The sequence below is a fragment of the Hordeum vulgare genome, chromosome 1H (genome assembly GCF_904849725.1).
Source record: "Hordeum vulgare subsp. vulgare chromosome 1H, MorexV3_pseudomolecules_assembly, whole genome shotgun sequence".
Taxonomy (NCBI): domain Eukaryota; kingdom Viridiplantae; phylum Streptophyta; class Magnoliopsida; order Poales; family Poaceae; genus Hordeum; species Hordeum vulgare.
In genome coordinates, this window is record NC_058518.1 from 381512451 (window position 1) to 381584539 (window position 72089).

Sequence of the window (72089 nt, forward strand, 5' to 3'; positions counted from 1 at the left end):
TTATATATTTTTTGGGACTAACTTATTAACTTAGTGCCAAGTGCTAGTTCCTGTTTTTTCCATGTTTTTGACACCTTTCAAAGGAGATTTTGAAACGGAGTCCAAACGGAAGAAAATCCCCGAAAAGATTTTTTCTGGAACGGAAGAAGATCGGGAAGCTTGAGAGCCAAGGCACGGGAACCTCAGGGGCCCCACAAGCCCCCACCCCGCGGCTAGGGGGGAGGCCGCGGCCCACAGGCTTGTGGGCCCCCTGGGTGCCCTCTGCCCTAGGGGTTGCGCCTATAAATTCCCTAAAAATCCCAAAAAAATCAGGAGATCATCGAAATTACTTTTCCGCCGCCGCAAGCTTCTGTCTCCGCAAGATCCCATCTGGGGCACGTTCTGGTGCCCTGCCGGAGGGGAGATTCGGATACGGAGGGCTTCTTCATCAACACCATGACATCTCCAATGATGCGTGAGTAGTTCACCATAGACCTACGGGTCCATAGCTAGTAACTAGATGGCTTCTTCTCTCTCTTGGATCTTCAATACAAAGTTCTCCATGATCTTCATGGAGATCTATCCGATGTAATCTTCTTTTGCGGTGTGTTTTTTGAGATCCGATGAATTGTGGATTTATGATCAGATTATCTATGAATCTTATTTGAGTTTCTTCTGATCTCTCTTATGCATGATTTCATATCCTTGTAATTCTCTTCGAGTTGTGGGTATTGTCTGGCCAACTAGATCTATGATTCTTGCAATGGGAGAAGTGCTTGGTTTTGGGTTCATACCGTGTGGTGACCTCACCCAGTGACAGAAGGGGTAGCGAGGCACGCATCATGTTGTTGCCATGAAGGGTAAAAAGATGGGGTTTTCATCATTGGTTTGAGATCATCCCTCTACATCATGTCATCTTGCTTAAGGCGTTACTCTCTTCGTCATGAACTCAATACACTAGATGCATGCTTGATAGCAGTCGATGTGTGGAGTAATAGTAGTAGATGCAGAAAGTATCGGTCTACTTGTCTCGAACGTGATGCCTATATGTATGATCATTGCCTTAGATATCGTCATGACTTTGCGCGGTTCTATCAATTGCTCGATAGTAATTTGTTCACCCACCGTGATATTTGCCATTTTGAGAGAAGCCTCTAGTGAACACTATGGCCCCCAGGGTCTACTCCACACCATATTTTCAGCCTTACACTTTTTACTTCGTTGCACTTTCCGCCTTCAGATCTCACTTTGCAAACAATCTTGAAGGGATTGACAACCCCTTTGAAGCGTTGGGTGCAAGCTTGTTTGTGTTTGCGCAGGTACTCTGGACTTGACGAGACCCTCCTTCTGGATCGATACCTTGGTTCTCAAACTGAGGGAAATACTTACTGCTCCTGTGTTGCATCACCCTTTCCTCTTCAAGGGAAAAACCAACGCAAGCCCAGTCTCTGTCAACGTGTCAATTTCTGGCGCTGTTGTTTGAGAAGTAGCAAATACTACCACACATTGGGATCCTTAATTGACTATCTCGCCTTTTAATTTGCCTTGATCTCTGTCCAGGAGCTGCAACTAGTTTCTGGTGTTTGTAGGAAAAGTGTTGGCGGACATGTTTAGCTCTACCCAACGGGGTAGGATTCAGTGCGGTAGATACAAAGTGGCACGGTGTACCAAGTGGCACCAGGATGGTGGGCTTGTGGAACCCTGCGCACATCGTTTGAGGCCGTTAAGGAAACTTTGGTCGGACTTCCTTATCGGTTTAGTCTCAAATAGGCGATAAACCTGGACTAGGGTCTTGCATGGTTAACGGTTCTGGCCAACGCCCACGCTAGTGCTTTCGGTTGAAGGTTGCCGAGATGCATGACATGCATATGGTGATAAGTGGTGAGAGTGTATGTGAACAAGTATACCCGTGCAGGGTGAATTAATCTGTTTGAATAGCCGCGTCCTCGGATATGGACTACTTGGTAACATTATGTGGTACATAGAGAACTTGGAATGGATACTCTAAAATACACAAGATAAGTGTGAGTGCTACGGATGGCCTTCTTGTAGGGAGACGAGAGTGGATCCATAGTGGTGTATTGATTTGGTGAATATGTGGACTCCTGTGCGCTACCCCACCTCAAACAAAGTGTTCGTGGTCATAGTACAGGTTAGCCAAGAGTCAAAGTTGGCTTGTTGCAATTAAACTCCACAACCCCCTTTGTTGATAGTGATGCATATGTAGCTAGTTCTGATGTAGGTCTTGCTGAGTACCTTTGTACTCATGGTTGCTTAATTTACGTTTTTGCAGAGGAGACATTTGTCGCATTAATGGATCTACGCGATGTGTACGATGTTGACCGGATTAGCTTGGGATCCCAGATAGAGGTTTGGCTCCTATGGTAGGGTCGTTGTAGCTTTTCAGGCTCTTCCAACCATTTTTAGTAGATGTCTGTACCCAAACATGTTGTGCTTCCGCTTGATGCTTGTATGACTTGAGTGTTGGGTCATGTGACCCCTGTTTGTACTATCACACTACGCTGACTCTTACGAGTCTTTAATAAATGCTTGAGTCATAGAGTTGTGTTATGATGCCATGTTGTATCTACACATATCGTGCATATTGTGTGTATGTTTTGAAATATATTGTATGTGTGGGATTCGACACGTAGTTGTATGCCTTTAGTAGTTGTCTTTACGGGGAAATGCCTCTTTGTGCTTCCACTGAGCCTTGGTAGCTTCCTACTGCTCCAGACACATTGATTGACCAACATGTATCCTTCTTTGGTGTTGTGTCTGTCCCTGCGGGGAAATGTCACGCGATGTAATGGAGTCCATGTAGCTTGCTACGACTTGTCTACACATGCTGATGACCTACACCTGCTTTGTTGGGTTACGTATGCCTGTCCCTGCAGGGTTGTGCCGCTTGGATCTATAACTAGTCATGTCGACCCGGGTTCTCTGACATATGATTGCTAGCGACACATTCATATACATGAGCCAAAATACGCAAACGATCCCGGCCAAGGTAAGGTGGAAGCTGTGGAGTTTACCGTGCACGAGGCTGCAAAGTGATGTGATGTATTACATGTTGTATGTGTATGGCTTAGGATAGGGGTCCCGACAAAAGCCAAAAACATATAGAAAACAACAACTGACACTTGGCACTGGTTTAATAGGTTAGTGCTTAGAAATAAAATAAAGCAACAAGTAAATGCCAAAAAGCATACTAGAATGATAATATAATAGCATGGAACAATAAAAAATTATTGATACGTTGGAGACGAATCACCGCTCTTTTGTATGATCCAGGCTTTGAGTGGGTAACACACTTGTCTCTCCATTTCTATTTTCATCTTAGGTTTGTACCTATATATGGACAAATATTCTATTGGAAATATGCCCTAGAGGCAAAAATATTTGTATTATCTGTTTCCAAGTTCATAGTTAATGTTTATACTCTATGTTATAACTGTTATGGTTCTTGAATATAGGACTTAGAGGAAAACTCATCAACACGTGTAGAGATATATATAGTAAAATCAATTCCTAATCTCGCCTCTAGGACTATCTCAGAGAGTTAATTTGTTGATTCCATTTTATTAATCATGGGAATATGCTAGTTACATTTGAAAGAACGATGTTGGTAGAACACTCCTGTTGAATTGACCCAAGTTCTTTGTTATACTTAGAGCTTATATCGTGTGAAGTTTATAGTGAAAAACACATGAGTTAATCTATGTATGATTCCTTAACCATGAGAGTATCGAGTCACTCTATATCAAAGTTGTACTTTGGGGCTATTCCTGTTGGAATTATGTCCTAGAGGCAATAATAAATATAGTTATTATTATAATTCCTGTATCAAGATAATCGTTTATTATCCATGCTATAATTGTATTGAATGAAGACTCATTTACATGTATGGATACATAGACAAAACACCGTCCCTAGAAAGCCTCTAGTTGGCTAGCCAGTTGATCAAAGATAGTCAGTGTCTTCTGATTATGAACAAGGTGTTGTTGCTTGATAACTGGATCACGTCATTAGGAGAATCACGTGATGGACTAGACCCAAACTAATAGACGTAGCATGTTGATCGTGTCATTTTGTTGCTACTGTTTTCTGCGTGTCAAGTATTTATTCCTATGACCATGAGATCATATAACTCACTGACACCGGAGGAATGCTTTATGTGTATCAAACGTCGCAACGTAACTGGGCGACTATAAAGATGCTCTACAGGTATCTCCGAAGGTGTTAGTTGAGTTAGTATGGATCAAGACTGGGATTTGTCACTCCGTGTGACGGAGAGGTATCTCGGGGCCCACTCGGTAATACAACATCACACACAAGCCTTGCAAGCAATGTAGCTTAGTGTAAGTTACGGGATCTTGTATTACGGAACGAGTAAAGAGACTTGCCGGTAAACGAGATTGAAATAGGTATGCGGATACTAACGATCGAATCTCGGGCAAGTAACATACCGAAGGACAAAGGGAATGACATACGGGATTATATGAATCCTTGGCACTGAGGTTCAAACAATAAGATCTTCGTAGAATATGTAGGATCCAATATGGGCATCCATGTCCCGCTATCGGAAATTGACGGAGGAGTCTCTCGGGTCATGTCTACATAGTTCTCGAACCCGCACGGTCTGCACACTTAAGGTTCGACGTTGTTTTATGCGTATTTGAGTTATATGGTTGGTTACCGAATGTTGTTCGGAGTCCCGGATGAGATCACGGACGTCACGAGGGTTTCCAGAATGGTCCGGAAACGAAGATTGATATACAGGATGACCTCATTTGATTACCGGAAGGTTTTCGGAGTTACCGGGAATGACGAATGGGTTCCGGGAGTTCACCAGGGGGCAACCCACCCCGGGGAAGCCCATAGGCCTTGAGGGTGGCGCACCAGCCCTTAGTGGGCTGGTGGGACAGCCCAAAAGGGCCCTATGCGCCTAGGAAAGAAAATCAAAGAGAAAAGAAAAAAAGAGAGGAGGTGGGAAGGGAAGGAAGGACTCCCACCCACCAAACCAAGTCCAACTCGGTTTGGGGGGGAGCCTTCCCCCCTTGGCTCGGCCGACCCCCTTGGGGCTCCTTGAGCCCCAAGGCAAGGTCCCCTCCCTCCCACCTATATATACGGAGGTTTTAGGGCTGATTTGAGACGACTTTTCCACAGCACCCCGACCACATACCTCCACGGTTTTTCCTCTAGATCGCGTTTCTGCGGAGCTCGGGCGGAGCCCTGCTGAGACAAGGTCATCACCAACCTCCGGAGCGCCGTCACGCTGCCGGAGAACTCTTCTACCTCTCCGTCTCTCTTGCTGGATCAAGAAGGCCGACATCATCGTCGAGCTCTACGTGTGCTGAACGCGGAGGTGCCGTCCGTTCGGTACTAGATCGTGGGACTGATCGCGGGATTGTTCGCGGGGCGGATCGAGGGACGTGAGGACGTTCCACTACATCAACCGCGTTCACTAACGCTTCTGCTGTACGATCTACAAGGGTACGTAGATCACTCATCCCCTCTCGTAGATGGACATCACCATGATAGGTCTTCGTGCGCGTAGGAATTTTTTTTGTTTCCCATGCGACGTTCCCCAACAATTCCAACATCATCCGTAACATGGTGATCATAACGACAACTTACATGTTCATAAAAACCATATGGCGAGGGACTAGCTTGCTCAAAACTGGAATTTGCTCCTTCGACAATGAAGAGATATTCTTGGGCCCCTTTCAATGTGATGGAATCTATCATCGTCTAGTCACACAAAGTGTGATTTATCATGCTGATACCGAAACACGAAAATGAGAAAAGAGAACAAAACCGATAATGATAAAGAATGGTATACAGAGTATGTATTGATTTCACATAGATACTGATATATCTTACATCGAGTTTTGTAACGTACCGCAAACCAAAAGGAAGAACATATAACTCAGGTTTCACTCGAATATTATTTGTGGATGTATAGAGATCAATATGGATGTCCATGGTTCCGTTGTTCATCATTGAACGAAACATGTTTTCGTTCATGTCTATATTTTACCAAACCTATAGGGTCACATGCTTAAGGGATTATGATCTTTTGAGTTATATAGGAGTAAGTAATTTGGTAAAATATTAATCAAAATAGTTACGTGAATAAAAGAAACTGTTTCGAGAGAATTTGGAAGTGCTTTGGGGTTACGAGAATGGTTTTGGGGAATACCGGGTAATGATATATTGGCGGAAAATGTTTATGCGACATGATATAAATAATACATGGCTAAGATAATTATCTATAAGTCACTAGGGTTTTTTGAGAAATTCCCTAGGATTTAGTTAGAGTCAATGGTCTAGAGAAAATATCAATTAAGCCTAATAGGGGTGAGTTAATGGGCCTACACGCCCAATAAGGCACGTTGCCACTAGCTTGTTGGATAAGCTTGTGGGCGAATTGGGGTTGCACGAGGACTCCTCTCTAGGATGGTGCAAGAGAGGGGAGCCTCCTCCCCTCTCCACCTATATATATATACTCAAAGAGCCCCCACCCCGTCTAGGCACACGAGTCATTTATATTGGGCACCACCCTCTAGTTCTCTCTTGTTCTAGTTCTATTTTTTATTTTGAAACGAGGCAAAAAAATTACCATTTTCACTGATTAAGAAGAAGAGAATTACCCGGTTAATTGGCAAAAAATCGGACTAAAATCGATACAACCCAACTAATATGGCATGCGCACCGTCGGCCAACCTAGCCACCGACATGGAACCCAAAGTTGTAAACAAGAAAGACATTCACACAGGAGTAGCAAGATGGACTTCGGTGATGATTTCCCCCTCTAGGAGGGTGCCACAAAAGATCTCCAGATGTGATCACTTCGAAACAGAGGCTTGCGTCTACGAGAAAGTTCTATGTTTCTTTCCAGGGGTTCTCCAATTTATAGGATTTTTTGGCGTGAGAATCACGTCGGTGGGATGATCGAGGGTCCCTCAAGCTCAGGTGGCTTGCCCTAGGCGGTGCCACCCAGGCTTGTGCCCCTTCAGGCTTGTGCTACCTCAAGGACTCTAAAGCTCTACGGGTCTCTTCTTGACCATAAAAATCACCGTAAATTTTCATGGCATTTGGACTTCATTTGGTATAGATTTTCTGTGAAACAAGAAATAGCCAAAAAGCAGAAACTAACACTAGGCACTAGGTTAATAGGTTAGTTCCCAAAAATCATATAGAAGTGCACCAAAACCATATAAAATTGTTGTAAATATGAGATGAATACTTCATAAATTATCGATATGTTGGAGACACATCAGCATCCCCAAGCTTAATTCATGACTGTCCTCGAGAAGGTAAATGATAAAATAAATAATTTATGAAGTTTTAATGCTAGCATAGTGCATGATCTTAATTAATGATAATTCTAATCACTTTTTCTAGCATAATTTTTATCATCACTAGTATCTTATTTCTTTTTTTTTTTGAAGGAAAACTGTAAGGGAACCCCCTACAACGAGTTTGTTTGGAAATAATAAGAACCCAAATTCGCGCCCGTGAGGACTTGAACCTGGGTGGCTCGGTTGTACATCGACTCCACTAGCCAAGTGAGCTAGGCTCACTTCTTAGTAGCTTATTTCTTGCAAAACTTCTCATGATGAAGTAGCAAGCTATTCACATGGTTAAAGGATAGACCATAAAATTTCTCGAAAATTAACGAACTATGTTCTCAGCCATCGAAGCAAGTACAATTCATCATATTTCTAGGAAGGGTCTATGTTAGAACTTTTGTTTTAGCAAATTCCACATACCCAACTATCATATATTCTTCCATGATTTCTCACACTCAACGCATATGTTTAGAACAAATAGCTTCGGCCACACATAGTGGAAGATATGGGTTTAATATTTCACCTCCCAACCTATTTATCTCAAAGATAATGTCAACAATAATTACTCATGATCACCTACATCCAAATGGATATAGATACCAGATCTTTCCCTACCACATGATGCTTGCCAAGTAGATACTAATTAAGGTCAGAATAAGAATACATATTATTCACTCTTGCATAAAAGTAAAAAATACAAATGAAGACTCAACATTACAAGATGGGCCCTTCGCAAAGGGAAGTAGAGGTTGTAATTTGCTTTTTGATTTCTTTGGGTGTGCAATCTCTTAATGTAAAGGAACATAACTTTATATTGCCCCTTACGATAGCTACCTTTGTTATGCAGTCCGTCACTTTTATTGTGTTACCATCACAAGTTCGTACAAAGCTTATTTTCCCTTACAATAAAAGATGATACATACTTAGGGAAAAATTATTGCTTTTCACCGATGACAACTTACTTGAAGGATCTTATTCAATCCATAGATAAGTATGGTGGACTCTCATGGCAAGAAACCAGGTTTAAGGGTTTTTTGGATGGACAAGTAGTATCTATACTTAGTACGAGGTTTTGGCTATCAAAGGTTATAAGCAAGCACAACATGTTAGATGATCCATGACAATATAACTTCTATGTGAATATAAGCAAACATAAACCATTACGTTGTCTTCCTTGTCCAACATCAACTACTTGATCAAGTATGGAAATAATTAATGGGGGCTCACAATCATAAAAGAGGTTCAAGATAGTATATTTATATGTGAAATCTCTCTTCCATTACTATACTTTCATGAAAATCATCAATGACCAATGCTATGCTTGTTACCTTCCAATAAATTTTACCAATTATAGCTCATATATGTGAAGTCATTAGTCCCCATTGGACAAGCATATGAAGCATATATAATTTAAGGTTTATGATATTATATTCATTCAACAATTTATTCTTAGGGATATAAGTGAAGCACAAGAGTACATGAAAAACTACTCCAAAAGATATACATGAAGAACAAGGAGTAGTTAAACAAATAGGTAGCTATGTATAAAATCTCTCCCAAACAAAAATTTCAGATCTAATTTTTGTATCAAACAACAAACAAGAAAAAAAAGGACACTCCAAGAATATCACGTGCCATGTGAACAATTAAAAACTTAGGCTCAGCATAGACTAACCGATAGTTGTTGATGAAGAGAGGTGGGATACTTAACGTGGCATCCCCAAGCTTAGGTGTTTGAGACTTCTTCTAATATTAAATTGGAGAGCCTTGAGCATCCCCAAGCTTGATCTTTTGTGTCTCATTACTTCCTCTCATATCACGGTTTCCCCTAAGTCTCAAAACTTCATCCACATAAAACGCAATAAGAACTCGTGAGATAGGTTAGCACATATAAGGATAGATCAACAAATCATGTACCGTAAAGACAAATTGCATAATCATTTTAAAACATTAACTATTGTATACTATCATTTTCACAATTTATATCTACCAATATAAGCCATGGAAACTCTAGGATAAGCACATAAAAAACTATGACAGCAATTTGTCTAAACAGAATGGGTTGTAGCAATTAATTTCAAAAGTGTACTTCTCTAACTCAATAAATTATGAAAATTTAGGACGTAATAAAAAAATTGTATGACAGTATTGTATAAATTTTAAGAAAACTTTCCAATAAATATGTAAATTTGGACACTACAGAAAAAGTTAATGTTTCCCCACAACACACAACAATCATGCAATTCAAACATTCTAAAGGAAATTCTTGGCACTTTTTAATAAAAACATGATTACCATCAACCAAAGCCAACAAATCAAATGATGCTTCAAGAACACACATACTATGTGATGAATATAAATTTAGCTCCAAGTAATATATACCGATAGTATCGAAGACGAAAGAGGGGATGCCATCTGGGGCATCCACAATATTAGACGATTGAGACTTTGTTGAATATTACCTTGGAGTGCACTGGGCATCCCCAAGCTTAGGGTCTTGCTTCTCCTTATTCTCCTTCTATCGTCATCTCACCAAAAACTAGAGAACTTTAATCATACAAAACTTAAGGGAATTCATGAGATGGGTTAGTATATATAATAAAATAGATTATTCACTTAGGTACTACCAACATAACATTCATAATTATTCTCACATAATGCCTACTATACTCTTTAATTCCCATAATTTATATCACTCAATATAAGTTATGGAAACACTAAAACAAGCAACTGATGCATGCAAAACAGAATAGTTTGTAAAGATCTGAACGAAAAACATACTTCTCTATCTCTGAAAAATATGAAAGTTAGGACAAGTAGGAATATTGCAGAGAAATACTGTGTAAAAATTTCATGATATTTTCATGCTCGAGTAAAATCTAAGAATTCATATACTGGACGCAAAAGTTTCTATTTTGGCACAAAATAAAATAAACAAGTATCCACACTATCCTAAAGGCTTTACTTGGCACATTATTGAAATAAAAACATAAAACATGATTACTACAATTGATTAATCATGTAAAAAAATAAAAATAAAATGATAAATATTGGGTTATCTCCCGACAAGCGCTTTTCTTTAAAGCCTTTTAGTTGGGCATTCATAATTTCAATGATGCTCACATCGAGGTGAAGAATTGAAACATAAAGGGAATATCATGAATCATATATCAAACGCATGTAATCCTAACTCACTTCCTATGCATAGGAAGTTTCTAATCAACCAATTTATTGTAGCAAAAATCAACTAGCATAGGAAGGCAAAACAAGTGCAACTTCAAAACCTTCAACATAAAGAGAGGAAACTTGATGTTGTTGAAGTTTATATAAGCAAATCTCCCACTACCAAAATAAATTTTTGGTATAATAATGAATAAATTCAACATATAACTATCATACAAAACATTCTTTTCATGATCCACGAGCATAGAAATTTATTACTCTCCACATAAGCAATTTTCTTCTCATTCATAGTAGTGGGAGCAGACTCAATAAAATAACTATCATGGGATACTTGATTGAGATAACCAAATTGAATGTTCAAATAATGATGACAAGTTTCATGGTTATCATTACTCTTGATAGCATACATGTCATCACCATAATCATAATATATAGCAATTTTGTTGTCATAATCACTTGAAACCTCTTCCGAAATAGTGGAATTATCATTAAATAAAGTCATGAGCTCTTCAAATTCACTTTCATAATTATTACAATAAGATTCAATACCCTCCAATATAGCGGGATCATTACTTGCTAGAGTTGACACTCTCCCAAACCCACTTTCACCATTGTAGTCATCATAAATAGGAGGCATGTTCCCATCATAATAAATTTTCTTGTGAGAAGTAGGGGGACTAAAAGATCATCTTCATCAAACATAACATCCCCAAGCTTACGGATTTTCACATCGTTAGCATCATGGATATTCAAATAAGACATGCTAACAACATGACAATCATGCTCATCATTCAAGGATTTTATGCCCAACATTTTATTGTATTCTTCTTCTAACACTCTACCACAATTTTCTGATCCATCATTTTCAAGAAAGACTTCATGAATATAAAGAATTTGATGCAACTTCACTTCCATATTTTTTGTAGTTTTCTTTTTAAACCAAACTAGTGAAAAACAAGAAACTAAAAGATTTAATTGTAAGATCTAAAGATATACCTTCAAGCACTCACCTCCCCGGCAACGTCGCCAAAAATAGCTTGATGTATGCTATGCAACTTCATTCTTCTAGACTCTCTTGGACGTCCAAGCATAGAGCTTTGTAGGACAACAACAAAATTTCCCTCAAGTGGATGACCTAAGGTTTATCAGTCCGCAAGAGGTGTGGGGTGAAGATGGTCTCTCTCAAACAACCTTGGAATCAAATACAAGAAATCCCTTGTGTCCCCAACACACCCAATACAATGGCAAAGTGTATAGGTGCACTAGTTCGGTGAAGAGATAGTGATCAAGTGTAATATGAATGGTAGAAATAAGTCTTTTGTAATCTAAATAAATAAAACCACAAGGTAACAAGTAGCAAACAACGAGAAAAATAGTATATCAATGCTTAGAAACAAGGCCTAGGGTTCATACTTTCACTAGTGCAATCTCCGAACAGTGCTAGCATAATTGAATCATATTACAATCCCTCAGCGTGCGACAAAGAATCACTCCAAAGTTCATATCGAATAAAGTAGGACAAAAACATACATCAACTTTGTGTCTAGATTACCCTAATGTTACCACGGAAATACGCAAGTTGATTACCAAAACATATATTAAGTGAATCAATAGAATACCCCATTTTCACCATGGGTATCCACATGCAAGACATACATGAAGTGATATCAAATTTAATATTCAATCCAGTAACAATGAATCCTCAAAAGGCAAGACTCAATTCAGCAGAACAAAGATAGAGGGAAGAACACCGTATGATTCCACTACATTAACAAAGCTCATCGTACATCAAGATAGTGCCCTTTAAACACATAGTTACTAGTACATACCCTCAACCCGAGGGTGAATTGCTCCCTCCTCGTCATGGAGACCGTCGGGATGATGAAGATTGCCTCCGATGATGATTTCCCCCTCTGGCAGGGTAATGGAGAAGAGCTCCGGATGAGATCACTTTGGTACAGAGGCTTGTGGCGGCGACACAGAATCCTCCAGTCTCTCCCACCAAGCTACAAAGGCTTTGTGCTTAACTACAACATGCAAGGGATGGAGAAAACCATTCCCGAGTTGTACTCGATGCTCAAGTCTGCAGAAGTAGAAATCAAGAAGGAGCATCAAGTGTTGATGGTCAACAAGACCACTAGTTTCAAGAAAGGCAGGGGTAAGAAGAACTTCAAGAAAGACGGCAAAGCTGTTACCGCGCCTGGTAAGCCAGATGCCGGGAAGAAGAAAAAGAACGGACCCAAGCCTCAGACTGAGTGCTTCTATTGCAAGGGAAAAGGTCACTGGAAGCGGAACTGCCCCAAATACTTAGCGGACAAGAAGGCCGGCAACGTTAAAGGTATATGTGATATACATGTTATTGATGTGTACCTTACCAGCGCTCGTAGTAGCTCCTGGGTATTTGATACCGGTGTTGTTGCTCACATTTGCAACTCAAAGCAGGAACTGCGGAATAAGCGGAGACTGGCCAAGGACGAGGTGACAATGCGCGTCGGGAATGGTTCAAAGGTCGATGTGATCGCCGTCAGCACGCTACCTCTACATCTACCGTCGGGATTAGTTTTAAACCTTAATAATTGTTATTTAGTACCATCTTTAAGCATGAACATTGTATCAGGGTCTTGCTTAATGCGAGACGGCTACTCATTTAAGTCAGAGAATAATGGTTGTTCTATTTATATGAGTGATATGTTTTATGGTCATGCTCCGCTGGTGAATGGTTTATTCTTGATGAATCTCGATCGTGATGTTACACATATTCATAATGTGAGTAACAAAAGATGCAAAGTTGATAATGATAGTCCCACATACTTGTGGCACTGCCGCCTTGGTCATATCGGCGTTAAGCGCATGAAGAAGCTCCATACTGATGGACTGCTAGAGTCTCTTGACTTTGAATCATTTGACACATGCGAACCGTGCCTCATGGGCAAGATGACTAAGACTCCATTCTCAGGAATAATGGAGAGAGCCACCGACTTATTGGAAATAATACATACTGATGTGTGTGGTCCAATGAACGTTGAAGCTCGCGGTGGTTATCGTTATGTTCTCACTCTCACCGATGATTTGAGTAGGTATGGGTATATCTACTTGATGAAGCACAAATCTGAGACGTTTGAAAAGTTCAAGGAATTTCAGAGTGAGGTTGAGAATCAACGTGACAGAAAAATTAAATGTCTACGATCTGATCGTGGAGGAGAATATTTGAGTCACGAGTTTGGCACACACCTAAGGAAGTGTGGAATCGTTTCACAACTAATGCCGCCTGGCACACCGCAGCGCAACGGAGTGTCTGAACGTCGTAATTGCACCTTATTAGATATGGTACGGTCTATGATGTCTCTCACTGACTTACCGCTATTATTTTGGGGATACGCATTAGAAACTGCAGCATTCACTTTAAATAGGGCACCGTCTAAATCCGTTGAGACGACACCGTATGAACTGTGGTTTGGCAAGAAACCTAAGTTGTCGTTTCTTAAAGTTTGGGGCTGCGATGCTTATGTGAAGAAACTTCAACCAGAAAAGCTCGAACCCAAAGCGGAGAAATGCGTATTCATAGGATACCCTAAGGAAACTATTGGGTATACCTTCTATCTTAGATCCGAAGGTAAAACCTTTGTTGCCAAGAACGGATCCTTTCTAGAGAAAGAGTTTCTCTCGAAGTAAGTAAGTGGGAGGAAGGTAGAACTTGATGAGGTAATTACACCCCCTCTCGAACAGGAAAGTAGCGCAGTGCAAGAAGTTGTTCCTGTGGTGCCTACACCGACTGAAGAGAAGTTAATGATGATGATCATGAAGCTTCGGATCAAGTTACTACTGAACCGCGAAGGTCCACAAGGGTACGCTCCGCGCCAGAGTGGTACGGCAGCCCTGTGATGGAAATCATGTTGTTAGACAACGGTGAACCTTCGAACTATGAAGAAGCGATGGCGGGCCCAGATTCCAATAAATGGCTTGAAGCCATGAAATCTGAGATAGGATCCATGTATGAGAACAAAGTATGGACTTTGGTGGACTTGCCCGATGACCGGCGAGCCATAGAAAATAAATGGATCTTCAAGAAGAAGACTGATGCAGACGGTAATGTAACCGTTTACAAAGCTCGACTTGTCGCAAAGGGTTTTCGACAAATTCAAGGAGTTGACTACGAAGAGACTTTCTCTCCCGTAGCGAAGCTGAAATCAGTCCGAATCATGTTAGCAATTGCCGCCTTTTATGATTATGAAATTTGGCAAATGGACGTCAAAACAGCGTTCCTTAACGGGAACCTTAAGGAAGAGTTGTATATGATGCAACCAGAAGGTTTTGTCGACCCTAAGGGTGCTGACAAAGTGTGCAAGCTCCAGCGCTCCATCTATGGGCTGCTGCAAGCATCTCGGAGTTGGAACATTCGTTTTAATGAGGTGATTAAAGCGTTTGGGTTCATACAGGTTTACGGAGAAGCCTGTCTGTACAAGAAAGTGAGTGGGAGCTCTGTAGCTTTCCTCGTACTATATGTGGATGACATATTATTGATGGGGAATGATATAGAGATGTTGGAGAGCATAAAGGCCTATTTGAACAAGAGTTTTTCAATGAAAGACCTTGGAGAAGCTGCATACATATTAGGCATCAAGATCTATAGAGATAGATCGAGACGCCTCATAGGTCTTTCGCAAAGTACATACCTTGACAAGATATTGAAGAAGTTCAATATGGAAAACTCAAAGAAAGGGTTCTTGCCAGTTTTGCAAGGTATGAGATTGAGTAAGACTCAGTCGCCGACCACGACAGCAGATAGAGAGAAGATGGGTTCTGTCCCCTACGCTTCAGCCGTGGGCTCTCTAATGTATGACATGTTGTGTACCAGACCTGATATAAACCTTGCGATAAGCTTGGTAGGGAGGTACCAAAGTAATCCCGGTGCGGAACACTGGACAGCGGTCAAGAATATCCTTAAGTACCTGAAAAGGACTAAGGAAATGTTTCTCGTTTATGGAGGTGACGAAGAGCTCGTCGTAAAGGGTTACGTCGATGCTAGCTTCGACACAGATCCGGATGACTCTAAGTCACAAACCGGATACGTATATGTGTTGAATGGTGGGGCAGTGAGCTGGTGCAGCAGCAAGCAAGAAGTCGTGGCAGCATCTACATGTGAAGCGGAGTACATAGCTGCTTCAGAAGCGGCTCATGAAGGAATTTGGATGAAGGAGCTCATCACCGACCTTGGAGTGGTTCCAAGCGCGTCGGGTCCTATGACACTCTTCTGTGATAACACTGGAGCCATTGCCATAGCCAAGGAGCCCAGGTTTCAGCGGAAGACGAAGCACATCAAGCGCCGCTACAACTCCATCCAGGACCATGTCCAGAGTGGATTGATAGATATTTGTAAAGTACACACGGATCTGAATATTGCAGACCCGTTGACTAAACCTCTTCCACGAGCAAAACATGATCAGCACCATAATGCTATGGGTGTTCGATACATCACAATGTAACTAGATTATTGACTCTAGTGCAAGTGGGAGACTGTTGGAAATATGCCCTAGAGGCAATAATAAAATGGTTATTATCATATTTCCTTGTTCATGATAATCGTCTATCGTTCATGCTATAATTGTATTAACAGGAAACAGTAATACATGTGTGAATGAATAGATCACAATGTGTCCCTAGCAAGCCTCTAGTTGGCTAGCTCGTTAGTCAATAGATGATCATGGTTTCCTGATCATGGACATTGGATGTCATTGATAACGGGATCACATCATTGGGGGAATGATGTAGTGGACAAGACCCAATCCTAAGCCTAGCACTAGATCGTATTGTTCGTATGCTAATGCTTTTCTAATGTCAAGTATCTTTTCCTTCGACCGTGAGATTGTGCAACTCCCGGATACCGTAGGAGTGCTTTGGGTGTATCAAACGTCACAACGTAACTGCGTGACTATAAAGGTGCACTACGGGTACCTCCGAAAGTGTCTGTTGGGTTGGCACGAATCGAGATCGGGATTTGTCACTCCATGTGACGGAGAGGTATCTCTGGGCCCACTCGGTAGAACATCATCATGAGCTCAATGTGACTAAGGAGTTAGTCACACGATGACGTGCTACGGAACGAGTAAAGAGACTTACCGGTAACGAGATTGAACAAGGTATAGGTATACCGACGATCGAATCTCGGGCAAGTTCTATACCGACAGACAAAGGGAATTGTATACGGGATTGATTGAATCCTTGACATCGTGGTTCATCCGATGAGATCATCGTGGATTTAGTGGGAGCCACCATGGGTATCCAGACCCCGCTGATGGTTATTGGCCAGAGAGGTGTCTCGGCCATGTCTGCCTGTCTCCCGAACCCGTAGGGTCTACACACTTAAGGTTCGATGATGCTAGGGTTATAGGGAATTGTTATACGAGATTACCGAAAGTTGTTCGGAGTCCCGGATGAGATCCCGGACGTCACGAGGAGCTCCGGAATGGTCCGGAGGTAAAGATTGATATATAGGACGGATGGTTTCGGACACCGGAAGTGTTTCGGGCATCACCGGTAACGTACCGGGACCACCGGGACCACCGGAGGTGGTCCCGGGGGACCACCGAAGGGGGGTGACGACCCCGGGAGGCTAGATGGGCTAAGTGGGGAAGGGAACCAGCCCCTAAGTGGGCTGGTGCGCCCCCCACCCATCCCATGTGCACCAGAAAAAGGGGAAGGGGGGAACCCTAACTAAGGTGGGCCTTAGGCCCACCAGATGGGGTGCGCCACCCCTCCTCCTTGCCCTGGCCGCCACTTCCCCCATCTGGGAGGGCTGCCGCACCCCCTAGGGTGGGAACCCTAGGGGTGGCACCCCCCCTCCCCTTCCCCTATATATAGTGGGCACTTTTGGCCTTTGGAGCACACGGTTTTCCCTCTCCCTCGGCGCAGCCCTGCACTTCTTCCTCCTCCTCTCTGCCGACGCTTGGCGAAGCCCTGCCGGGAGACCTCGTCTCTCCACCAACACCACGCCGTCGTGTTGCTGGTCTTCTTCCCCAACCTCTCCCTCCTCCTTGCTGGATCAAGGTGCGGGAGACGTCACCGGGCTGCACGTGTGTTGAACGCGGAGGTGCCGTTGTTCGGCACTACATCGGAATCGCTGCGAGTACGACTCCATCAACCGCGTTCTAGCAACGCTTCCGCTTAGCGATCTTCAAAGGTATGAAGATGCTCTTACCCCTCTCTCGTTGCTGGTCTCTCCATAGGAAGATCTGAACATGCGTAGGAAAATTTTGAATTTATGCTACGTAACCCAACAGTGGCATCCGAGCCAGGTTTTCTATGCGTAGATTCTATGCACGAGTAGAACACAAAAGTTGTGGGCGATGGTTTGTCAATTTGCTTGCCGTTACTAGTCTTATTCTTTTCCGGCGGTATTGTGGGATGAAGCGGCCCGGACCGACCTTACACGTACGCTTACGTGAGACTGGTTCCACCGACAGACATGCACATCGTGCATAAAGGTGGCTAGCGGGTGTCTGTCTCTCCTACTCTAGTCGGATTGGATTTGATGAAAAGGGTCCTTATGAAGGGTAAATAGCTTTGGCATATCATCGTTGTGGCTGTCACGTAGGTAAGAAGGCGTTCTTGCTAGAAACCCAAATCAGCCACGTAAAACTTGCAACAACAATTAGAGGACGTCTAACTTGTTTTTGCAGGGTTTGACATGTGATGTGATATGGCCAAAGTTGTGATGTTGCATGTATGATGTATGAGATGATCATGTTATTGTAATAGGTTTCACGACTTGCATGTCGATGAGTATGACAACCGGCAGGAGCCATAGGAGTTGTCTTAATTTATTGTATGAGATGCAACGCCATGTGCTTACTACTTTTACTTCATTGCTAACGGTTAGCCATAGTAGTAGTGATAGTAGTAGTTGGCGTGACGACTTCACGAAGACACGATGATGGAGATCATGGTGTCACGCCGGTGACGATGATGATCATGCGATGCCTGAAGATGGAGATCGAATGAGCAAAGATGATAATAGCCATATCATGTCACTATATGATTGCATTGTGATGTTTATCATGTTTTACATCTTATTGCTTAAAACGACGGTAGCATAATAAGATGAGCCGTCTTAAAATTTCGAGAACGTATTCCCCTAAGTGTGCACCATTGCGAAGGTTCGTTGTCTCGAAGCACCATGTGATGATCGGGTGTGATAGATTCTAACGTTCGCATACAACGGGTGTAAGCCAGATTTACACACGCGAAACACTTAGGTTGACTCGACGAGCTTAACATGTACAGACATGACCTCGAATACAAGAGACCGAAAGGTCGAACATGAGTCGTATGGTTGAATACGATCAGCATGAAGTTGCTCACCATGGTGACTAGTCCGTCTCACGTGATGATCGGACACGGGTTAGTCAACATGGATCATGTATCACTTAGATGACTAGAGGGATGTCGATTTAAGTGGGAGTTCATACTTAATTTGATTAAATGAACTTAATTGTCATGAACTTAGTCTAAAAGTTGTCTTTATAAATATTGTAGATGTCCAACGTCAACCTCAACTTCAACGCATTCCTAGAGAAAAACAAGCTGAAAGATGATGGTAGCAACTATGCGGACTGGGTTCGCAACCTGAAGCTCATCCTTGAAGCAGCTAAAAAGGCTTATGTCCTTAATGCGCCGCTAGGTGACCCTCCCGCTCCCGCAGCAGCCCAGGACGTTCTAAACGTCTGGCAAGCGCGGAGTGATGACTACTCTCTGGTCAGGTGTGGCATGTTATACAGTTTAGAAACGGGGCTCCAAAGACGTTTTGAGCAACACGGGGCATATGAGATGTTCCAAGAGCTGAAGCTAGTTTTTCAAGCTCATGCCCGTGTCGAGAGATATGAAGTCTCCGACAAGTTCTTCAGCTGTAAGATGGAGGAGAACAGTTCTGTCAGTGAGCACATACTCAAAATGTCTGGGTTACACGGTCGTCTGACTTCACTTGGAGTCGAACTTCCGGATGATGCCATCATTGACAGAATCCTCCAGTCTCTCCCACCAAGCTACAAAGGCTTTGTGCTTAACTACAACATGCAAGGGATGGAGAAGACCATTCCCGAGTTGTACTCGATGCTCAAGTCTGCAGAAGTAGAAATCAAGAAAGAGCATCAAGTGTTGATGGTCAACAAGACCACTAGTTTCACGAAAGGCAAGGGTAAGAAGAACTTCAAGAAAGACGGCAAAGTTGTTGCCGCGCCCGGTAAGACAGATGCCGGGAAGAAGAAAAAGAACGGACCCAAGCCTGAGACTGAGTGCTTCTATTGCAAGGGAAAAGGTCACTGGAAGCGGAACTGCCCCAAATACTTAGCGGACAAGAAGGCCCGTAACGTTAAAGGTATATGTGATATACATGTTATTGATGTGTACCTTACCAGCGCTCGTAGTAGCTCCTGGGTATTTGATACCGGTGTTGTTGCTCACATTTGCAACTCAAAGCAGGAACTGCGGAATAAGCGGAGACTGGCCAAGGACGAGGTGACGATGCGCGTCGGGAATGGTTCAAAGGTCGATGTGATCGCCGTCGGCACGCTACCTCTACATCTACCGTCGGGATTAGTTTTAAACCTTAATAATTGTTATTTAGTACCAGCTTTAAGCATGAACATTGTATCAGGGTCTTGCTTAATGCGAGACGGCTACTCATTTAAGTCAGAGAATAATGGTTGTTCTATTTATATGAGTGATATGTTTTATGGTCATGCTCCGCTGGTGAATGGTTTATTCTTGATGAATCTCGATCGTGATGTTACACATATTCATAATGTGAGTACCAAAAGATGCAAAGTTGATAATGATAGTCCCACATACTTGTGGCACTGCCGCCTTGGTCATATCGGCGTTAAGCGCATGAAGAAGCTCCATACTGATGGACTGCTAGAGTCTCTTGACTTTGAATCATTTGACACATGCGAACCGTGCCTCATTGGCAAGATGACTAAGACTCCATTCTCAGGAATAATGGAGAGAGCCACCGACTTATTGGAAATAATACATACTGATGTGTGTGGTCCAATGAACGTTGAAGCTCGCGATGGTTATCGTTATGTTCTCACTCTCACCGATGATTTGAGTAGGTATGGGTATATCTACTTGATGAAGCACAAATCTGAGACGTTTGAAAAGTTCAAAGAATTTTAGAGTGAGGTTGAGAATCAACGTGACAGAAAAATTAAATGTCTACGATATGATCGTGGAGGAGAATATTTGAGTCACGAGTTTGGCACACACCTAAGGAAGTGTGGAATCGTTTCAGAACTAACGCCGCCTGGCACACCGCAGCGCAACGGAGTGTTTGAACGTCGTAATCGCACCTTATTAGATATGGTATGGTCTATGATGTCTCTCACCGACTTACCGCTATCATTTTGGGGATACGCATTAGAAACTGCAGCATTCACTTTAAATAGGGCACCGTCTAAATCCGTTGAGACGACACCGTATGAACTGTGGTTTGGCAAGAAACCTAAGTTGTCGTTTCTTAAAGTTTGGGGCTGCGATGCTTATGTGAAGAAACTTCAACCAGAAAAGCTCGAACCCAAAGCGGAGAAATGCGTATTCATAGGATACCCTAAGGAAACTATTGGGTATACCTTCTATCTTAGATCCGAAGGTAAAACCTTTGTTGCCAAGAACGGATCCTTTCTAGAGAAAGAGTTTCTCTCGAAGGAAGTAAGTGGGAGGAAGGTAGAACTTGATGAGGTAATTACACCCCCTCTCGAACAGGAAAGTAGCGCAGTGCAAGAAGTTGTTCCTGTGGTGCCTACACCGACTGAAGAGAAGTTAATGATGATGATCATGAAGCTTCGGATCAAGTTACTACTGAACCGCGAAGGTCCACAAGGGTACGCTCCGCGCCAGAGTGGTACGGCAGCCCTGTGATGGAAATCATGTTGTTAGACAACGGTGAACCTTCGAACTATGAAGAAGCGATGGCGGGCCCAGATTCCAACAAATGGCTTGAAGCCATGAAATCCGAGATAGGATCCATGTATGAGAACAAAGTATGGACTTTGGTGGACTTGCCCGATGACCGGCGAGCCATAGAAAATAAATGGATCTTCAAGAAGAAGACTGATGCAGACGGTAATGTAACCATTTACAAAGCTCGACTTGTCGCAAAGGGTTTTCGACAAATTCAAGGAGTTGACTACGAAGAGACTTTCTCTCCCGTAGCGAAGCTGAAATCAGTCCGAATCATGTTAGCAATTGCCGCCTTTTATGATTATGAAATTTGGCAAATGGACGTCAAAACAGCGTTCCTTAACGGGAACCTTAAGGAAGAGTTGTATATGATGCAACCAGAAGGTTTTGTCGACCCTAAGGGTGCTGACAAAGTGTGCAAGCTCCAGCGCTCCATCTATGGGCTGCTGCAAGCATCTCGGAGTTGGAACATTCGTTTTAATGAGGTGATTAAAGCGTTTGGGTTCATACAGGTTTACGGAGAAGCCTGTCTGTACAAGAAAGTGAGTGGGAGCTCTGTAGCTTTCCTCGTACTATATGTGGATGACATATTATTGATGGGGAATGATATAGAGATGTTGGAGAGCATAAAGGCCTATTTGAACAAGAGTTTTTCAATTAAAGACCTTGGAGAAGCTGCATACATATTAGGCATCAAGATCTACAGAGATAGATCGAGACGCCTCATAGGTCTTTCGCAAAGTACATACCTTGACAAGATATTGAAGAAGTTCAATATGGAAAACTCAAAGAAAGGGTTCTTGCCAGTTTTGCAAGGTATGAGATTGAGTAAGACTCAGTCGCCGACCACGGCAGCAGATAGAGAGAAGATGGGTTCTGTCCCCTACGCTTCAGCCGTGGGCTCTCTAATGTATGCCATGCTGTGTACCAGACCTGATATAAACCTTGCGATAAGCTTGGTAGGGAGGTACCAAAGTAATCCCGGTGCGGAACAGTGGACAGCGGTCAAGAATATCCTTAAGTACCTGAAAAGGACTAAGGAAATGTTTCTCGTTTATGGAGGTGACGAAGAGCTCGTCGTAAAGGGTTACGTCGATGCTAGCTTCGACACAGATCCGGATGACTCTAAGTCACAAACCGGATACGTATATGTGTTGAATGGTGGGGCAGTGAGCTGGTGCAGCAGCAAGCAAGAAGTCGTGGCAGCATCTACATGTGAAGCGGAGTACATAGCTGCTTCAGAAGCGGCTCATGAAGGAATTTGGATGAAGGAGCTCATCACCGACCTTGGAGTGGTTCCAAGCGCGTCGGGTCCTATGACACTCTTCTGTGATAACACTGGAGCCATTGCCATAGACAAGGAGCCCAGGTTTCACCGGAAGACGAAGCACATCAAGCGCCGCTACAACTCCATCCAGGACCATGTCCAGAGTGGAGTGATAGATATTTGTAAAGTACACATGGATCTGAATATTGCAGACCCGTTGACTAAACCTCTTCCACGAGCAAAACATGATCAGCACCATAATGCTATGGGTGTTCGATACATCACAATGTAACTAGATTATTGACTCTAGTGCAAGTGGGAGACTGTTGGAAATATGCCCTAGAGGCAATAATAAAATGGTTATTATCATATTTCCTTGTTCATGATAATCGTCTATCGTTCATGGTATAATTGTATTAACAGGAAACAGTAATACATGTGTGAATGAATAGATCACAATGTGTCCCTAGCAAGCCTCTAGTTGGCTAGCTCGTTAGTCAATAGATGATCATGGTTTCCTGATCATGGACATTGGATGTCATTGATAACGGGATCACATCATTGGGAGAATGATGTGGTGGACAAGACCCAATCCTAAGCCTAGCACTAGATCGTATCGTTCGTATGCTAATGCTTTTCTAATGTCAAGTATCTTTTCCTTCGACCGTGAGATTGTGCAACTCCCGGATACCGTAGGAGTGCTTTGGGTGTATCAAACGTCACAACGTAACTGGGTGACTATAAAGGTGCACTACGGGTACCTCCGAAAGTGTCTGTTGGGTTGGCACGAATCGAGATCGGGATTTGTCACTCCATGTGACGGAGAGGTATCTCTGGGCCCACTCGGTAGAACATCATCATGAGCTCAATGTGACTAAGGAGTTAGTCACACGATGACGTGCTACGGAACGAGTAAAGAGACTTACCGGTAACGATATTGAACAAGGTATAGGTATACCGACGATCGAATCTCGGGCAAGTTCTATACCGACAGACAAAGGGAATTGTATACGGGATTGATTGAATCCTTGACATCGTGGTTCATCCGTTGAGATCATCGTGGATCTAGTGGGAGCCACCATGGGTATCCAGACCCCGCTGATGGTTATTGGCCAGAGAGGTGTCTCGGCCATGTCTGCCTGTCTCCCGAACCCGTAGGGTCTACACACTTAAGGTTCGATGATGCTAGGGTTATAGGGAATTGTTATACGAGATTACCGAAAGTTGTTCGGAGTCCCGGATGAGATCCCGGACGTCACGAGGAGCTCCGGAATGGTCCGGAGGTAAAGATTGATATATAGGACGGATGGTTTCGGACACCGGAAGTGTTTCGGGCATCACCGGTAACGTACCGGGACCACCGGGACCACCGGAGGTGGTCCCGGGGGACCACCGAAGGGGGGTGACGACCCCGGGAGGCTAGATGGGCTAAGTGGGGGAAGGGAACCAGCCCCTAAGTGGGCTGGTGCGCCCCCACCCATCCCATGTACACCAGAAAAAAGGGGAAGGGGGGAACCCTAACTAAGGTGGGCCTTAGGCCCACCAGATGGGGTGCGCCACCCCTCCTCCTTGCCCTGGCCGCCACTTCCACCATCTGGGAGGGCTGCCGCACCCCCTAGGGTGGGAACCCTAGGGGTGGCACCCCCTCTCCCCTTCCCCTATATATAGTGGGCACTTTTGGCCTTTGGAGCACACGGTTTTCCCTCTCCCTCGGCGCAGCCCTGCACTTCTTCCTCCTCCTCTCTGTCGACGCTTGGCGAAGCCCTGCCGGGAGACCTCGTCTCTCCACCAACACCACGCCGTCGTGTTGCTGGTCTTCTTCCCCAACCTCTCCCTCCTCCTTGCTGGATCAAGGTGCGGGAGACGTCACCGGGCTGCACGTGTGTTGAACGCGGAGGTGCCGTTGTTCGGCACTAGATCAGAATCGCTGCGAGTACGACTCCATCAGCCGCGTTCTAGCAACGCTTCCGCTTAGCGATCTTCAAAGGTATGAAGATGCTCTTACCCCTCTCTCGTTGCTGGTCTCTCCATAGGAAGATCTGAACATGCGTAGGAAAATTTTGAATTTATGCTACGTAACCCAACATGCACACCACAGGATTAGAGAGGTATGGCGCATTTGATCCACTCGATGTGACCGCTCCAGATGCGGTTGCGCATGTTGTATGCCCCCCACCATGTCGTGTAGCTTTGAGAAACAAGCCTCGAGATTTGGTTTCCATGCCGTGAGCGCCTCCACCTGTGCCGCCCCTTGGTAGTTGATCTGCTTGGTGAGGTCTTTGATATTGGCAGAGATCTCCTCGCTCGCCTTCGTCGGCTTCTCCTAGAGCTTGTCGAGGTACGCCTTGAGTGTTGGATCTATGGCATCAAAGAGTTGCTCACGACCACTTGCCCGCTTGTGCGTCTCTAGCGCGACAAAGAGTGATGGAGTGGTTCTGATACCACATGTTAGCCACCCTCTTGATATCTCTAGTTTAATAACAAATCGAGTTCAAATGGATCACAACGTGAGGAAGACGAAGTAGCTAGGACAAAATGAGATACATGCCGACACCGTTCTGGTCCTAGTCGTGATAGTTCTCTCCCGCTACACTCACCTTCATGTAACGACCAACAGCCTAACCACTCCTCGGACCCGCATATGTTTTTTTTTCAGGCAAGGATCCACATATGTAAGAGAACCATTGAGGCCGAGTGAACTTATGGTTGGGCCACCACTCTCTCATGTGTCATGATGGGGCGATAGCTTCCTTCGTGCGTGTTATTTCTGGGTTATCTGCGGGTCGCTAAACTTTAATTTTCGGTCTACATTAATGCCAAACTTAAATATAATAAAATTTCTTTACTCCAATAAAACTAGTCTAGATTTGATTTTGAATTTTTCAAAACCTACCGGCCTTTCACCTTGACCAACACGGCAAGCGTTGGGGATGATGACCTGGCGACGGTGCACGAAAAGGAAAAAAGGGAAATGGAGTAGCAATGTGTCTTCCCTTTCGCGCATCTCGAGAGGAGCCTATGCCCGCGGTCCCTTGCGTGCGCCGAGGCTACAGCGAGCGCTGAGCGATGCTTTTGAGGCCGTGCGTGCCTCCGAATCCAATACTCAACTCGCTGCCTGCCTTCCTGCCCGCATTTCCTGCTCGGGAGTCGGAACCTCATCGATGCTGCCGCCTGGCCGTGGCCTGGCCTGTGCTTTGGCTTTCTTTTCGTTCTCATCTCACGCCTGGCTGGCTGGCTGCCGCGGTGCAGTGCAGAGGAGGAGAAGCCTCCGTCAAACCGACGTTTCCTTCTCCCTCTCTCTCCCTGTTGTCATGTGGACGCAGACGCAGTGCAACGTCTCTTTCCTCTCGGCCCGTACGCCGAACGAAAGGCCACGGCTACAGATAGTGAGATGCTCCCCGCCTGATGAGGCTTGACCAAACGAACGGATGAACAGAACAAAACACGCGAGAGTCAAGAGAGGCTAGCCTAGCATCGGATGCCTGCTACTACTGGCCGTCGTGGTACTGCCGGGAGTAGATTTACTCGGGCAGAGGACCGAGGAACAGCGTCCAAATGCCCAATTAATACGACGCGAGAACGACCCTGTTGATTAATCAATTTACGTGCAGTGCAATGCGTTGTCCATGGCTGGCCTCCTGATCCGCGTGTAGATCCAACGACGCAGGAATGCGGTTAAAGCATTTGGTTTGAGCTGTTGGGTTTTGGACGGGGGATTGTTCAAGGCGTGCCGTGCATGCAGACGCAGCTGTGGGGGGTGGGTGGGTGGCGCACGTAGGGAAAGCCGAGCACGACGGCGAGGCTGACGTTGCCATCACGGGAGAGAGCGAGAGAAAAGAGGAGCAAAAGCTGAAAGCCCACGCCCACGCCACCCTGATAAGACGAGAGGGACGGTGGAACAGTTGAGTCGCGTTGCGTTGCCCACCCCCCGCCGCAACTCTCTCATCCATCGCATCCCACCCCATCCCATCCGACTCCTCCACACGCGCTTCGCGCCTCAAATAGCACGGGCAATGGCAGCGGCGCGGCCGTGTTGCAGCAGCAGCAGCATCCACCGGCAGCCACGCCTCCTCGTCCTCGCCGCCTGCGCGTCGCCCACGCCGCTGCAGCTGCTGCTGCTGCTTTAGCCGTCTCCGACTTCCGTTCCGAGGCGATCGCCGGCCGGATGGGTGATCTGGGCGTACGGGTTGTGGGCAGAGGCTGCGCCGCGCCCATGGAGCCGCGCAAGGAGATGGCGCCGCCGCCGCCGATGGAGCAGCACCATCCTCCCCTGTTCATGGATTTCTCTCGTCGAGATGGAGGTAACCGACGCATCGCGTGCTGCTGCTTGATTACCTTGCTTTCTCGTTCTCGGCGGCAGTTGTGATTGATTGAGGAGGTCATTAACTGACATACATCCATCTTGGGTCGATGCAGTCGCAGATGGCGGCAACGTGCGGAAGCGGCCGCGCGAGGCCGTGGCGCCGCCGGCACGGCTCTTCTCCCTGCAGGCGCCGCAGGGTTCCCCGGCGCACAAGGTGATACACCTGGCGCAGCTGCACCGGCGGCCGGCGGCGACGGGCCTGCGGCTCGACTTCGACGAGGGAGGCTCGGAGCACGTGGCGTGCACGTCGTCGTCGCCGTCCTCCGTTCTCCCCGGCGAGCTCGCCGCTCAGTGCGGGCAGTACAGTAACGAGATCGACCGACTGCTCCAGGAACACGTGAGGATCCGCGCGCTTGCTTGATTCGTTCTTGCCTTGCAATCGATCGATCTACTGTATCTACATGGTGGCTGTCGCGATGACGATGATGATGATGGTGGGTTCGTTCTGTCTTTGTAGGCGGAGAGACTCCGGCTTGCGCTGGCCGACACGAGGCGTCGGCAGAACCGCTCGCTGCTGGGCGCCGCGGAGGCGCTGGCCGCGCGGCGGGTCAGGGAGATGGAGGCGGAGACCTTCAAGGCGGCACGGCGCGGCGTCGAGCTGGAGGAGCAGCTGGCGCGGCTGAGGGCGGAGGCCGCGTCGTGGCAAGCCAAGGCAATGTCCGACCAGTCCACGGCGGCCGCGCTCCACGCGCAGTTGCAGCAGGCGGCGGCCACAGCGCAGGCGAGGAGCGGCAAGGCCGCCTTGGACGACGACGGCGCGGCGGGCGCGGCGGACGACGCCGAGTCTGGCTTCGTCGACCCGGACAGGGTGGTGGAGGTCATCGCGCCGCCGCCGGCGGCCAGGCCGTGCCGCGCGTGCCGGCTGCGGCCGGCGTCCACGGTGCTGCTCCCGTGCAGGCACCTCTGCGTGTGCGACGCGTGCGACCCCGGCGTGCCGGCCGCACTCGCCGGCACGGCCGCCGCCGCGGCCTGCCCCGCGTGCCGCTGCCCCGTCACCGGCACCGTGCAAGTCTTCTTCGCGTGAGACGGGTCAGCCGCCGCTGGATCATGAAACTGGGGCCATGGAGAAAGCTGTAGAACAGATCAAGACAGGGTGCATAATTCCTTCCTCTCTTTGCCCTCCCGTGCTAGTGGGCTGATCCTTCCATCCATGATCGCTTCACCTCTTTTGCTAGTGATGCTGTAAATCATTACTGCTGATTTGAATCTTGCGTGACAGTTTTTACTGCTAGTAACAGATTAATTAGGTTGATCTCATTTTGTTACCGCGCACCGCACGGCACGGCACGGCTAGGCTAGGCTAGGCCTACGGAGTGGTGAGCGGCGCAGTGTGCCAGTTGCCGCCTGGGGAGCCAAGCGGTTAATTGGTTGAAGCAGGGCGGGGGCGTGGGGACGAAGGGTGGGGTGTGGTGGGTGGGCGGGCAGGAGGAAGTGGCGGGAAACGCGGCAAACACGCGCGCGCCCGTGGCCGTACGCGCGATCCCGATCGGACGTACCGGAGCGGGTCACGGCAGGGCTGTCGGTTGCTCACACGCCGCGCTCCGTCTTTGATCATCAGCATTCTGCACTGGACAAAGACAGGCCAGGCCTTCGCGCGGCCGGCCGTCACCATGTCCATGGTTGATGCTTCAGAGGGGAGTGCCCCGGAGATGGAGGTGAACGCGTGCTACTGCTTACGGATACACTACCTGCAGTGAAATGTCACTTCATATGAACTCACCACACGGGAACGATACCGGTGCACCACCCATCCAAAATCACTAAATCACTGAATGGGTGTTTGAAAATTCTGAAAATAGTTTAGCGTGTACACATAACATATTATCTACCACTAGCAAAAAGGGCCCGTTGAACGGGAGAAAAAAAATCATGATCTCAAATCGCCATGACAATATTTTGCTAAATCATCGGTAATGTTTTGGCGAACATTCTCGCGGGCCGTCAGACCTCGCGCATCGGCGCTCTCCATCATTTTAACATATGTATTGTTGAAAAAAATTGTAACAGAGCTCCTGTTGTATAATTATTTTGCAACTGAGGTTTTGTTGTAGTATTTTTTATAACAGAGGCTTTATTACAGAATTGCTTTTTTGTCTTCATGCTTTTACAAACATTTTTACAACTGATATTTTATTGTAGATTTCTTTTTGCAACATAGGCTTTAATGCAGATTCTTTTTTTACAACATTGGTGATGTTGTAGAAGTTGTCCAAAAAATCATCAAGAGCCAACGGCATGTCACGTGGGAGACATGCAGTTAGGCAACAATGCAATATGATGTGGAAGGATGTAAGTCAGAACACCTCTTTCTAGAGGTTCAACTAATAAACTACATAGAGATGTATATAGACATATTTTAAAGTATAGATTCATTCATTTTATTCCGTATGTAGACACCTAATGAAATATTTTAAAAGACTTATATTTAGGTACGGATGGGGTATAACCTAATGACCACATGGCCTGCGTGCTTCAGTGTCAACACTTCAAGCATGGCCCGAGTGAAATCGGATGAAGCGATCCGACGATGCAGCGCCTGGCGGAGGCGCAAGTTATGATCAGTCGGCTGATTAATGTTGTTTCCTTTGTTTAATACACAATCTTTTAAAAAAAATCTTTTTCAAATGCTTGTTTTTAAAATTAAGAACATTTTTTGAATATGCATTTTTTAAATACTAACATATCCATGACCACCTTCATCTCCCCAACCTCCGCACTCTTTCTCCTCCGGCCCCGCGCTCCTCCCCGGACCAGCCTCCTCGGCCTCCCTCCTCTCCTCGATTTCTTTGGCCTTCGGAAATTTTGTTCCGCCATCTTCTTTCTTATAGTCATGAGGGCGTTCAATGATTCCCTCACGTCATTATCTTCTCCCTTCTTCAGTTTTCTCCTTATCGTTTTCTCTTTCATGGGGCCTCTTCCTAGGAGCAAACCAAGTTGGGAGTTGAGCGTCTTTTTCCATCCTCATCGTCATCATCATCATCATCTTGTGTTGCTTCTCCATCTGGATCTTTTTCCTGAAAGGAATGTCATTGTTCCCGCTGCTCTTCCACTTCTCCTCATTTTATATTTCCATGCAACAGTGGTGCAAAGCGAATGATTTGCCTTTTTTCCCTTGGTCCTTGAGCCATTCTTGAGCAATGTTGAGCTACATACCACACGTGAGAAAAGAAGTTAGCCACCAATCCATACGAGCCATGAAGAAAATAATTGATGAATTTGAACATATAATCACCTTATCTTTGCCATTTGTAGCCCTAGGGTTCATGTGTTGAAGTTGTGCCAAGCAAGACGCCAACTTTTGACACTCCCACGATTTAGTTATCCATCGATGTCGGAGCGAAGCTTGCAATCGATAGAGGCCCGCAGTGTTGCATGCATGGAAGTACTCATAGATACAGTTCCAATAAGTTAACATTGGTTGCACAACACTAATGACCAGAACAAGACTATTTTTTTCCCATGCTTCACATGACAACATGTCTTCTTTTCAAATGTAATTTGCACTTCTACGCATTGGAGTTCCCTCAGAGCATTGTTAGGAAACGGGCCGGTCCATGGCCCCCTTTAGATACTGGTAAATTTTTATTTTCAATTTACTAGGTTTTTTGGGTTCATTTTCTGATTCGTCAACTTTTAAAAAAATATCTGAGCATTTTCATTAATTTGTGATTCATTTTCAAAATAAATGAATATTTTTAAAATATGTAACATTGATTTAAAAATTGTGAATATTTTTTGTCAAAATTTTATGCCTTCTAAGTTATGAACATCTTTTAAATTTTCACAACTCACGTTTTCCTGGAAATTCACAAACTTTTTAAAATTCATTTTTTCAGAAAATCATAAAAATAAAGAAAAAAGATTCAATCTCATACTTAAAATAAAAGCCTATAAAAAATATAAGACATGCAAAAACATAAAAAATAGTTAAAAGCCAACCATGAAAAGGGGAAAAATCGCAAGTACACGAGTTGATTGCCTCAACATCAGGCAAGTTTGGTTAATTTAGTTTGTTTTTTTTGTCAGTTCGACTCTATTTGAGAGACCCCGCTTGCTTATTGCAATTCTGAATTACATGCTAAGTTCACGGGCTGGAGATAAGCGGACTCGAACCGCTGACATCCGCCACAGGGTAAACCACCGCCTCTCAGGCCTCCCCGACGGGTTCTACCATAGAGGCCAACGTTATCACTGGACTTTCGTGTCAATCCAACTGGAGGAGGGAAATCGAGAACAAACCTAATCCCTATATGACGCTTCCGCATCAAACTGTGGACTATTCTACCATCCGAGCGATCATTTGACCGAGAATAAAGCTAATTTTTTCATAACGTTTTTTTGAAAATGAAACTTTCATAAAAATTCTTAACATTTTAATACATGATTAACCTTTTTATTTTTTATTTTATTTGAAATACGTGTTAAACCATTTTCAAATACACGTTCAAACATTTATGTGAATGAGAAAAACATTTTTTAGCTATTCGCACAGTTTTTACATTGTAGTTTTGAAATGTCACTTTTTTAAATGCTGGAGAGTTCTTAAAAATGTAAAGCACATTTTATTGAATGATATGAACATTTTTTTTAATTTAAGCGTCTTTTATGTTAGATTGTGTAACATTTAAAAAATGTCAAGTACATTTATTTTAAATTATTGAATATTTTAAAATGCATAAACTTTTTCTAAATTCGCTAAGATATATTCTACACCCTTTTAACGTTCTCCAACTCACGCTGGACATTTAAAAAACCCAAAGATCATGAGTGCACATGGAGACAGCAAGATGGAGCGAGCAGAAACTAAATGTCTAATTTGCCCTCATGCACGGTTCCATATTGTTTTTTTAGTGATCATGGAATAAATCATATAAATAACTAGGTCAGTGTGAGGTGGATGATTAATCAACCTAGGTCAAGAAGGGTCCATAAACACACTATGAAACTGCCCGACCAAAGAATGTTTCAGAGTGGTGTATGAGGAAATCAAGTCATGATACTATTGTCAAGTTTTGGGTATTCCACATGGGCCTTTTAAAAATAATCTGATATTAGTATGCGATAGAAGAGGGGAGGGGGGAGGAGCATTGTATTTCAGCCACACATATTGGATTAATATTATGTGGTATTTAATTTCTTTCGTTGCAACGCTTAAACATGTTTATAATATAAAGAAAAATAAAAAATCAAATAAAAAATGAAAACAACGAACAAACCCTGATATACGTGTACCTACGTCATTATGGGCTGACCCATTTAGAGTGCCCATGAGGCGAGATGTCCTTGTGTGAGCGAGACACAACCGCTCCCGAGTTACAGTTCGAAACTTATATCTCACTTATAACGAGTATAACACTCGTTTCGCTTGAAGATTTCTTTTGGGAGACCGCTAGGCGCCGACGCGCCGGTCCAAATTTCGACCAGTCGACTACCTAACGTCCGAGCGTTAAGGGTCTTGATTAACGTATTGGTTGGGCCTTCGTCGTCGCATCAATTATTACAATCGAAGCATTTATTATAACAATCGAAGCATTTATTCTTGTAAATGTCGACAGTGATTGCAATAATAAATGCTTCGATTGTAGAAAAATCGACCTCACACGCTTCAGCAAAACAATCTTGCTGGTTATAGCGTGATCGTTTGGTTGTAGCATTTTGTGTCACCGATTGTAGCAAAAGTCTATAACGTGTTGCAGCAAAAACATCATTGCCTTTGGTTGTAGTTGGTTGTGCATGCTGGTTCTTCGGTTGAAGCTTTTCAAAAGCAATATTGCAGCAATGTTGCAACTGGTTGCAGCATTTTTAGGTACTGTTTGGAGCTCCTCCGCTTTTTTTGTTGTAGCAAATCGCCCTTGCGAGGTCGCAGCTATGCCTTGATGGATGTAGCAAAAAAATTCGTCGATACTAGCAAAATCAAGTTACGGTTATAGCAAAGTCGTCGTTACCGCCATCGCGAGGTAGCAGTTTTTCCTTGATGGATGTAGCAAAACACTTAGCCCGTACTAGAAAAAACAAGTACAATTGCAGTAAAAATCGCAATCAAGGGCCCAACTAATGGCCACATGGGCCCACGAGCAGTGGTGCGTGCCGAGGCGTTCGACGGAACGGTTTGACTCGCACGTCGTTTATAAACGTTTTCCTTTTTCTTTCGCTGTCATTTCTTGACCGTTCTGTTTTTTTTGTTGTCTTTCCGTTTGCTCGATCAATTGTGTGTTGTTCGTTGATTGGTCTGGTTTTCTTCAATATTTTTTCTTCTTTTTCTTTGTGTCTTTACGGCCTCCTTCTATTCTTCTGTTTTCTTTTTTTTCACCACTTTTATTTGTTTATTTCTCCATTTCTATTTTTCTTTTTTTATGATTTCTTCGGTTCCTTAGTTTCTTTCTATATTTTTATTTTATTTTATTTTTTCTATGATGTTTTTGGTCCCTTAATTTCTTTCTCAGTTTTCACTAGTTTTTTCTTTATTTTTTGGTTTTTGTTTTCTTGATTTCATTTTTTTTGGTATTATTTGTTTCTCTTTTTTGTTCATTGCTTTTCTTCCTTTTTTGTAGATTTTCATCGGTTATTTTTTATTCAAAACTTGTCTATTTTTTCAGTACATGATGTACATTATTAGTGTACATGTGCAACATTTTGTTGATACACGTAAAATCTTTTTTATGTACATTATTAGTGTACATGTATATTGTTTCTCTGAAATGATGTTTGGGATGCTTATTTGAATATATTGTCAACATTTTATCAAATACAAGGTGAACACATTTTTAACGAAAATATAAACATTTTTTTGACACATAGTGTACATTTGTTTGTACATCAGAAGCATTTTTTATACATGTTTCTCATAATTGTTTTTATGTCAACTTATATTTACTATAAATACGTTTCCCCTATATGGCAGGACATTTTTTGTAGATTTTTATCTTTTTAAAATACATAATTAACATTTATTTTAAATAATGTGTAGAGGTATTTTTTTACAGACTGTATTTTTTGTTTACAATAGGAACATTGTTCTTATACTTGCTAAATATTTTTCCAAATACATGATTGCCATTGTTTTAGTTATATGTTTTGATGTCCACTTGTTTTCATACAGATTGTATATTTTTTGTACATAAAGAATTATTTTTCTTATACATGTTTAATAATGTTGCAAATACAAGATTAACTTTTTTAGACCTATCTTTTGATTTCTTATTATCCGTACATATTGTGCTCTTTTTTATACATAATAAATACTTTTATTATACGATTTTAACATTTTGCAAGGACATGAATTTTTATTTGAATATAAAATCTTCAAATATAATTATTTAAATTTGATGTAAAACTTTAAAAGGAAAAAAAAGGTTCTTTTAGCATGTCATCATCATTGCGGGGAGATCCCATGTAGTGCTTGCACGGGCGAGGGCGAAATGATGTTGTTGAACTGGCCGGGCTACTACGGCTGCTCTTGAAGCGAGGCTGCCCTACGTCACACTATAAGCGAGACATAGGCTCGCCCGAGATACAACACAAACAAAAGAAATATGCGAAACAACAACATATGTGGCTTAACGGGCACGCCCGGTTATTTCGCATGTGCGAAGTGAGGGTAATTTGACGCATAGAGCCTCACACCTCGGGCCCCTCACCGTCAAATGGCTATCGACGTTATAAAAAACTAGAAAAATTGAAAAAGAGGGACATACAGTAAGGAGGAGAAGAGTAAGAAGATACAATCAAAAATGTTTTGCATGAGAAGATGGCTTGGATTTAATGTGTAACTTTAAAACAAATTTACTTAGTACGATCAGTTCTCTAAGCAAATTTGTAGATGATCTTACCTTTGATCATCTCATTGAAAAGAAGACAATACATATGATGGGCTGCTACTAAAAAAAGTAGCAATTAATAATGCAATACAAATTACATGTCTCCACCTTGAATGAACTCCCAACGCCAATCTTTCTCAGGTATGTGACTTCGCTGAACTTACATAGTGATATATTTATGTATAGCATCTAGATCGTAAAATAGACGTTGTATCAATTTAGGTAAAATACTACAAATGAAGCACGAGAATTAAGATTTAAGAGCCATACGTGAAGGCTTTTTCTTCTCGTCACAACAACTGGATATGTTGCAGTTGAATCAACAGGTGTTGGAGTAGGTGGAACATGCAGGCGGAGGCCAACCAGGTATCCTAGCGGCGGCGATGCAATGCAATGACCTGCTCTTATAGCGGATCGAAATCAGAGTGATGATGAGTGATGGAGAAATAATAAGATATGTGAGACGCGTGCATGCTTGACCCTGATGGGCTGCATGACACTGCGGAGAAGGCAAACCAAATGGCTTGATCGAGGTGGCTTCATGGTGTTGCCCGCCGCAACATCCTTAGCAGTAATGAGCCCCGTGACCGCGATGCTCCCATTCGTTTTGGCCGCATCATTGATGACATGTAGCGCTTCACCCTCTAGTTGTTGTCCCTATCTAGACTCCGACGTTGTCCATGATGGAAGGGTAGATATGGTTGACTAGAGAGGAGGTGAATAGACAACTACCAATTTTTAGCTCTTTTAAACAAATTAGAGTTAGCAACAAATAGGTTGGCTAGATATGCAACTAGGCGAACAACCTATATGATGCTAATAACAAGACAAGAAAGCAAGCAAAGCATATAACACAACAATATCTTGCCCAAAGTAAAGGTAAGAAGTAACCACAAACGGAGCTGGTGGAGACGAGGATGTGTTACCGAAGTTCGTTTCCTTTAAGGGGAAGTACATCTCTCTTGGAGCGGTGTGGAGGCACAATGCTCCACAGGAAGCCATGTAACAGCCCAGATGTATTACTTTCCATATTTGTACTCCTTTCCTATTTTGTGGAGACATGGTTGATCATGTGTGGATGTTATATAGAGTTTATCATTTCATGTGGCTTCATTTCATGTCATCATTTTGCATCATGACATTCACTTGCATTCTTGGCATTCCATTCTTGTGTTGCTAGTGGTTGATCCACCATGGGAGTGCTAGTGTGGATATAACTATGTGGTTTTTGCAAACAATGGTATTTTCAAAACAATGCTAAAAACCCTTCCCCCTTTGATTATTTTAGCTTGTGTGTTAGACTTTGCTTGGTCCTGTTTTAAAATGTTAATCATTTAGAGGATTTACTTGTGGTTGAGGGGGTAGCTCTCGTTGTTGTATTAGACTTTAGATTTATGTGGGTTTTAATAAAAAACAACATTTAAAATTCCTGTTTTGGGTGTATTTTATTTTGTCCAAAAATCTGGTTTATATTTTTCTTAAATAGGGCATAGTTCCCTCATGCCCTACCTATTTTTTTTTCCAAAATCCCTGTGTTGGCTCTGAGGTATTTTGGTTTGTTGTTTTATTTAATTAAAAAGGGAAAACCCTTTTCTTCCCTGTTTTAGCCGGGCGCAAGAGAAGCCGAGGTGGGCCGGCTCCCTCCTCTCCACCTGGGCCCATCTCCCTTTGTCGCCAGCAACGGCCCGCAGCGCGTTCCTTCTTCCTCCTTCTGACGCCGTCCCCCCTCGCGTTGCTTTCCGTCAGAGAGCAGAGAGAGAGACCGCGTCCAACGCCGTCAGCCGTCCCATCCTCTGCCTATTTAGGCCTCGGCGTGCGTGCACAGTAGGGTTTCCCCCTATTCCCCATCGCGCTGCCACCTTCTTCCTCCTCCTTCTCCATCTCTCTCCCTCCCAGGTAAGTCTATGTAGTTAGAACAGAGAGCAGACCCGAGAGCGAGTAGTTCGCCGCCGTCTCCCTCCGTGTTGTCGTCGTCTCCGGCATCGACAAGCATGTCTAGGGGCTCGAGGAGGTTCCCCGCGTTCCGTTCCCGGCGCTAGGAGTCCCAGAGGTCCACCGCAACGACGACCACTTCCTCGTCTACCTCGCCGTCGTGCTGCTCCGCCCGTGGTCGACCTGCTTCGACTCCGGCAGGCTCCCCCGACGCTTCTTCCCCGCGTCGGCTCCACTTGACCACAGGGTGAGCACGCCGTCTCCTCCCCTCTCTTCCTTCTGTCGTAGTCGCGCTGTTCGCATGCTCGCCGTCTTGCTGTCGCCGCCGTGGCAGGAGAAGTGCCGCACCGGCCATCCACCGTTGCGGGCTCCCTCCCGCCATACTAAGCCGGGGAATGGGTTCCCCTAGAACCCCGCGACTAGTGCCAAGTGTCGCCACGACGAGTAGGTCACCGGAGCTTCGCCGGAGTGGATCCTCTGTTCCGACCGCGTAGGATGCAGGTAGAGCAGAGGGGGCTGCTCAAAAGAGCAACGCCCCCTCTCTATCAAGATCCGTTCGTCTAACGCAGTGGCAACCGAGCTGTGTTCCTTCACAGCATCGCGGGTTCGATTCCCCCCGGGCGCCCTTTTTCTTTTCTTCGTTGGTTCCTGTGCAGCGCCAGAGAGGTGGCTTACCTTGTCTGTAGCCCCCTCTCTGTTAAGCTTCAATAGCCTAGCTGAGTGGTGTTAGTCTCGGAGTGGCACCAGTGGGTTGTGGGTTCGAATCCCACATCCCCCCCTTTTTTCCATTTTTTCCTTTTGCTCTCTTTTTGTTTTGTTTTATTTACTGCTAGGGTTTTGCTTGTTGTTATTCTTTTTCCTAAAATGCACTTGGGTTTGTAGTATGTGTGTGTTGTAGATTTAGGTGGGGAGTGTATGTGTGTATGTGTTGCACATACACTTGTGAAAGTGGCCATAATCTCATATGTGAGCATAACCACATATGGTGTGGAGTGTGATTCTACCATGTGTGTGTTATGTGAGTATGTTTCTTGTGTGGTAATGCATGTGTAGGTGTAAGTGTGTTGTGGGTGTGTGCGTGAGTCCACATATACATGTGCATGTGTGTGTGCTCATGTGTGTGTGTGTGTGTGTGTGGAGGAACCCTTCTTACCATGTTGGTATAACCTTATTGGTGACTCCATGCTATGCCTAGATAGGTTGAACTTGTCCTTGTGAGTGTGCATGTGTAGATGTTGCCAACATGATAGTTTCTACATGTGACTATAAGACACTTGTAACTTATAGGATTCTTTGTGATATTTTCGAGCTAGTTTTGTGCTTTGTTGTTACATGCAAGTACCTATGTATTAATATGAGTTTTGGGGTAGAATCATCCGAGGAATCCATTGGTGCTGTCAGATTTCATTTTAGAGCAACTTCATAAAATTGTTATTTTCTGATGTGATGCCATGTTTAGAGCTTTGCATTAGGTGGTGCTTTGGTCCTTTGTGGATGATTCCTTGATGGAATGGTAGTGGGTGAACCCCTCTACAGCATGGGACATTTATTTTGTGCTTAGGTTTTTGTATGAACCTATTGTGCCCTATCAAAGTGGACACTTGGCTGGATCTGCCAGATTTGTGAAACCCTGAGAATTTCACTAAGACTGAGAATCTGGAGTTATTTTCTTCCCCTGTTGTCTTGTGTGAATTAGCTCATGTGTTTGGAATTACCCCATGCAACAACCTAATGTTTGTTAGCTATTATGTTTTTCTAGCTCCCTGTTAAATTTCATGCTCATTCACCTCCTGTAGGTATCATTTTGGAGGCTGCCAAAATGCTTCAGAGCATAAGCAGATGGTGAAAATCTGTAATTTTCACTAAGTCCCAATCTGTGATATTTTGTCCAAGTTAGTGGCTATAGATCTGCTCATGGATGATTCCTTTACCTTAGATTATTGTCCAGGGTTGTAGTGCTTTCGGATGGCTTCAGTTTCATGCCTTGTTTGGTTTATTTAGAGGGTTGTAGCTACTGTAGATCCTATAGATAAACTGCTATGTTGCTGTTGAAAACAGATTGTATGCTTTTGTGGTTTTAGAGCTTGTGTGGGTATTGGTTGTTGGTGTGGTGTGATCCCAAGCACCATTCCACTTGTAATTTGTTGCTTGATCATGTGGCAACCTGGTTACACCAGTGAGTGCCCATTAGTTTGTGCTTGTGGCTGTTTGAACCCGTAGGTCTTTGAACTTGTTTTGTAGTTTCCGGTTGATCCGTGACTACGTTCTCTATGTTCTTTATATGTTTTTGCATCGTTTTCTCTTGATGCACATGTTCATGCCATGTTCATGCATGTCAATATAAATTAATATGAGGTTCTATCCAGAATTCAATTAACTCAACTAATGCATATGAAAGTGACTAGAATAGGGATGCATGCTTACTTCTTCACACATGCATCATATTGGTTGTTGCATTATGTTTTGCCAGTGTTCATTGGCTGTTATCTTATCTTGGGTAGCATCGGAAAGGGAGATCAAGTACGTGGATTCTGGAGAGTACGTGCAGGAAGAACAAGAGCAGTTCCAGGCTGAAGAAATCACAGGCAAGATGACCGTGACCTTGACACCGTTTCTAGCTTTGTTATGCTTAGAACCATGTTTCCTTCGTTATATGCTCGCTGCCTACCACAAGATATAAATGCCATATATCTTTGCCATGAACCCCAAATACTTCCCTGTCCTAGCAAATATTGTTTGGCTAAGTAGGCTTGCTCAACCTCTAATGGATAGCTTTGCTAGTTGCAGGTGATAGCTGGTCCATGAGATATCATGGGCATTTTGACATAATTATTTATCTGTGATTAAATTAATGCACCTATATACTTGGTAAATAACGGAAGGCCTAGCCTTTTGCCGGGTGATTTGTTCCGTTGTTGTCGCCTTAGTTTCGGCTACCGGTGTCTGATTCCATAACTGAGCGCTCCTAACACGTTCGGGGTTGTTATGGGGACCCCCTTGATAAATCGTGTAGTGATAAGGCTAGTCTGGCAGGACCCAACTTTGGTTTTAATCTGCTAATAACTTAATAAAAATGCATAGGGAATAGCTACCCCGAGGAATCTAATCAACCCCAGGCTAGTGCTCCTCATGAGTGTTGGTCCAAACTAGAGTCGTGTGCGGGGCCAACCCGGGGCAACTCGGGAGATGTCTATCAGGCCACTGTACGCTGTGCTCATCCGTCGTGTCCTGAGAACGAGATACACGGCTCCTATCGGGTTCGTCGACACATCGGGAGGTCTTGCCAGATTTGTCTTACCTTAGCGATAGATCTTGCACATTGGGAATCCGGTGAAACTTTGGGTCTCCTAAAAGTTGAGGTTTTCTTCTAAGGAATCCGACGAGATCACGAGTTTCGTGATAGAGGATTACTTTTGCGGCCTGTGGCAGTTTGTGATGGACTAGTTGGAGCACCCGTGCAGGGTTTAATCTTTCGGAAAGCCATGCCCGCGGTTATGTGGCAAACATGAATATTTTGTTAACATCCGGTTCTAGACAACTTGAAGTAACTCTAATAAAATCTGCCAACTATGTGCGTAACCATGACTGTCTCTTTGGTAGATCGTTCTCTGATCGAGAACGCGATGGGGTTATGTCTAACGTAAGTAGGTGTTCAGGATCACTTAGTGATCAACCTAGTCTTCGATCACTTTCGTAGACCACCATATGTTTACTCTGATCATCGTAAGGTAGCCACTATATATGCTTAGGTTGCTGCAAACTCATACACTTAACCTTCCTCACCCATTAACTAGGCTAGACTCGATACCAAGGTCATTCGATTCCTGAGTCCCCGTGGCTCACAAATTAATACAAACACCAACAGGTACAGGTACGCCTGATGCAGGAGATCCTGATGATAGCCAGCTGAAGTGGGAGTTCGATGAGGACTTTGGCAGACTGTATGTGAACTACCGGAGGACTGAGGCCGTGGTCGTGATCGTGGGGCCAGCATGCGGGATTTCATAGTTTTACTTGTTTTCATGTTGTCCATAGCCGGACTAAACTATGCTCTGAATAATGTGTGTCTGTAAGCTATATGCTATACTCTTATTCGATGGCAAGTGTATGCCCTACTTGTCACTCTTTCAGTTATGTAATGTTATGATTATCTCGCTTGCGGAACATTTAGATGCGCCCCTTGTTGGGTAACGTAGCAAAAATTCAAAATTTTCCTACGCCATATTCAGATCTTCCAATGGAGAGACCAACAACGAGAGAGGGGTGAGAGCATCTTCATACCTTTGAAGATCGCTAAGCGGAAGCGTTGCTAGAACGCGGTTGATGGAGTCGTACTCGCGGCGATTCAGATCGCGGTGTGATTCCGATCTAGTGCCAAACCATGTCACCTCCGCGTTCAACACACGTGCAACCTGGTGACATCTCCCGCACCTTGATCTAGCAAGGAGGAGGGAGAGGTAGGGAAGAGCTCTGACAGCACGACAACGTGGTGGCGATGGAGCGACGAGGTCTCCCCGCAGGGCTTCGCCAAGCACCGTGGGAGAGGAGGAAGAAGAGAGACACGACTGCGCCGAGAGAGTGAGAAATTCCCGTGTCTCCAATGGCCAAAATCCCCACTATATATAGGGGTAAGGGGAGGGTGGCGCCCCCTAGGGTTCTCACCCTAAGGGGCGCGGCAGCCCTAGATGGGGCTGGAGGTGGCGGCCAGGAGGGGAGAGGGGGGTGGCGCACCCGTGGTGGGCCTTAGGCCCACCTGACTGAGGGTTTCCCCCTTCCCTCTCTAGGTGCCTTGGGCTGGGTGTGGGGGCGCACCGGCCCACCCATGGGCTGGTTCCCTCCCATACTTGGCCCATGTAGCCTCCTGGGGCTTGTGGCCCCTCCCGGTGGGCCTCCGGAACCCTTCCGGTGGTCTCGACACTTTGCCGGTGGTGCCTGAAACATTTCCGGCGTCCAAACCCATCCATCCTATATATCAATCTTTACCTCCGGACCATTCCAGAGCTCCTCGTGATGTCCGGGATCTCATCTGGGACTCGGAACAACCTTCGGTAACCTCATATAACAATTCCCTATAACCCCAGCATCATCGAACCTTATGTGTGTAGACCCTACGGGTTCGGGAGACATGCACACATGACCGAGACACCTCTCCGGCCAATAACCATCAGCGGGATCTGGATACCCATGGTGGCTCCCACATGTTGCATGATGATCTCATCGGATGAACCACGATGTCAAGGATTCAATCAATCCCGTATACAATTCCCTTTGTCTGTCGGTATAGAACTTGCCCGAGATTCGATCATCGGTATCCTTATACCTTGTTCAATCTCGTTACCGGTAAGTCTCTTTAATCGTCCCGTAGCACGTCATCCCGTGACTAACTCCTTAGTCACATTGAGCTCATTACGATGATGTTCTATCGAGTGGGCCTAGAGATACCTCTCCGTGCCACGGAGTGACAAATCCCGATCTCGATTCGTGCCAACCCAACAAACACTTTCGGAGATACCCTAGTGCACCTTTATAGTCACCTAGTTACGTTGTGACGTTTGATACACCCAAAGCACTCCTACGGTATCTGGGAGTTGCACAATCTCACGGTCTAAGGAAAAGACACTTGACATTAAAAAAACTTTAGCATACGAACAACACGATCTAGTGTTATGCTTAGGATTGGGTCTTGTCCATCACATCATTCTCCTAATGATGTGATCCCGTTCTCAATGACATCCAATGTCCATGATCAGGAGACCATGATCATCTATTGTTCAACGAGCTAGCCAACTAGAGGATTGCTAGGGACACATTGTGATCTATTTATTCACACATGTATTGCTGTTTCCTGTTAATACAATTATAGCATGAACAATAGACGATTATCATGAACAAGGAAATATGATAATAACCATTTTATTATTTCCTCTAGGGCATATTTCCAACAGTCTCCCACTTGCACTAGAGTCAATAATCTAGTTACATTGTGATGTATCGAACACCCACAACATTGTGGTATTGATCATGTTTTTCTCGTGGAAGAGGTTTAGTCAATGGGTTTGCAATATTCAGATCCGTGTGTACTTTACAAATATCTACGACTCCTCTCTGGACCTGGTCCTGGATGGAGTTGTAGCGGCGTTGGATGTGCTTGGTCTTCCAGTGATATCCGGGCTCCTTGGCTATGGCAATGGCTCCAGTGTTATCACACAAGAGTGTCATCGGACGTGACACGCTTGGAACCACTCCAAGGTCGGTGATGAACTCCTTCATCTAGATCCCTTCATGAGCCGCTTCTGAAGCAGCTATGTACTCCGCTTCACATGTAGATGCTGCCACGACGTCTTGCTTGCTGCTGTACCAGCTCACTGCCCCACCATTCAAAACATACACATATCCGGTCTGTGACTTAGAGTCATCCGGATCTGTGTTGAAGCTAGCATCGGCGTAACCCTTTACGACGAGCTCTTCGTCACCTCCATAAACGAGAAACATCTCCTTAGTCCTTTTCAAGTACTTAAGGATATTCTTGACCACTGTCCAGTGTTCCATACCGGGATCACTTTGGTCCTCCCCACCAAACTTATGGCAAGGTTTACATCAGGTTTGGTACACATCATGACATACATTAGAGAGCGTACGGCTGAAGCGTAGGGGACAGTACTCAACTTCTCTCTATCTGCTGCCATGGTTGGTGACTGAGTCTTACTCAATCTCTTACCTTGCAAAACTGACAAGAACCCCTTCTTCGAGTTTTCCATATTGAACTTCTTCAATATCTTGTCAAGGTATGTGCTTTGTGAAATACCTATGAGGCGTCTCGATCTATCTCTATAGATCTTGATGCCTAATATGTATGCAACTTCTCCAAGGTCCTTCATTGAAAAACTCTTATTCAAGTAGGCCTTTATGCTCTCCAATAATTCTATATCACCCCCATCAATAATATGTCATCCACATATAGTATGAGAAAAGCTACAGAGCTCCCACTCACTTTCTTGTACACACAGGCTTCTCCATAAACCTGTATGAACCCAAACGCTTTAATCACCTCATTAAAGCGAATGTTCCAACTCCGAGATGCTTGCACCAGCCCATAGATGGAGCGCTGGAGCTTGCATACCTTGTTAGCACTCTTAGGATCGACAAAACCTTCTGGTTGCGTCATATACAACTCTTCCTTAAGATACCCCTTAAGGAACGCTGTTTTGACGTCCATTTGCCAAATTTCATAATCATGAAAAGCGGAAATTGCTAACATGATTCAGACTGACTTTAGCTTCGCTACGGGAGAGAAAGTCTCATCGTAGTCAACTCCTTGAATTTGTCGAAAACCCTTTGCGACAAGTCGAGCTTTTATAAACGGTCACATTACCGTTTGCGTTAGTCTTCTTCTTGAAGATCCATTTATTTTCTATGGCTCGCCGATCATCGGGCAAGTCCACCAAAGTCCATACTTTGTTCTCATACATGGATCCTATCTCGGATTTCATGGCCTCAAGCCATTTGTTGGAATCCCGGCCCGCCATTGCTTCTTCATAGTTCGAAGGTTCACCGTTGTCTAATGATGACCCACAAGTATAGGGGATCTATCGTAGTCCTTTCGATAAGTAAGAGTGTCAAACCCAACGAGGAGCAGAAGGATCTGACAAGTGGTTTTCAGCAAGGTAAAATATGCAAGCACTGAAATTATCTATGACAAGTAGTTGTGTGGTGAGATGATTCATAGAAAACAACAAGTAACAAAAGTAACAACGGTGCACCAAAGTGGCCCAATCCCTTTTGTAGCAAGGGACAAGCCTGGACAGAGTTTTATAGGAGGTAAAACGCTCCCGAGGACTGATACGTCTCCGTCGTATCTACTTTTCCGAACTCTTTTGCCCTTGTTTTGGACTTTAATTTGCATGATTTGAATGGAACTAACCCGGACTAACGCTGTTTTCAGCATAATTGCCATGGTGTTGTTTTTGTGCAGAAATAAAAGTTCTCGGAATGTCCTGAAAATTTACGGAGATTTTTTCTGTAATAAAAGAAAAATACCTGCGCAAAGTTCCACGTGAGGGGGCATGCCAGTGGGCCACAAGCCCCTGGGCCGCGGCCAACCCCTATTGCCGCGCCATGAGGGCTTGTGGGGCCCACGTGGCACCACCGCCCCCAATCTCAGTCCTATATCTTCCGTTTCGCCTGGAAAAAAAATCAGAGAGAAGCTTTCATCGCATTTTGCGATACGGAGGCGCCGCCACATCCTGTTCTTCATCTCGAGGGCAGATCTGGAGTCCGTTTCAGGCTCCAGAGAGGGGAAATCGTCGCCATCGTCATCACCAACCTTTCTCCATCGACAATTCCATGATGCTCTTCATCATTCGTGAGTAATCTCATCGTAGGCTTGCTGGACGGTGATGAGTTGGATGAGATCTATCATGTAATCGAGTTAGTTTTTGACGGGGATTGATCCCTAGTATCCAATATGTTCTAGATTGATGTTGCTACTACTTGGCTATGCTTAATGCTTGTCACTAGGGCCCGAGTGACATGATTTCAGATCTGAACCTATTATGTTGTCGCCAATATATTTGTGTTTTAGATCCTATCTTGCAAGTTGTAGTCACCTACTATGTGTTATGACCCGGCAACCCCGGAGTGACTATAGCCGGAACCACTCCCGGAGATGACCATAGTATGAGGAGTCCATGTATTCACCGCGTGTTAATGCGTTGGTCCGGTTCTTTATTAAAAGGAGAACCTTAATATCCCGTAGTTTCCATTAGGACCCCGCTGCCATGGGAGGGATGGACAATAGATGTCATGCAAGTTCTTTTCCCTAAGCACGTATGAGTACATGCGGAATACATGCCTACATTAGATTGATGAACGGGAGCTAGTCACATATATCTCCGTGTTATAGCGTTACATGATGAATCACATCCGTCACACTCATCCATCACCGATCCACTGCCTACAAGTATTTTACTACCGGTCCTCTCTACGTTACTTTGCCTAGGCTTGTCCCTTGCTACAAGAGGGATTGTGCCACTTTGCTGCTGCTGTCACTACTGCTGTTACTTGTTACTTTGCTGCTGCTACTACTACTGTTCCTTGCTACTCCGCTGTTACTTGTTGGAAGACTTTGTTGGTGCTAAAATATCTCGTCAACAAGGCTTTTTCTGGCGCTGTTACCGGGGATTGTCAAAGCTTTTTCTCGTGTCGTTGCTGTCATACTACCTTGCTACTGATACTTTGCTTGCAGACACTAATCTTTCAGGTGTGGTTGAATCTGACGCGTTCAGCTGCTAATACTTGAGAATATCCTTTAGCTTCCCCTTGTGAGCGAATCAATAAATTTGGGTTGAATACTCTACCCTCGAAAACTGTTGCGATCCCATACGCTTGTGGGACATCAAGGCTTTTTCTGGCGCCGTTGCCGGGGAAGCACATCTATATTCTCTGAGTCACTTGGGATTGACATCTGCTGATCACTATGAGGAATCCGAAAGATCCAAGAACTAAAATCCTACCTTCCACTACGAGGAGAGGTAAGGAACTGCCATCTAGCTCTGCACTTGATTCACCTTCAGTTTTGAGTAAGTTTGCGACACCACCTCCTGCTAGAAATCTTGATATGTCGCCTATGCTTGGTGATGCTACTTTTGTTGCCCATGATGCTATGCTAGATACTATGCCTGATGATGCTATGCTAGATACTATGCCTGATGATGCTATGCTTGATACTATGCCTGATGATGCTATGCCTGATACTGCTTTGCCACTTGGTGCCCTTGATGCACATATTGCTAGAGTTGCTGCTAGATGTGATGATACTTCTGAGACTACTGATACTATTGAAGTAGAACCTGCTACTATGCCTGAATTGCCTGTTATGCCTGATACGCGCTATGTTATGGAGGGAGAGATGGCTGAGGATTTTCTTGCGTGTAAGGATAGCTATGATGTTGAGAAACTTCTGCGCAAGTGGAAAGAAAAATCTCTGAACGGTAGGATGAAATACGACCCTAAGTTTGCCACTTCGCCTATCTTCTTGACCGATAAGGATTATGAATTCTCTGTCGACCTTGAGTTAATCACTCTGGTCGAGTCTGACCCCTTTCACGGTTACGAGTCTGAAACGGTTGTAGCCCATCTTACCAAATTGCACGATATAGCCACCCTATTCACTAGTGAGGAAAAGATCCGTCACTACTACATGCTCAAGCTGTTTCCTTTCTCGCTAAAGGATGATGCTAATACTTGGTTCACTTCTCGTGCTCCTGGTTGTGTGCATAACCCCCAGGATATGGTCTACTACTTCTCTGAAAAATATTTCCCTGCCCATAAGAAGCAAGCTGCCTTGCAGGAAATATACAACTTTGCTCAAGCTGAAGAAGAGAGTCTCCCACAAGCTTGGGGGAGGCTCATCGAGCTGTTGAATGCTTTGCCCGATCACCATCTTGAGAAGAATGAAATAGTTGATATCTTTTATAATGGACTTACCGATGCTTCCAAAGACCACTTAGATAGTTGTGCCAGTAGTGTTTTTAGGGAACGAACTATAGAACTAGCTGAGATTCTATTGAACAACATCTTGTGCAATGAGAATGCTTGGACTATTCCCGAACCACCTCCTAAGCCAGCTCCGAAGAAAAGAGGTATTCTATTCCTCAGTCCTGAAGATATGCAAGAAGCCAAGAAATCTATGCGAGAGAAAGGCATTAAATCTGAAGATGTCAAAAATCCACCACCTATCGAAGAGATCTATGGTCTCGATAACCCGATACAAGTAGTAGAAGTAAATTCTCTGCGTAGGTTTGATGTGAGTGATATTCCTTTTGATAAACCTGCTAGCTTATGCATGGACGAATTTGATAACTTTGTTGCCAAACAACAGAGTTTCAATGATTATGTTAGCAGACAATTGGAACATAATGCTCGTATGCTTAGTCATTTAAGTGCTTGTGTGGACAAAAATGTCAATGATCTTAAACTTCTGAGTAAACATGCTTCTATGGTTACTACTCAGGTAGAACAAGTACTTAAAGCTTAAAATGACTTGCTCAATGAGTTGAATGACAATTCCATCAGAGTCTTTACTAGAGGCGGTAGAATGACCCAGGAACCTCTGTATCCCGAGGGTCATCCGAAGAGAATTGAACAAGATTCTCAAGGAGTTAGCACTGATGCACCTAGTCATCCTAGAAAGAAGAAGAAAGATGATAGGAACCTGCACGCTAGCAACCCTGTTGCTGCTACACCTGAGAGTCCAAACGATGCCTCTATCTCTGATGCTGAAACACAATCTGGTGATGAACATGAGCCTAATGATAATATCAATAGTGATGCCCATGAAGATGCTCAACCTAGCAATGAAAAGGATGTGGAGATTGAACCTAGTGTTGATCTTGATAACCCACAAACTAAGACTAAGAGATACGATAAGAATGACTTCGCTGCTAGGAAGCATGGTAAAGAGAGGGAACCGTGGGTTCACAAACATGTGCCCTTTCCACCCAAACCATCCAAGAAAAAGGATTTTGAGCACTTCGTTGAGATGATCAGACCTGTCTTTCTGCAAATGCATTTGACGGATATGCTCAAAATGTCTCCGTATGCTAAGTACATGAAAGATATCGTGACTAATAAGAGGAGGATACCTGATCTTGAGATCTCCGCCCTGGTTGCAAATTAGACTTTCAAGGGTGGAACTCCGAAGAAATTAGGTGATCCCGGTGTGCCCACTATACCTTGCTCCATTAAAGGCAACTACGTTAGAACTGTGTTATGCGATCTTGGAGCCGGTGTTCATGATAGGCTTTATCATAGGCTTTATCATAGGCTTGAACTGGATAAGTTGACACCCACTGAACTCTCTATGCAAATGGCCGACAAATCAACTACTTTCCCTATCGGCATTTGCGAGGATGTGCCTGTTGTGGTTGCTAACACCACTATATTAACAAACTTTGTTATCTTGGATATTCCCGAGGACGATGCCATGGCTGTCATCCTCGGAAGACCCTTTTTAAACACCGCAGGGGCTGCTATAGATTGCAACAAAGGCAATGTCACTTTCCATGTCAACGGTAATGAGCATACGGTGCACTTTCCGAAGAAACAATATCGAGTACATTGCATCAATGCTATCGAAAAAACTTCATCGATTCTTATTGGGAGCTTTCAATGCCCTATTCCTCGTGTGAAGATGAAGTATGACTTGCTTGTTGGGGAGGTACACATCCCCATTGAGGTGACCTAGTGACTATTCAAAAATTCTCCCCCTTCTTTTGCGATTCGAGAAAGTTTTGTTGAGGGGATTTGATCAACCCCATTGATGGTTTTGTTTCGATGACCATGAGATGGATGAATCGAGGAGTCACAAACCTCTGTTCCAAGCTTTCACTTTAGGTTGCTTAGAAGAAAAATGATAGATTTAGTTTAGTTTTCCCTGTTTCTTGTCTTAGCGTCGAGTAGAAAAGTACCCCGAAAATCAAAGTTCTCCGAACACTGTGAAAATCAAGTTTGATTTTTTCTGGAATATTTGAAAAATTCTGGGACAAAGAGTTTGCCTGGGCCCCACACCAGTGGGCCACAAGCCCTAGGGGCGCGAGCACCCCCTGGCCGCGGCACCCAGGCTTGTGGGGCCCACAGGCACCCCCTCTACTCATTCTTGCTCCCATCCTGTTCTCCTACCTCCAGAAAAAATTGTTTCACAGCTCAAACCCGTGTTCTTGCTGGGATTTTCGATCTCTTTGCTCAAATCACCGTTCTCCGAACCATTTTGGGGAAATTACTCCTTGGTAAGTGACTCCTCCATTGGTCCAGTTAGTTTTTGCTCTAATGCCCTATACTCCACGTATTTTTGCTGCCTTGGTGACCATGTTCTTGAGCTTTGTATGATGATTCTAGCTGGTGCCAAGTAGTTTCGATGCGTAATATGGTCTCTAGGCACTTGTTGGAGTAGTTGCTACAAGTTTCGTTGAGCCTTATTCACCTTCCCTTAGAATCACTAAAAATTTCAGAAATTTTCAGAGATAGAAAGGGAAAAGATGGGAAGGTTCTTGAGAGGCTCGTCAAGCCGTGACCCCAAGGATGATGGGAGTGAGAAGAAGCCCAAGTATCCGGTCCCTCGAGTCGCGGAAGTTCGAGTGTGCGAGTGGCCAAGCGACGTGTTCTTACGCGCCGCTGGAATTTATGAGGACTTTTATCACTTGGTGGAGAACGGAGGCCTTACCGCCTTCGTTGAAGATAAGTGTTCGCAATACCTCCTCCTCACTAATATCTTCGTACAAAGCTTTAACTTCTATCCGAGGAAGAATCCTCCTACGATTGTGTTTAAACTTTATGATATCCCCCAGCACATGTCACTCCAGGATTTTTGCAATGTTTGCAAATTACCTTACGTTGGGGATATTCATGAACCTCGTCCACGGAACTTGGAAGCTTTTATTGGTACAATTGCTGTAAGAGAGGAGAGAGGAGTGTCTTGCGCTAGAGCTGCTAGCATTCATTTTCCCGTGCTTCGGTACTTCTCATTATTTGTGGGAAAATGTTTGATTGGCCGTGGGAAGGCTGGGTCACTTAGTTCCCCAGATCTTGCGGTCTTGCGCGAAGCCCTTTATAACGATAAAACTTATAGCTTGGGCGCTATAGTAGCTCAACGGTTGAACCTGAACCGTTCTAAGGGTGTTGTCTATGGAGGTATCTATGCTACCCGTCTTGCCAGACACTTTGAGATACCCATTAGACTAGAGGAAGAATAAGATATGCTTCTTCCCGAGAGATATCTAGATTACGATAGAATGGTTCACCATGACTTTCTTGATAGAGATATAGGTGGAAGGATGATTTATAACCTGGTATTTAGTCAGGGTACTCGTGAGACTATTACTTTGCCTGCTTCTTCTTTGTTCAATCCTCATGCAGGCAGGTACACTATTATGCCCTCGGACATCTACGCATATTGGGGCTTGGACCAACCACAGGTGCCCGTGCCCGAGCCGCTAGTCGAGTACCAGAGCCGGTTTATCAGTGGGAGCCAGAGGAGCTCACACAACAGTGGCATCCTCGGTCCACTCCGGAGTACCCAGGAGCAGGTTATTTCCCTCCTTGGGAGTAGACCAAGTTAGGCCAAAAGCCTAAGCTTGGGGGAGTACGTGTTCTCACTCACTTTACATTCTTGCTTATGTTTTCATTTTGTTCGTCGGTGTTCAAACTTTGCCACTGTATCATCCATGCTAGTTTATTTTCTTTTTCTCGTTTTCTTTACGTGTGTCTGTTTAGTTTGAGAAAACCCAAAAAGATTTTCCTTTTCTTCTTTTGCTTGTTGGGAGCTTTCCCGTGTAGATAGTTTTCTTTTTTCTTTGGGTCAAGGTAGAAGATAACGGTTACAATGTTTAGTGGCTCTTGCATGCATACCTGTTCAGCTTTCAAAGAGCCATATTACTTTGTCTTCTCCTTTGTGTTTGCAGCTGGTATGAACTCGATCTATTTTGTTTTTGTAAATATGACTAGCTCATCATGCCTGATTCAGCTTTGTTGTGAGAGAAACATGTTTGCAATGACAACTTAGAGATCACAGTTGCTTATGCCATGCTTACTTAGCTAGGAGCTTATAATGGTTTGTATTGGTTGCCAACATGAATGTTGAGATGACTATGATGTAGTATGATAGGATGGTATCCTCCTTCGAATGTTTCAAGTGGCTTGACTTGGCGCATGTTTACGCATGTAGTTGAAACAAAATCAACATAGCCTCTATGATGTTCATGTTCATGGTGATTTATGTCCTACTCATGCTTGCACTCAATGTTAGTTACTCTCAATGCATTTTGATGACTGTTGTTGCTCTCTAGTTGGTCGCTTCCCAGTATTTTGCTAGCCTTCACTTGTACTAAGCGGGAATACTGCTTGTGCATCCACCTCCATAAACCCAAAGTTGTGCCATATGAGTCCACCATACCAACCTATGTGCGGTATCTACCTGCCGTTCCAAGCAAATTTGCATGTGCCACTCTCTAAATCTTCAAGAAATAATTTGTTTTGCATGCCCGAACCGCTCATGTGATGACAGGGGGCTATTGGTATCTTCCATGCTAGGCGTGTTATCCTCGATATGTGTTTATTCACTATCATTCACGAGAAAGGGGCTGGTAATTGGAATTCCCAGTTCCATGCTCAAATCGAAAAGATAATTACAAACAAAACTCCCCCAGGATTGATGTTTGTTTGGACGGTACCCGAGGATTCGGCTAGCTGTGGAGTGTGATTGATTGGTGGTGGGGGAGTCAAAACTTTACTTTTCTATTTGGGAACCGCCTATAGCATGTGTAGCGTGGAAGATGTTGAGAACTCTTAGTCATTGCGTTGACAATTAAAGCATGCCACCCAAAATTATTATCTCTATTTTCAAAGCTTGAGCTCTGGCACCTGTGCAAATCAATGCTTCCCTCTGCGAAGGGCCTGTCTATTTATGTTCCAGTTGAGTCATCCTCCTCTTACAAAAGCACCAATTAGAGAGCACCTCTGTCATTTTTATGCTTTGCTTTTAACTGTGTTGAGTATGACTATGACTGGATCTTCATTGCCATGAATTGCAATGTTTAGTCAGCCCTTGGTCTTTTAAGGTGCTCTGCATTTATTTTTGCGGTCTCAGAAAGAGCTAGCGAGATACCATCTATTCGTACTGCTTCATGTTGTTTTGATTGAAGTGTTGACACTTGAGGCTTATTATTATTTGCTCGCTAGTTGATTATGCCATTGATATGAGTTTACCGTGAGACCTAGATGTCATTTGCTTATGTGGTTTGCTTGTGATGTTACTGAAATTCTGGTTATGAGTTAGACATAGTTGCAACAACAAGATCAAACAGAGTTCGTCAAAGTTTCTCTTTTGTCTCTCTCAGTTTGTCAACTGAGTTGCTTGAGGACAAGCAAGGCTTTAAGCTTGGGGAGTTGATATGTCTCTGTCGTATCTACTTTTCTGAACTCTTTTGCCCTTGTTTTGGACTCTAATTTGCATGATTTAAATGGAACTAACCCGGACTGACGCTGTTTTTAGCAGAATTGCCGTGGTGTTGTTTTTTGTGCAGAAATAAAAGTTCTCGGAATGTCCTGAAAATTTACGGAGATTTTTTCTGGAATAAAAGAAAAATACTTGCACAAAGTTCCACGTGAGGGGGCGTGCCGGTGGGCCACAAGCCCCTGGGCCGCGGCCACCCCCTATGGCCACGCCATGAGGGTTGTGGGGCCCACGTGGCACCACCGCCCCCAATCTCAGTCCTATATCTTCCATTTCGCCTGGAAAAAAAATCAGAGAGAAGGTTTCATCGCATTTTGTGATATGGAGGCGCCGCCACATCGTGTTCTTCATCTGGAGGGCACATCTGGAGTCCGTTTCGGGCTCCTGAGAGGGGAAATCGTCGCATCGTCATCATCAACCTTTCTCCATCGAGAATTCCATGATGCTCTTCATCGTTCGTGAGTAATCTCATCGTAGGCTTGCTGGACGGTGATGAGTTGGATGAGATCTATCATGCAATCGAGTTAGTTTTTGACGGGGATTGATCCCTAGTATCCATTATGTTCTAGATTGATGTTGCTACTACTTGGATATGCTTAATGCTTGTCACTAGGGCCCGAGTGCCATGATTTCAAATCTCAACCTATTATGTTGTCGCCAATATATGTGTGTTTTAGATCCTATCTTGCAAGTTGTAGTCACCTACTATGTGTTATGATCCGGCAACACCGGAGTGACAACAACTGGAACCGCTCCCGGAGATGACCATAGTATGAGGAGTTCATGTATTCACCGCGTGTTAATGCGTTGGTCCGGTTCTTTATTAATAGGAGAACCTTAATATCCCGTAGTTTCCATTAGGACCCCACTGCCACGGGAGGGATGGACAATAGATGTCATGCAAGTTCTTTTCCCTAAGAACGTATGACTACATACGGAATACATGCCTACATTAGATTGATGAACGGGAGCTAGTCACATATCTCTCCGTGTTATAGCTGTTACATGATGAATCACATCCGTCACACTCATCCATCACCGATCCACTTCCTACGAGTCATTTACTACTGGTCCTCGCTACGTTACATTACCTAGGCTTGTCCCTTGCTACAAGAGGGATTGGGCCACTTTGTTGCTGCTGTCACTACTACTGTTACTTGTTACTTTGCTGCTGCTACTACTACTGTTCCTTGCTACTCCGTTGTTACTTGTTAGAAGACTTTGTTGGCGCTAACATCTCTTCAACAAGGCTTTTTCTAGCGCCGTTACCGGGGATTTCAAAGATTTTTCTGGTGCCGTTGCTATCATACTACCTTACTACTAATACTTTGCTTGCAGACACTAATTTTTCAGGTGTGGTTGAATCTGACGCGTTCAACTGCTAATACTTGAGAATATCCTTTAGCTTCCCCTTGTGAGAGAATCAACAAATTTGGGTTGAATACTCTACCCTCGAAAACTGCTGCGATCCCATACGCTTGTGGGACATCAAGGACACATGGGAATTTCTGTCAAGCTAGTGTTCATCATGTTCATATGATTCACGTTCGTTACTTTGATAGTTTGATATGTGGGTGGACCGGCGCTTGGGTACTGCCCTTACTTGGACAAGCATCCCACTTATGATTAACCCCTCTCGCAAGCATCCGCAACTACGAAAGAAGAATTAAGACAAAGTCTAACCATAGCATTAAAGTAGTGGATCCAAATCAGCCCCTTACGAAGCAACGCATAAACTAGGGTTTAAGCTTCTTACACTCTAGCAACCCATCATCTACTTACTACTTCCCAATGCCTTCCTCTAGGACCAAATAATGGTGAAGTGCTATGTAGTCGACGTTCACATAACACCACTAAAGGAAAAACAACATACAACACATCAAAATATCGAACGAATACCAAATTCACATGACTACTTATAGCAAGACTTATCCCATGTCCTCAGGAACAAAAGTAACTACTCACAAAGCATAATCATAATCATGACGAGAGAGGTAATGAGTAGCATCAAAGATCTGAACATAAACTCTTCCACCAAGTAATCCAACTAGCATCAACTACAAAGAGTAATTAACACTACTAGCAACCTTACAAGTACCAATCAGAGTCGCGAGACGGAGATTGGTTACAAGAGATGAACTAGGGTTTCGAGATGAGATGGTGCTGATGAAGATGTTGATGGTGATGAGTCCCCTCCGATGAGAGGAGTGTTGGTTATGACGATGGCGACGATTTCCCCCTCCGGGAGGGAAGTTTCCCCGGCAGGATCGTCCTGCCGAAGCTCTAGATTGGTTCTGCTCAAGTTCCACCTCGTGGCGGCGGCGAATCCTCCGAAAAGCCTCCTCCTATTTTTTTCCAAACCGAAACCCTTCTTGTAGCAAAAGAGGGGGACCAGTGGGCCAGCAGGGAGCTCACAAGCCCCCTAGGGGCGGCCGGGGGGAGGCCGCGCCTAGCAGGCTTGTGGCCTGTTGCTGGCGCCCCTCTGGCACTTGTTCATCCCAGTATTTTTTTAAATCCCCAAAAAAATCCACGTTGATTTTCATGGCTTTTGGAGTTGCGCAGAATAGGCATCTCAAACTTGCTCCTTTTTCAGGCCAGAATTCCAGCTGCCGGCATTCTCCCTCTTCATGTAAACCTTGCAAAATAAGAGAGAAAAGGCATAAGTATTGTACCTTGAATTGTAATAACAACCCAAAATGCAATAAATATCAACATGAAAGCATGATGCAAAATGGACGTATCATCTAACAACATGATTTCCATCACGCGGTTGCCGCACGAGTCTGGTGCGGAACGTACCCTTGTGGACCTTCGTGGTTCAGTAGCGACTTGATCCGAAGCTTCATGATCATTATCATTAACTTCCTCTTCAGTTGGCGTAGGCACCACAGGAACAACTTCCCGCGCTGCGCTACTCTCTGGTTCGAGAGGGGATGTAATTACCTCATCAAGTTCTACTTTCCTCCCACTTACTTCTTTCGAGAGAAACTCTTTCTCTAGAAAGGATCTGTTCTTGGCAACAAAGATCTTACCTTCGGACCTAAGATAGAAGGTATACCCAATAGTTTCCTTAGGGTATCCTATGAATACGCATTTCTCCGCTTTGGGTTCAAGGTTTTCTGGTTGAAGTTTCTTCACATAAGCATCGCAGCCCCAAACTTTTAGAAATGACAGCTTAGGTTTCTTGCCAAACCATAATTCATACGGTGTTGTCTCAACGGATTTAGACGATGCCCTATTTAAAGTGAATTCTGCAGTTTCCAATGCGTATCCCCAAAATGATAGCGATAAGTCGGTAAGTGATATCATAGATCGTACCATATCTAATAAAGTGCGATTACGACGTTGAGACACTCCGTTACGTTGCGGTGTGCCAGGCGGCGTCAGTTGTGAAACAATTCCACATTTCCTTAGGTGTGTGCCAAACTCGTGACTCAAATATTCTCCTCCACGATCAGATCGTAGACACTTTATTTTTCTGCCACGTTGATTTTCAACCTCATTCTGAAATTCCTTGAACTTTTCAAATGTTTCAGATTTGTGCTTCATCAAGTAGATATACCCATACCTACTCAAATCATCGGTGAGAGTGAGAACATAACGATAGCCACCGCGAGCCTCAACGTTCATTGGACCACACACATGAGTATGTATTATTTCCAATAAGTCGGTTTCTCTCACCATTATTCTCGAGAATGGAGTCTTAGTCATCTTGCCCATGAGGCATGGTTCGCATGTATCAAATGATTCAAAGTCAAGAGACTCTAACAGTCCATCAGTATGGAGTTTCTTCATGTGCTTAACACCGATATGACCACGGCGGCAGTGCCACAAGTATGTGGGACTATCATTATCAACTTTGCATCTTTTGGTATTCACGCTATGAATATGTGTAACATCACGATCGAGATTCATCAAGAATAAACCATTCACCAGCGGAGCATGACCATAACACATATCACTCATATAAATAGAACAACCATTATTCTCTGACTTAATGAGTAGCTTTCTCGCATTAAGCAAGACCCTGATACAATGTTCATGCTCAAAGCTGGTACTAAATAATAATTATTAAGGTTTAAAACTAATCCCGAAGGTAGATGTAGAGGCAGCGTGCCGACGGCGATCACATCGACCTTAGAGCCATTCCCGACGCGCATCGTCACCTCTTCCTTAGCCAGCCTCCGTTTATTTCGCAGTTCCTGCTTTGAGTTGCAAATGTGACTAACAGCACCGGTATCAAATACCCAGGAGCTACTACGAGCGCTGGTAAGGTACACATCAATAACATGTATATCACATATACCTTTGACGTTGTCGGCCTTCTTATCCGGTAAGTACTTGGGGCAGTTCCGCTTCCAGCGACCTTTTCCCTTGCAATAGAAGCACTCAGTCTCAGGCTTGGGTCCATTCTTTTTCTTCTTCCCGGCATCTGGCTTACCGGGCGCGGCAACGGCTTTGCCGTCTTTCTTGAAGTTCTTCTTACCCTTGCCCTTCTTGAAACTGGTGGTCTTATTGACCATCAACACTTGATGCTCTTTCTTGATTTCTACTTCTGCAGATTTCAGCATCGAGTGCAACTTGGGAATGGTCTTCTCCATCCCTTGCATGCTGTAGTTCAGCACAAAACCCTTGTAGATTGGTGGGAGAGACTGGAGGATTCTGTCAATTACAAAATCATCCGGAAGTTCGACTCCAAGCTGAGTCAGACGACCGTGCAACCCACACATTCTGAGTATATGATCACTAACAGAACTGTTCTCCTCCATCTTACAGCTAAAGAACTTGTCGGAGACTTCATATCTCTCGACAAGGGCATGAGCTTGAAAAACTAGCTTCAGCTCCAGGAACATCTCATATGCTCCGTGTTGCTCAAAACGTCTTTGGAGCCCCGTTTCTAAACCGTATAGCATGCCACATCTAACCAGAGAGTAGTCATCACTCCACGTTTGCCAGACGTTCTGAACATCTTGGGCTGCCATGGGAACAGGAGGGTCACCTAGCGGCGCATCAAGGACATAAGCCTTCTTGGATGCAATGAGGATGAGCTTCAAGTTGTGGACCCAGTCCGCATAGTTGCTACCATCATCTTTCAGCTTGTTTTTCTCTAGGAACGCGTTGAAATTGAGGTTGACAGGTGCGTTGCCATTGGATCTACAATATTTGTAAAGACAACTTTTAGACTAAGTTCATGATAATTAAGTTCATCTAATCAAATTAAGTATGAACTCCCACTTAAATCGACATCCCTCTAGTCATCTAAGTGATACATGATCCATGTCGACTAACGCGTGTCCGGTCATCACATGAGACGGACTAGTCGTCGATGGTGAGCAACTTCATGCTGATCGTATTCAATCATACGACTCATGTTCAACCTTTTGGTCTCTCGTATTCGAGGTCATGTCTATACATGCTAAGCTCGTCGAGTCAACCTAAGTGTTTCGTGTGTGTAAATCTGACTTACACCCGTTGTATGCGAACGTTAGAATCTATCACACCGGATCATCATGTGGTGCTTCGAGACAACGATCCTTCACAATGGTGCACACTTAGGGGAATACGTTCTCGAAATTTTTATGAGGGATCATCTTATTATGCTACCGTCGTTCTAAGCAATAAGATGAAAAACATGATAAACATCACATGCAATCATATAGTGACATGATATGGCCATTATCATCTTTGCTCCTTCGATCTCCTTCTTCGGGCATCGCATGATCATCATCATCGCCGGCGTGACACCATGATCTCCATCATCATGATCTCCATCATCGTGTCTCCGTGAAGTCGTCATGCCAACTACTACTACTACTACAGCTAACCGTTAGGAATGAAGTAAAAGTAGTAAACACATGGCGTTGCATATCATAAAATAAATTAAGACAACTCCTATGGCTCCTGCCGGTTGTCATACTCATCGACATGCAAGTCGTGAATCCTATTACAAGAACATGATCATCTCATACATCACACATGTAACTTCACATCCTTTGGCCATATCACATCACATGTCAAACCCTGCAAAAACAAGTTAGACGTCCTCTAATTGTTGTTGCAAGTTTTACGTGGCTGATTTGGGTTTCTAGCAAGACCGCCTTCTTACCTACGTGACAACCACAATGATGATATGCCAAAGCTATTTACACTTTATAAGGACCCTTTTCATCAAATCCAATCCGACTAGAGTGGGAGAGACAGACACCCGCTAGCCACCTTATGCACCTAGTGCATGTTAATCGGTGGAACCTGTCTCACGTAAGCGTACATGTAAGGTTGGTCTGGGCCGCTTCATCCCACAGTACTGCCGGAAAATAATAAGACTAGTAGCGGCAAGCAATGGACAAAATCAACGCCCACAACCTTTTTGTGTTCTACTCGTGCAAACAATCTACGCATAGAAAACCTGGCTCTCATACCACTGTTGGGTAACGTAGCAAAAATTCAAAATTTTCCTACACCATATTCAGATCTTCCTATGGAGAGACCAGCAACGAGAGAAGGGTGAGAAACCTAGGGGGCGCCACCCCCCCTCTCCCCTCCTGGCCACCACGAGAGATGGGGCTGGAGGTGGCGGCCAGGAGGGGAGAGGGGGGGGGGTGGCGCACCCGTGGTGGGCCTTAGGCCCACCTGACTTATGGTTTCCCCCCTTCCCTCTCTAGGCGTCTTGGGCTGGGTGTGGGGGCGCACCAGCCCACCCAGGGGCTGGTTCCCTCCCACACTTGGCCCATGTAGCCTCCTGGGCCTTGTGGCCCCTCCCGATGGGCCTCCGGAACCCTTCCGGTGGTCCCGACACTTTGCCGGTGGTGCCCGAAACATTTCCGGCGTCCAAACCCATCCATCCTATATATCAATCTTTACCTCCGGACCATTCCGGAGCTCCTCGTGACGTTCGGGATCTCATCTAGGACTCCGAACAACCTTTGGTAACCTTGTATAACAATTCCCTATAACCCCAGCGTCATCGAACCTTAAGTGTGTAGACCCTACGGGTTCGGGAGACATGCAGACATGACTGAGACACCTCTCTCGCCAATAACCATCAGCAGGATCTGGATACCCACGGTGGCTCCCACATGTTCCACGATGATCTCATTGGATGAACCACGATGTCAAGGATTCAATCAATCCCGTATACAATTCCCTTTGTCTGTGGGTATAGAACTTGCCCGAGATTCGATTGTCGGTATCCTTATACCTTGTTCAATATCGTTACCGGTAAATCTCTTTACTCGTTCCGTAGCACGTGATCCTATGACTAACTCCTTAGTCACATTGAGCTCATTATGATGATGTTCTACCGAGTTGGCCTAGAGATACCTCTCCGTCACACGGAGTGACAAATCCCGATCTCGATTCGTGCCAACCCAACAGACACTTTCGAAGATACCCGTAGTGCACCTTTATAGTCACCCAGTTACGTTGTGACGTTTGATACACCCAAAGCACTCCTACGGTATCCAGGAGTTGCACAATCTCATGGTCGAAGGAAAAGACACTTGACATTAGAAAAGCTTTAGCATATGAACAACACGATCTAGTGCTATCCTTAGGATTGGGTCTTGTCCATCACATCATTCTCCTAAGGATGTGATCCCGTTATCAATGACACCCAATGTCCATGATCAGGAAACCATGATCATCTATTGATCAACGAGCTAGCCAACTAATGGCTTGCTAGGGACACATTGTGATCTATTTATTCACACATGTATTACTGTTTCCTGTTAATACAATTATAGCATGAACAATAGACGATTATCATGAACAAGGAAATATGATAATAACCATTTTATTATTGCCTCTAGGGCATATTTCCAACACCCCTTTCCCTTTTGAGGCCTCGCCCCCAAAATAGGAAAGGGACGCATCTTAGTCGTTACAAGCCACTAGGGCCACCTTATTCTCCTCACGCCCTCACACAATGTAAGATGTCACGATTCCACTAGTGGTGCCCTTGAAGGCGGCAACTGAACCTTTATAAACAATGTTGGGGAAATCTTCACAACTTAATTAGAGGCTCCCAACACCACCACGAAGCTTCACCACCATGGATTGTGGCTACGAGGTGTCTTCTTCCTCTAGGGTGCTTAAACACCCAAGAATAACAAGATCCGCAAGGCTTAGAGGGGGAATCAAATTTCTCTTGGTGGAAGTGTAGATCGAGGCCTTCTCCTCCAAACCATAGAAGATCAACAACTATTGATGGATAGGGAGAGAGATCGGACGAAAATGAGCTTAGGAGCAATAATGGAGCTTGGGAGGGTATAAGAGGTAGGTCTTCTTGGGGAAGAAGACCCTCAATTTGTAGTGAGGGCAAAACAAACCATTATTTGCCTTAAATTCTCCGACAAGCAAAACCAACCGTTACCTGCCTTAAATTTTCCCACAAGCGGTACTGCTGCTCACGGGAGCGGTACTACCGCTTGAGGTGGCACTTCCGGCCTAGCTCAGGGGGTTAATGAAAACTTGCAGCGGTACTGCCGTCGGGGCGGTACTACCATCCACTCCAGCAGTATTACCGCTTAGTGCAAAAGTGCTTTGTAGAACCGCGGTCGTATGTGACGTAGAATGGAAGTACCGCTGGAAGCGGTAATACCGCTTTCTACTACCGCCCTAGTGCCATCAAAAGGAGTAGGATTACAGAACGATGAAAACAAGCGGAGGTAGCACGATGGTAGAGTCTGGAAGTACCATGCAAGCGGTACTACCGCTCTAGTACCGCTCTACTGTCGCTTAATTCCCTGGGCTACAGGGAAAATGGCGGTGATGGGGCAGAAGCGGGTCTATAGTGCCACACGAGCGGTACTACCGCCCTACTACCACCATACAACTGCTAGGAGGATCAAGATGCCCAGAAGCCTAAAAATAGGTGGTAGTGACTGCAGCACTGGAGAGCGGAAGTACCATGCAAGCGGTACTACCGCTGACCAGAGCGGTACTACTGTTATTTAGCATACTGAACTCGTGAGCAGGAAATATCAGAGTTGATGCAAAGATATTTAGGATGCAGAGAGGATGTGTACGTGTTGATTCCACCCAGACCAGTCCAATATGGACCCTCTCATAATAGTACGGGTTTACTACGACTCAAATACTCTTGAAAAAGACGTCGGAAACAATCGTGCTTGCTGATCACCGAGGGGACAAAATCGCCGTGCGCCATGATAGATTATCTCAAATGCTGAATGCACACGATTAGTCTGCGAAGCGTAATTGCCATCAATCACCAAAAAAAACTAACGGAGAAATATGCCCTAACAATTTCCCTCCTTTTGGTGGTTCGATAACAACACATAATTTACACAAAAAATATCAATGAATCAAATGCAAATCGTCAATCTACAAAATATAGACGGGTCCTCCTAGAATTGTGCATTTTTTAAATACGCTTTTGTAATGCAAAATGCAATAACTAGGATCAACGTTGTCCCTATGTTTTATAGACGAGGTAGTACTTGCAACAAACATGATATGAGCGCTAGGTAAGGTTGCAAGTAAGAAGCATGTGAGCAAACAAAAGGAGAAAGGCTCAAAGTAAGCATAATCTCACACGCATACATACATAATAAAGATAGCATAGGTAGATGATACGTCCATTTTGCATCATGTTTTGCCACTGTTTTTATGCATTATATCACTTTATGGAGTAATTCTAATGCCTTTTTTCTCATAATATGCAAGGTTTACATAAAGAGGGAGAATGTCGGCACATGGAATTCTAGACCTAAAAAAGCTACGTTAGAGATACCTCTTGTGCGCATCTCCAAATGGGCTGAAATTCATGGGGAATATTTTAGGAATAAATAAAAAATACTAGAAGAAAGAAGTACCAAAGGGGGGCTCCCAGGTGCCCACTAGGCACTAGGGGGCTGGCGCGCCTTGGTAGGTAATGGGCCACCCGGCCCACTTCGGCGACCATTTTCTGGTATATATTCAGTTTTAACCTAGAAAAAAAGAGGACTTTCAGGATGGAGCTGTGCCATCTCGAGGCGGAACTTGGGCAGGAGCACTTTTGCCCTCCCATGGAAGGATTCCGCAGGGGGAACTTCCCTCCCGGAGGGGGAAATCGAGGCCGTCGTCATCACCAACAAACCTATCATCTTGGGGAGGCAAATCTTCATCAACATATTCAACAACACGATCTCCTCTGAAAACCCTAGTTCATCTTTTGTGCTCAATCTTGTACCGGATTCTCAGATTGGTACCTTGGGGTGACTAGTAGTGTTGATTACATCTTGTAGTTGATGCTTTATTGTTTATTTGGTGGAAGATCATATGTTTAGATCTAATATGCTATTTAATACCCTAGTGATCATGAGCATGTTCATCACTTGTGAGTAGTTGCTTTTTTTCTTGAGGCCACGGGAGAAGTCATATTGCAAGTAGTCATGCGAAGTTGATATTCGTTAAATATTTTGATGGTATGAATGTTGTGATTCCCTTAGTGGTATTATGTGAACGTCGACTACATGACACTTCACCATCTTTGGGCCTAAGGGAATGCATTGTGGAGTAGTTATTAGATGATGGGTTGTGAGAGTGACACAAACTTAAACCCTAGTTTATGCGCTATACCGTAAGCGACTGATTTGGATCCCTGTGTTTAATGCTAGGGTTAAAATTTATTATTAAAATTTTTCTCGTGGTTGCGGATGCTTGCAAGGGGGTTAATAATAAGTGGGAGGCTTGTTCAAGTAATAACAACACCCAAGTACCGGTCCACCCACATATCAAATTATCAAAGTACCAAACACGAATTAATCCAAGGTGACGAAAGTGACTAGATGAAATTCCCACCTATCCTTTTCCAGAAAAGGATTGGGCTACCTTGCTCCACTTGTTGTTGCTATTTCTACTCGTTAATTGTTACAATTATCTTGCTATCGAACAACTTGTTACCGCTATTTTAGTGCTTGCAAAAATTACCTCACTAGAAACCACTTGTCATTTCCTTCTCCTCCTCGTTGGGTTCGAAACTCCTGCTTATGGAAAGGACTATGATTGATCCCCTATACTTGTGGGTCATGAAGACTCTTTTCTCGCGCCTCACACGTCTCCAACGTATCTATAACTTTTTATTGTTCCATGCTATTATATTATCTGTCTTGGATGTTTTATATGCATTAATATGTTGTTTTATATTATTTTTGGGACTAACCTATCAATCTTGTTGTTTTATATTATTTTTGGGATTAAGTTATTAATCTTGCGTCTAGTACTTTGCTTCGATAACTAATAGGCTTTTGCATTAAGTATGTGAGTTCTTTATGACTAATGTTGAGTTCATGGATTATACCCACTCTCACCCTTCCACCTTTGCTAGCCTCTCTAGTACCGCGTAACTTTCGTCTGTACATTAAACCCACCTTCGTCACAACAAGCCACCATATATTTTCCTCAAAACAACCACCATATCTACCTATTATGGCATTTTCATAGCCATTCCGAGATATATTGCCATGCAACACCACCGTCCCATTTTTATGACACGCACCATCACTTCCATATTGCTTATAGAGTCATATTTTGTTCTAGATATCGAGTTGTCATCTTGGAGTTGTAAGTAAATAAAAGTGTGATGATTTGCATTATTAGAGCATTGTGCCATGTGAGAAAAGGATGATGGAAGCAATGATTCCCTCACAAGTTGGGATGAGTTTCCGGACTTTACAAAAAATAAAAGAGGCCAGCGAAGCCCATAAAAAAAGAGGCCAAAGAAGCCCACCCAAAAAAAGGAGAAAAAATAATGAGAGAAAGCGAGAAGGGACAATGCTACTATCTTTTTCCACACTCATGCTCCAAAGTAGCATCATGTTCTTCATAGGGAGTCTCTATTTTGTCACTTTCATATAACTAGTGTAATTACATCTTTTGCACAACCACTTAGTTTCCTTTTTGAGCTTTCATACACTTATAGCTCTTGTGCATTTGTTGCATGGCAATCCCTTGTGACAGCCCGATGCCGATGTTCCAGAAGATTCCCTTTCCTTTCCGTTTTCGTCGTGTGTCTATTTTATTTTGTCGCATCATCATCGCATCATTCGCATCATCTGCATTGCATCGGCATCTCCGTTGCCGCCAGTTTTCAAACTTGCATCCGTTGTTAGTTGCCGGTTCTCGCCGTTGTCCGTTCTGAGCCCGACCGCACTCGCACGCGCCCACGGCAGCGTTCGAAACCCTGTTTTAAAAGTGTGCGTAAAACTTTCTCTGATCGGGTTGAGATTTGACGTGCCTCTTATTTTAATATAGCTAGGCCGCCTGTCGAATTTCGTTGCGATCGGAGACTGTCTGGTACCCGAACGGTCGACCGTAGCGGCACCGTATTCGGTCTACCGTCGGACGTCTGTCGGAGTTTGAAAATTTGTTGCAGCGCCGCCCGTTCTCCCTCTCGTCTCCGGTAAACCACCCTACACGGCCACGTACCCATTCCCGCGTGCGGAATCGTCCGAATCTGACCGCACGGTTGGATCCGGAACGCGATTCTGGTTAACCGAGCCCCTCTTTTCTCTACAAATACCCCCTCCATCATATTTTTAGGCAGCCCCCTCTCCCCCTACCTCATTTCCCGTGCCAAACCTACCCTAGCCACCACTGCCCTCTCTCTGTCCTCCCACCAGCGCGCAGGGCCCGCCAAAGCCCATCCTCGGCCCTTCCCAGGCCCGGTCGCGCCACCGCTCGCCCGAGCTGCCCCTGCCTCCTCCCGCGGCTCTCTGCCCGCGCCGGTCTCGTCAAGCCGCCGCCTCCTTCCGCCGCTTCCCCGGGCGGCCAACCCCCGTAGCAACCCTGCTGTCGCCGGAGTCGCCAGCCCCGCCGCCGTGAAGCACCTCGCCCCCCTGCCTGCTCCTCGTGCCCGTCGCCCCCACAGGAGTTTCCCTGCCGGCCGAGCCCGTGGCTGCCCCGCCAGCAACCGCTGCCCTTGCTGCCTCGCCCCGCCGGCAGCCAGATCCGGCGAGGTCCGGCCAGATCCGGCTGGCCCTGCCGCGTCCCGACCGCCTCCGCCCTGTAGCCGGCGCCCTCCATCGGCTCCTGGTCGGCGCCGCCATGCCTCGTGCGACAGGGCAGAGGAGGACAACGAGGAGCCCCAGATCCCCTCAGCCAACCGCTCCAGCGCCGCCCCGTGGGCCCCGCGTCGGCCCAGCATCCACGCCGCAGCCGGCCCAACTCCAGGCCGCTTCGCCTCGGCCTGCCCCGGCTCCTCCCCAAGGCCCACCTCCAATCGGCCCAGAGGCACCCCATGGTAAGCCCTACCCAGCACAGTGCTTTGCTACTTTGCGCCCCAGCTCGGCCCGGTTAGAATAATTAGTATTTTCGGAATTTGCATGTATTCCAGAAAATAGTCGAATATTAGAATGCCCGTAACTTTAATCCGTATGTCGGATCGCGACATGTAGTATATGTTTTTTTTGTAGTTTTTCGCATAGTATCCGTTTTTGCAACTTGCATAAATGTTTGAGGTGGTTTGACCCACTGTTTGCCTAGATATGTGTGCTGTCCTAATAGGTTTCGACCAGTATTTATTTTACGTGCAAGACCGGGTTGCTCGAATGCCTTAGATAAAATGTTCATGCTCTAGGGACCCATTTTCCATGTATTTTAGAGCGGTCATTTTTATTTTTGCGTGTAGGTATTTGCCGCTAGATTATTTTCCGTGTCTAGGCCAATATCTCGTATTTACGTGTGGCAATATTTTTATTGCGCAACCCCACATACTTTATATGCTTTCGGGGTAGAAAATCCATGGGATTTTTCTGTGAATTTAGTTTTAGCTTTGAGTAAGTTAGTTCGCGCGATATTTTGCCATGTTGCCCTCTTGTTTAATTCGTAGGATTTATTCCGTGCTTCGTTTGAAGGAGTTGTCAACTAGAGAGTTGATCTTGGATGTTTTGGCTAGCCCCTGGTATTTTTAGTTGCAATAGAAATGCATGTTTAGGTGTAGTTTGCTTGCTCTCAAGTTGCTAGAAATAGTGCTGATTTGGAGGAGCTGAAATATTTCTAAGTCTCGAATCTGTTATATTTTGTTGTTGTCTTGTCTTGCTTGTACCTTTTGCTCTGTAGCTCTTTTGAGGTTGGTCCAATGGAGTTAGTTGTAGCCCTTATGTTTCTCTAGAATGTTGCGAATTTTCATGCCATTTGGAGCCTTGTAGGTATAGGTTTTGCTGCTATCAATATAGCTTCAAATCGAAAACTGCACTTTCATGAGGTGTTATTTTCTCTAAGTCTGAAATAGTGTGTGATATGTCATTTTGTGTCTTCTTTCCCTAGTGATCCATGATGCCATGCTAGTTGTTGTTAGTTGTTTGTAGTAGTGCTTCTTGCCCTCTTTCGTGTCATGCCTTGTTTGAGTTTATCGGAGTTGTGTAGCCCGTAGTTGCGGGGTGTAGAAAATGCTATGTGGCTGATTTTGGCAGGTTGTAGTGATTTCTTGTTTTGCTCGTAGTTGTTGAACCGTAGCTCCGATTTGATCGTGTCCTACATGAAACTTGCTTAGAATCTCGTGTAGTTTCATATTCTTTTTCTGGTTGTATGTTTTGAAGTGCTCATAGCCGACGTTGCACACATATTGCATTCATGCCATCATATCTTGCGGTGCTTGTATCTTTTGAACCGTAGCTCCGTTGGAGATGTTCTTTATGTGTAGATTGCTTGAAATGACGCGTAGAATCACGTGAACCTATTTGTTTTGCTGTTTAAGAACTAATTAAATGCGTAAGTTCAAATCTGGACAGAATTGTAAATTAACATGTGAGGTCGTCTCGGAGGTGCTATATGTCATTTCCGACCTCATTTAAAATGCCTAGATAGGTAGTTTAATTACGCTTCACCTCTTGCCATGTTTAACCACATTTTATATTGCCGTGTATCTAATCGGGATAGAACTAAATAATTAACGTGGAGTTTCGTCAATATGCAACTCGTTGCATATTGAACTTCACATAATGTGTAGTGTTTGATTGTGTGAATTGTCATGCCGTGACTTGCAAGTATTCAGCCGTTCATGCATCATTGTGTTGTGCATCGTGTGGGGAATTCCGTGTGATGATTTGTGTTTCCGGTTTGCTTCGTCACGATAGAGTTCGGCAAGTGTGTCTGATGAGAGGACCCGTTCGACTACGTCGGTTCATCTGCTTCATGGAGGCATTCTTCTTCCAAGCGGGATCTCAGGCAAGATGACCATTTCCCCAGATACCATTACTATCATTGCCATGCTAGTTTTACCGTTTCTATCGATTATGTCTCGTTGCCTACCACATGTTAAATACCAGCCTCTCAACAATGCCATGAAAACCTTCAGCCTGTTCAACCTAGCAAACCACTGATTGTCTATGTTACCGCTTGCTTAACCATGTTGTTAGCGTTGCTAGTTGCAGGTGCAGTTGCTTCCATGTGTTAACATGGGTCCCTTGTCATAACACCATATTAAATGCTATTCATTTAATGCACCTATATACTTGGTAAAAGGTGGAAGTCTCGGCCTTTTCTAGCCTGGTGTTTTGTTCCACCTTTGCCCCCTTAGTTTTCGGCTACCAGTGTTATGTTCCATAATTGAGCGCTCCTAACACGATCGGGGTTGTTATGGGGACCCCCTTGATAATTTGTTTTAGATTAAAGCTGGTCTGGCAAGGCCCAACTTTGGTACTACATTTGCCTAATCACCTAATAAAATTGCATAGGGACTTTCCGGACCCCGAGGATAATTTAATCAACCCCCGGGCCAGTGCTCCTCATGAGTGTTGGTCCAGACTAGACAAACTGCGGGGCCACCACGGGGAAACTCGAGGTTTGGCACCTGTAGGCTTTTCCATCTGTCGTGTCCTGAGAACGAGATACGCGACTCCTATCGGGTTCGACACGTCGGGCGGCCTTGCTCGATGAGTTTTACCTTTGACGAAATATCTTGTGCATCGGGATTCCGGTGATGCTTTGGGTAATCTCAGAGTTGAGGTTTTCCATTAGGGAATCTGACGAGATCGCGAGCTTCGTGATTGAGGATTTCTATGCGGCTTGTGGTAATTTGTGATGGACTAGTTGGAGCACCCCTGCAGGGTTAAATCTTTTCGGAAAGCCGTGCCCCCGGTTATGTGGCAACGTGGAAACTTTGTTTAACACTGGTTCTAGATAACTTGAAGTTAACTTAATTAAAACTTGCCAACTGTGTGTGTAACCGTGATTGTCTCTTTTGTGAGTTCCTTCTCCGATCGAGGACACGGTGGGGTTATGTCTGACGTAGGTAGGTGTTCAAGATCATTCATTTGATCATCAGTAGTTCACGTCCGCTATGCGTAGATCTTCCCCCTCTTATTTCTGGTACTCGTAAGTTAGCCACCAAATATATGCTTAGTCACTGCTGCAACCTCACCACTTAACCATGCCTCACCCATTAAGCTTTGCTAGTCTTGATACCTTTGGAAATGAGATTGCTGAGTCCCTTGTGGCTCACAGATTACTACAACACCAGTTACAGGTACATGTAAAGGTTATTTGACGCGAGCGCGTTGATTGTTCATTTGGAGTTGCTTCTTCTTCTTCTTCTTCTTCTTCATCGATGTAGGATGGGTTCCAGGCCGGCAGCCTGGGATAGCAAGGATGGACATCGTTCTTCTTTTCTTGTTTGTTTTCATCCGTTGTCGGACCCTGCTCTTACTCTTGATGATACGTAATGTACTGATGTGACTCTGATGTAGCTTGTGGCGAGTTTAAGCCAACTCTATATAATCTCTGCTTTTCAGTACATGTACTTGTAACGATATCCATTCTTGCGACACGACGAGATGCGTTTCTATCCCTGACGAGGCCCTCGTGCCAAATTGAGGATAGGATCGCATCTTGGGCGTGACAAGTTGGTATCAGAGCAGTACCGACCTAGGAGCCCCCTTGATTGATCGAACTTGGCCGAGTCGAGTCTAGTGAAAAACTGCTTTGAGTCTAGTTATAAATCGGAGAGTAGGATTTTTTTCTCCTCTTCTATGCTCTGGTGAGGAATCTTGACGTAATAATTTATGCTACTCCTCTTCTCACTCAGGAAAGATTTTAGGATCACGCCGATATTTTGGAATCTATATGATGCCGATGTGAGGGAGTTCTGTCTTGCTGCCTCCTATCTGCTTTGAGTTTCAGGGGAGTTGAGCTCCAGGGGATTCTTGAGCACATCGTTATCATTCAGATTTCTTAGTATCTCAGAACGAAGGATGTTCGTAATTGCTTCAATACTAGTAGTGGCGAGATAACCCCGATGTCCCCAGTACTGGTGCAGATTGTTCGGGAGTACTTCCATACTTTGTATCGTTCTGATCACGAGGGTCTGTTGTAGATGAAGGTCCAAGATTCTGGTTGTGTGTTGATGGATGTGATACAAGTGACGGGTTATTATAGGAGTTGTGTGATATTACTCCTTGTATCCGTGTACCAGATTGCATGACCAGATATTTCGGGAATTCATAGGTGGGAATTCAAGTAGTTGCTTATAGGACAATCTTCCAACAAATGCATGATGTTAGGTTGGGGTTCGACATCTAGTGGATTCCTGTCCACGAAAATATCGGACGAAATCTTTCTCATGAGTTTGTTCTGGCTTGTTTCATAAGCCTCATCCTTTGTTTTTGCTGAATATGGTAATTCAAGTTGCTTCGCTGTCAACTGGTGAGTTCAGACCTTTCCAAGTGGTGTTCTCATATTTTTATGAGAGTACTAATTCTTTTGCTCAATCAATTGTCTTATCATTCTTGTCAACCGGAGTCGTCATGTTAATTCTTTTCCAACCGGTGTGCTTCTCTTCAGTGGATTCAATCCTCTCCAATTTTCACAAGATAATTCTCTCATTTTATTCCAAAGTTCATCTCATCTGTCTCAAGTTAGTTTTGTTTTTTCCCCGCCCTCCCACCCTTTTCCTCAGTGATTGGATTTTCATCCAAGAGTTTTCTTTTCATGGTGCTTCTGTTGTCTCTTCTTTTCTCTCTTATCCGTTGATTCATTGTGAAGATTCTCAAGAGCTTCATGTTCATCTTTATTCATTCTTGTCATCCTTACCGGTGAATTCATTTCATTTATCCATGGTCATCATATCCTTTTCAACAATTAAATTCTCTCCGACGTTGGAAATTCTTTGAGCCTATCTTGCTATTCATTCCTCTTTTTCTATCCGGAGTGTTGAAAATATTTCGGAACTCCTGATTCTCATTCTTTCAATTATTTCGAGGTGCTATCCTCATCTACTTTTATTTATACCGATGCAATCTCTCTTTCTAATCTATTGTTTCAACGATGATTTCTTTGAGTGGGCCCATAACCCACAGGTTCTTTCCGAGGATCTTTCCTGGCTCTTCTAATTTTTTCTCGGAGATCTCTAATTCTTTTCAACCGTGACATAAGTATGAATTTCATCAGTCATATCCCTTCTCCAAGTTCTATTTGAATTAATTCTCATATTTGGCTCAACCTTCCATTCTTCTTTATTCCGGAGTGTCTTAGTATTCTTGGTGTTGTTTCTCGTCATCATTCTCACCTTGCAAATTCGAAGGAGTGTTTCTCTCAAATCTTGCTCCATTCTTGTGAAGATTGTCATCTCAGCTTCATGTTATCCCCTCAATTGTTTCTTTCATGAGTGATTCATTTCTTGCTATCCGGTGCATTTTTAAGTTGTTTTCATTCTCGATCCTCCGAAGGCCATCATTTCAGAAGATTCTTCGTTCTCAGCTTTCAGCTTTCATCCTCAATTCTTCTCAATTGTTGTCTCTTCGTTCGTCTCTCAATTATTCTAGTGTCGTGTTCTAGTGTTTCTCTCAGGTAGCTCATGATCTCTTCGTTCTCTTGTATCTCCAGTCATTCATGGTTGCCACGTTCATTTCAATTCTCACCGGCGTTTCTTGCAACAATTCTTCTAGTTTGTGCTCATATCTCTCCTCAATCTTTTCAAGAAGAATAAGTCATATGCTAAATCCGTTGCTTGTCATCAATTTAACTTGGTGAAGGATAAGCATAACATAATTCTTATTCTTGTTCATAGTAATCTGAATTCTTCTTCCGGAGTGGCTCATGATATCACTTCTTTTCTCAAGTGCTTATCTTTCTTTTCTGAAGTTCCAAGTTTTCTCAAGTATCCCTTCGTGAAGATTAATCGAAGTCTTTGCAAGGCTTCAATCTTATTCTTTCATCCTTCTTATCTTTGCATCATCCTTTTGATACGGAGGCTCGTCATGGTGGTTCATCAAGGTTTCAATCCATTCTCAGG

The 72089-nt window shown here is 44.4% G+C and overlaps 1 protein-coding gene across 1 annotated transcript; it reads left to right on the forward strand.

Annotated features, from left to right (window-relative positions):
• Positions 1 to 26512: 26512 nt before the first annotated feature.
• Positions 26513 to 28358, forward strand: LOC123439010 (BOI-related E3 ubiquitin-protein ligase 1-like). The gene is made up of 3 exons (XM_045115820.1): positions 26513 to 27044; positions 27160 to 27443; positions 27564 to 28358. The coding sequence occupies exons 1-3, from the start codon at positions 26909 to 26911 to the stop codon at positions 28128 to 28130; spliced, it is 987 nt and encodes a 328-aa protein (XP_044971755.1). The 5' UTR covers positions 26513 to 26908; the 3' UTR covers positions 28131 to 28358.
• The last annotated feature ends 43731 nt before the right edge of the window (positions 28359 to 72089 follow it).

Bases quoted from the DNA above. Each gene is read 5' to 3' on its own strand.
- LOC123439010 (XM_045115820.1), top strand. From the start codon at position 26,909: ATGGGTGATCTGGGCGTACGGGTTGTGGGCAGAGGCTGCGCCGCGCCC. The intron at 27,045-27,159 runs GTAACCGACGCA...GGGTCGATGCAG, and splicing joins TTTCTCTCGTCGAGATGGAG to TCGCAGATGGCGGCAACGTG. The intron at 27,444-27,563 runs GTGAGGATCCGC...CTGTCTTTGTAG, and splicing joins ACCGACTGCTCCAGGAACAC to GCGGAGAGACTCCGGCTTGC.